At 44.4% G+C, this 72,089-nt stretch overlaps 2 protein-coding genes across 2 annotated transcripts in view; both read right to left on the bottom strand.

Annotated features, from left to right (window-relative positions):
- Window positions 1-3,367: 3,367 nt before the first annotated feature.
- On the bottom strand, window positions 3,368-41,590 carry LOC120519331 (hexokinase HKDC1-like; the record flags this gene model as incomplete). Its single annotated transcript, XM_039742446.1, is given in 14 exon segments — window positions 3,368-3,487; window positions 12,223-12,371; window positions 12,453-12,757; window positions 17,591-17,662; window positions 17,664-17,822; window positions 20,595-20,639; window positions 20,641-20,748; window positions 21,617-21,800; window positions 30,074-30,173; window positions 30,264-30,359; window positions 32,929-33,048; window positions 33,135-33,283; window positions 36,797-36,959; window positions 41,528-41,590. Coding segments are annotated over 14 exon segments (1,833 nt in total), but the record flags the coding sequence as incomplete, so codon positions are not given.
- A 27,936-nt stretch (window positions 41,591-69,526) lies between these two features.
- Window positions 69,527-72,089, bottom strand: part of LOC120519330 (ATP-dependent RNA helicase SUPV3L1, mitochondrial-like) — a 4,144-nt gene continuing 1,581 nt past the window's right edge. The window contains exon 2 of the mRNA XM_039742445.1: window positions 69,527-69,545. The gene's annotated coding sequence lies outside the window, so the exon portion shown is untranslated. The remainder of the gene's footprint in view (window positions 69,546-72,089) is intronic.

The raw sequence follows: 72,089 nt of genomic DNA on the forward strand, positions 1-72,089 counted from the left end.
CCGTGATTATAGTTTGAATAGTAACCAAGAAACTCCTATTTAATAACGATAGGCAAACACCAAGATGAAAACCGAGTCAAGACAAAAGAATGAGTCAAAACCAGAATACACAATTCCTCAAACTCTAGTTCACTGGTTGAAACTGTATCTCAGACAAAGCAACTCATGCTGCGGCAACAGAATTTATCATCTTATATCAGGAGGGATGGTCCTAGAAATCAGACAAGGGCCCAGAGCAGCAGCTTTCAACATGAACTTTGTGAAAGCAAAAATGACTAACCATGAAATTAAAGTCAGTCAGTCAGTGTCTAACTCACTTAGTCCTGAACAGGGTTGTGGGGCTCTACGGGTGCCTATCTCAGTTAGTATTGGAAGGCAGGGAAAAAATCCTATGCAGGGTGCCAGTCCACTGTACTGGGCACACACACACACACACACACACTAAGAACACCCTACGGTCAATTTTGGATCACCTATTCACCTAACCTGCATGTCTTTGGACTGTGGGAGGAAACCACACAGACACAGGGAGGACCCGGGACGTACACCCTGCCCGCCATGAAAGTAAATGTACAAAATCTAAAATTCTGGTGAACTAAAAAAGTTATTCAGAGTGCAAAAAAAAAGGTTACAGGTTTCGCAGCTCTTAACGGGAACTCAGCTTCTAGAACTCAACTATTGGATTCAAACTCTTCTTTTAATAGGGTTACTTAGGAGAAAGAAGCATTAGGATTTTCTGGCTTTGAACATTCATTGTTTATAATTTGAATTTTATGTGTTGGGTTTGGAAAACTTTATAATTTTCTACTTCTGGCCTTTCAGCTCCATCCTATTTTTCAGACTTCAGTAATGGCTCTCCCTTCTGTTCTTCATTTCTTGACTGTTCCTGTCCATCTCATTCTTAACACAAACGTAAGAAGCAAATCATTAACACATTCCTGACAGCTGATACTTCAATAAGTAAACTCATGATTATGGTCTTTTTTTTCTTTTTTAAAACTGTGTTTTTTTAAAACTCCTGGTGAGCAGGTAAATGATCACTGGCCAAAATGATTACCTGATTATTTTTTTTTTCAGCCTTATTTTCATTCTTCAGTCTGCACACCTAAAGTGTGATCTGTGAAGGATAAAAGAATTGACTTTTATGGGATGGGATGTCTGACTTGAGGTTCTGAGCACCATATAGGTGAGGACCCCAATTAGGTTCAAAGCCTGAAGAGAAGAGGAATTTCTATTCATATGGCATGAGGTGCAAGAAACCTTTAACGGGTTTCAGATCTCATTTGTGTACTATGTACTACATTCATACATGAGGAGGCTGTAATCACATCGGATCTGACCTAGTCTTTGAACACATCTCACCTGGTAAAGAAGGCCCAACAAACACTCTTCTTCCTCAGGAAGATGAGACGTGCTGGATTCTCCTCTTGGCTGCTCACAAACTTCTACAGATCCACTATTGAAAGCATTCTCTGTCACAGTATGACAGTGTTTTTCGGCAGCTGCACAGCACAGGACAGGAAGGACTTGGCACGGGTGGTGAGAACAGCACAGGGGATTGTGGGAAGTCCTCTCCTACACCTGGACCCTGTATATGCTGGAAGGGTGCAGAAGAGGGCCAAATGTATAGCTGTGGATCTCACCCACCTGGGAAATGGACTTGTTAGTACCACTGCCTTCAGGAAGGGGCACAGAAACATAAAACACGTACCAGCAGACTGAAAGACAGCTTTTCCCCATAGCTGTGAAGTCCATCTCGCCTGCTGATACACACACACATACATCTACCCGTAACCTGCCCCTGTAGACATGCACACTCACTTTCGCTCGTAATCAAACACACACACACTCGTATTCTTCCCTATCAGACCCACGCACACAGAGAACTGGTTTCTGAAAGTGTACTACCTCAGGAAAAGTCTGGACTTAATGATGTTTTATTGCTGCTGTCTTTTATACTTATTATATTTATTTTATTGTTTATTGTGTATTTTATTATTCTGCCTTGAAGCCGAGTCCTACCAAAAAAAAATGTTGTTATGTGTATGCATAATGACAATAAATTCTATTCTATCTATCTATCTATCTATCTATCTATCTATCTATCTATCTATCTATCTATCTATCTATCTATCTATCTATCTATCTAAGAATATGGAGATAACATTTTCTGATAGAGTAGCTCTCTGTAGAGACTAATGTCGGACCACAGCAAACTGTATAAACACATTCATTAAAAAATCTCATCACATACATCCAGTCGTATGCTCACAACAGGCAAAACGCAGGCATTTTGTGCAAAAATATTCTGAAATAAATACTAAGGTGGTCCTGAAGGGCAGATCAAAAAAAACAAATCCGAAGAGATTGAATCAAATGGGGAATATATAATCTGTTATAGTCTTTTACTATCTATCTATCTGTCTATTTATCTGTTATAGTCATTATCTATCTATCTATCTATCTATCTATCTATCTATCTATCTATCTATCTATCTATCTATCTATCTATCTATCTATCTATCTATCTGTTATAGTCTTTCATTATCTATCTATCTATCTATCCCATAGGCATGCCCTGCTGGCTATAATGTAGGATGAAAATTTTTTTTAGGCCTGAGTGATATTTGCAAAAATACTGCTGCTTGACCAGTTTCTGTTGCTCAGAAAGGCCTCTGCTCTCTTCTGCCATCCCTTGAGGGCCTTTTTTCCTAAACTGGGGCTTTCCCACTATATAGACTCGGGTCCGACTCTTGCTAGGATCCGAGTAGTGAAATGTACACTAGAGGACGCTAGAAGCTAATAGCAAGTGAAGAAGAAATGTCAGCACAGTCCAGTCACACCAATACTAGACTGAGCAGCTGTGGATATACAGTGAAACTAGACAGAAAAGCCCAACCTGTTACACATCAACCAGTATAGCCTACGGCTCAGCAGACAAAGCAAATAGATGAACAATGGCCTGACATGTTGGAATGCACTCCAGTTTCACATTAACCAGTATGGCCATCTGACCTGCAGGAAAATCAATAACTGCATTTCATTTAAAACAATGTCATTATTCATCCTAGATTCAAGATTCTTTATTTGTCACATGCATAGTTATACAGGACAACACACAGTGAAATGCATTCTGATCCACTAATCAAAAACTGTGCAAAGTTAGAAGAATATCAGTTAGATGAACAAAAAGTCATAGATTGAAAGATAACAGTATAGTAGAACATAATAAATAAGTAAAATTATGTGAATAATAAAACCATCATTGTCACTTTAGAGTGTCAAAGCATTGAATTTGTTTAATAAACAGACCCCCCCGCCCAATATTGTTTGCCATTTGGTGATGTAACTATTGCCAGTCACATACCTTGTCTATCCCAGTCTGTCGGCAAGGGAAAGAAAATGTAAATCCAAGAGGTAGCCGGGTGTTTTTCATTCCCATATAGTCCAAGAAGTCTGAGATACATTGGACGATGTGATCGAAAAGCTGTGAAAGATACATTGGAAAATGTCACAAGGACCACCTAATGAACTGCATTGTCTGCTTTACCACACACAACACACACAAAGGAAATCTGCAATCAAGCGTTTGAAAAAGACAGATGTGCCATCCATCACTATGTGGACACTCTGAGCCACGACTAGTTGGGCACTGTAGATGTATACAGTATATGGCAGCCATCAACCTGCTTCTTCCACTGTTGTGCCAAGATACGCCATACTGTATGTGTGACAGCAGTTTGGGCCAGTTTACCATTTCAGTGAGACCCGATTCAGCTACACAACTAGCCATCTGTGGTCAACACAGTGATGAGCAGGCTGGGAGCTTCTGGGACAAGAAGACCTCTTGACCAATAAATGAAGGGGAGGGGTGGGCCTTTGATTCAAAAGTGCAATCTCGTGGACCTGTTTGAAGACTACTTTCATTTTTCTGTGGTAATTTTTTGGTGGCCCTGAAGTGCCCAGATCATAAAACACAGAAAACAATCTAGAAAAGCAAGAAGCAAATCAAAAAATGCAAAAACAAACTATAAAATGAAAACAAAAATTGAATATAAAAAACCCAAAAACAAAAATAACAGAAAAATGTAAAACAAAATTAAAAACAAATCAGAAATGAGAAGTGCAAATAAAAAGACAGCTGCCCAAACAAATGAGGAAGAAGGCAAACAAACACGACGGTTCAATCCAGCATTTCATTGAGTGGTGTGGTGGACACGAGAACAATAAAAACATGACGTTGACTTTACTGTCACTTGTTTGTGTGCGGCTCCTTTTGCAATTATTTATTTGGCTGATGCTTTTAGTTAAAGCAACTTGCAACATTAATGATACAATTGGTTCCATTGCTCTTGTTTTTCTAAGTGGAGTACAGACAAGTGAAGCGTCTTGCTGAGGGTCACACAGTGTCAGTGGGGGATTTGAACCCACAACCTCTGGGTCTGAAGTCCAAAGACTTAACCACTGCGCCACACTGCCTGATTTATACTTGCCTTTTCAATTTCTTTTTGTATATTACGACCTCTTATTGCATTTAAAATTTTTTTTGTTTTCTGGCTTTTGCATTTTCCCCATTTGATTCAATCTCTTCGGATTTGTTTTTTTTTGATCTGCCCTTCAGGACCACCTTAGTATTTATTTCAGAATATTTTTGCACAAAATGCCTGCGTTTTGCCTGTTGTGCGCATACGACTGGATGTATGTGATGAGATTTTTTAATGAATGTGTTTATACAGTTTGCTGTGGTCCAACATTAGTCTCTACAGAGAGCTACTCTATCAGAAAATGTTATCTCCATATTCTTAGATAGATAGATAGATAGATAGATAGATAGATAGATAGATAGATAGATAGATAGATAGATAGATAGATAAGGCACTATATAATAGATAGATAGATAGATAGATAGATAGATAGTGTCACACACGTGTGCATGGGAAGCAGCTGAAGGGCTTAGGAAATACTGTTTATACATCTGCCCAGGGGGGGGGGTGCACTGACGCTCTTTCTGAGTTCTCTGCAGGTCTTACCCGGGAAATCCCACCAGGAACCGCCATTTCCAGGAAGGACACATCACTTCCGGTTCCGGCCCCAAGAATGAGGTCACTTCCGGTTCCGGCCCCAAGGATGATGTCACTTCCAGTTCCGGCCCAGAGGGCGACATCATTTCCGCCCTCTGTGCTATAAAGCTCACTGCCTTGCTTAGGCAGGCAGTTCTGTTTTGGACTCTGTTGTGTAAACAACTGTTGCAATGCCTCAAAGACTTTTGCAGCGGAAACCGTAATAAGCGGGTGGCTGCCCCAAACCTTTCGCGTCTCTGGTCTCCACTTATTACAGTGGCGTAGTCGGCAGGATGGTGTCCCGATGAACCGGGACACGAACTATCACGGAACCAGGTGGGTGAGTACGGGGCGAGTTTCAGGGCGGGAGTGCGCCAGAGGGTCAGGAAGGGCGCGGTGCAGGCTCTGCTCCATGAGCATAACTCGGTGGGGACCACCCATCTCGTGGAGAACGAGGGGACCCACAGGCGTGGGCTGGCTTCTGGGGAACACACACGAGTGGCTCAGTATGCTCTCCTTGGCAGGAAAGCCGAGCTGCCCATCGGGACCAAGGTCCCAGTTAGCGATGGGTTGTCCCCAGGCGGCAGGTGAAGGAAATCATAAACTGGGAGTTTAACCCAAGCAAAGGGCTGTCAGAGCAGGCTATGGCTCTCTGGCAACAGGTGGGTGAGTGGCTACGGCCATTGAGTTAACCCCTTACAAATAGTGCAGCAAGTGGCCTGTTTTCTGCTGCTAAAAACTACCCAGGAATTTGCCCAGCCGGCCTGGGGAATTCCATTCTATGGACGAGCTGCTGCAGCTCTTGCAAACCCAGAGGCGGCTGTGAAACCTGGGAGGGCAGAACAGCCGCTCTGTGGACTACCGGGAGCTATGTCCCACTAAAGCAGTCCCTTCCACGCATTCCAGAGCTTGTTCGAAGTCGCCGGGCCGTCTGGCTTGCGACCTGTCGAGGAACAAGGCGGACCGTAGGGGACAATGGCGGGGTTGTTTGTGTGCCCTTAGCAATCCCTGGCGGATAAACATACGGGGAGCTTCTTATTAATGGACATAAGATCAGCGCTGTTCGATTCCGGCAGTAGCGTGTCTGTCGTTGCTCGCCGTTTTATTCTGCCGCAACAGTGGATTAAAAGAAGACCAGTCTAAAATGTATACGGAGATATCCGCCATACAATACCGCCCGGTGTTACATATGTCTCGGAGGAACCCTTCGACAGCTTACCGTGGCGGTGCATCCGGATCCTCCGTTTCCGTAATCCTCGGGCGAGACTGGTCTGATAGTAACGCGGTAGTTTAGAAAGCATTCCCGAAAAACTTATGGCCTCGTTATAGATGACAACGATTCATCTCAAGTTGCTTCCACACCGTGTAATCAGCCGACAGGGAGTGGGGCGGTAGGCCAAGAGAGTGCGAAGACACTCCCGGACCGTCGCGGGCTACTACGTCATCCACTAAGCGCCCGGCAGCGAGGAGGAATCTCCGCCCCTTGAGGTCAGACCGGACCCGCTCTCTGAGTTGCACTTTCAGTTTAGAGCGACGCCGGCTTCTTTCAAGAGAACAGTGGAATGGCGACTCTCTGAAACACATAAAGAATGCAGTGGTTCTCGTTAGCGCCAGCGCGCATTTGCCCATGCCACAGGGACCTCACTTTGTCGTTGATAATGATTGTTGTATCGGGTCGCTGAACATGAGGGAAGGTCCGGAAGTTGTTGCTAATCCAGCGGACCTACGGCGGCAGGTTTGCGAGTTAGCACACTCCCACCTTCTTGGAGGCCATCTCGGCTCCGATAAAACATTAGAGCGAATTAAGCTCCGTTTTTCTGGCGGGGATTAATGAGGAGGTTAGCGCTTTTGCGTTTCCTGTCCGGAATGTCAACTGCGGCAAATTCCTAGGAGGACCGTGCTCCTCTGGTTCCCCTTCCCCTTATTGGCGTTCCCTTTGATAGGATTGGGGTTGACATAGTAGGACCCTAGAACCCTCAGCCGAGGATATAAATATATACTCGTCCTCGTGGATTATGCTACCCGATTCCCTGAAGCCGTTCCGTTGCTCGGCTACCACAAAAATATTGCACGGGAACTAGTAGGAGTCTTTTCAGTAGGCATTCCTAGAAGTCCTGACGGACCAAGGAGCGCCTTTTACCTCGGAAGCGTTCAAGGAGACTGCCAAGTTACTGAAAATAAAGCATTTAAAGACCTCGGTGTATCATCCTCAAACCGATGGCCTAGTGGAGAGATTTAATCAAACTCTCAAGCAAATGCTACGTAAGGTAGTCAGCAAGGATGGGAGGATTGGGACCAACTCCTCCCCCTTGTCCTCTTTGCATATCGGGAAGTTCCTCAAGCCTCTACGGGGTTCTCTCCATTTGAATTACTGTACGGAAGACAACCCGGGGTTTATTGGATATTTTAAAGAGGGCTGGGAAGGGGAGGCACAGCCCTCCACTAATATTTTGGAATATATCGCCCAATTGCGGTAGATTTGATGCAATAAGACCGATTCTAAAAGTCATATAGAGGCGCAATCAGCACAGGCCGCCTTTATGACCGTGTACGACTCTCCGGGAGTTCCAACGGGGATCGCGTCATGGTATTGGTACCAACTTCTCACTCTAAACTGCTCGCCCATTGGCTAGGCCCCTCTGAAATTAAGGAAAGGAAGGGATTGGTTGACTATTTGGTGAAACAGCCCAATCGCCGACCAGCTGGCGAATATATCATGTAAACCTGCTGAAACCGTGGAAGGAGAGGGTCGATCCCTCCTCCGGACAGCCCTGCTCTCTCTTGCTGAAGTAAGTTCCCTTAATTTCGTGAGCAGCTATCCCCAGGCAGAAACAAGAGCTCGAAGCAGCTATCCGCTCTGTCCCAGAGGTGGTAAGTGAAAACCGGTCGGACCTCTCTGATTGCGCATGACATATTGACTGACCGGGGTGATCGTCCGTGAGCGACCCTACAGACTCCCGGAGGCAAAGAAAGTAGAAGTGGAACTGGAAATCAAGCGAATGCTGGCACTAGGAGTAATCGAGGAAAGTAGTAGTCCCTGGTCCAGTCCCATCGTCTTGATTGCTAAGCCTGGCGGCAGTTGGAGGTTTTGCAATGACTTCCGTCGGCAACCAAGTTTCCAATTGATGCTTATCCCATGCCTCGCGTGGATGACCTCCTCGAGAGACTGGGACCAGCCAAATTCTTGACTACACTTGACATGACAAAGGGGTACTGGCAGGTTCCTTTAGCGAGTCCGAAGGAAAAACGCGTTTAGCACTCCTAGCGGACACTGGCAGTATCGTGTCCTTCCATTGGGTTACGGGCGCCTGCGACTTTTCAGCGTCTGGTGGACAAAGTGCTCCGGCCCCATAACTTCGTTCTGTGCTGCCTATCTGGATGGCGTGTCATCTATTCCAGCACCTGGAAGGAACACATACAGCAGGTCACAGCAGTATTACGGACACTGGGAGAGGCGGGCTCGAATCAACCCCAAGAAATGTTTCTTTGGATTGAGGAAGCCAAATATTTGGGCTACCTAGTGGGCGGGGTACTGTGAGGCCACAGTGTTCCAAGTTGCAAGCCATAATGGCCTGGCCCGTCCAAACCAAGCGGCAAGTCCAATCCTTTCGGTTTGGCGGGTACTACCGCCGGTTTGTGCCTCGCTTCTCGAGAGAGCGGCGCCTTGACCGACTTGACAAAGAAAAGAGCTCCTAATACGGTGGTATGGTCTGATAAAGCGGGGCTGCATTCAGTGACTTAAAAGGGCTCTGACTTCAGCACCTATCTTGATCTCCCCTAACTTCTCTCTCCCTTTTATCCTCCAGGCGGACGCCGGACACAGGCTTGGGTGCCGTGTTGAGCCAAAGCGTCGGCGGTGTTGAACACCCGTTATGTACCTGAGCGGAAACTGTTGGACAGGGAGACCAGGTACGCGGCGGTGGAGAAAGAGGCTCTGGCGATCAAATGGGCAGTAACTCAGCTGCGGTACTACCTCTTGGGTCGCGTGTTCACTCTGGTGACGGATCATGCACCTCTGAAGTGGATGGCCCTTCACAGGGAGTGAATCCACGGGTCACGAGGTGGTTTCTTGACCTGCAGCAGTACAAGTATACGCTGCGTTCATCGACAGGGGTCTCTTCATGCCAGCGCCGATGCCCTCTCCGGGCCCACGACCTCTCGGTGCAGGTCGCCCGACCCGGCGGGTCTGGGCTGAGGGGAGTCTTGTCACCTGCGTGTGCATGGGAAGCAGCTGAAGGGCTTAGGAAATACTGTTTATACATCTGCCCAGGGGGGGTGCACTGGCGCTCTTTCTGAGTTCTCTGCAGGTCTTACCGGAAATCCCACCAGGAACCGCCATTTCCAGGAAGGACACATCACTTCCGGTTCCGGCCCCAAGAATGAGGTCACTTCCGGTTCCGGCCCCAAGGATGATGTCACTTCCAGTTCGGCCCAGAGGGCGACATCATTTCCGCCCTCTGTGCTATAAAGCTCACTGCCTTTGCTTAGGCAGGCAGTTCTGTTTTGGACTCTGTTGTGTAACAACTGTTTAAAATGCCTCAAAGACTTTTGCAGCCGGGAAACCGTAATAAACGGGTGGCTGCCCCAAACCTTTCCGCGTCTCTGGTCTCCACTTATTACAATAGATAGATAGATAGATAGATAGATAAGGCACTATACTGTATAATAGATAGATAGATAGATAGATCACATGAAATATATAAATAGATAGATAAGGCACTATACTGTATAATAGATAGATAGATAGATAGATCACATGAAATATATAAATAGATAGATAGATAGATAGATAGATAGATAGATAGATAGATAGATAGATAGATAGATACTTTATTAATCCCAAGGGGAAATTCACATAATCCAGCAGCAGCATACTGATAAAGAACAATATTAAATTAAAGAGTAATAAAAATGCAGGTAAAACAGACAATAACTTTGTATAATGTTAATGTTTAAAGCCCCCCACCACCACGGGTGGAACTGAAGAGTCGCATAGTGTGGGGTCTCCTCAGTATGTCAGTGGAGCAGGACGGTCAGGGCAGTCTGTCTCTGAAGCTGCTCCTCTGTCTGGAGATGATCCTGTTCAGTGGATGCAGTGGATTCTCCATGATTGACAGGAGCCTGCTCAGCGCCTCTCGCTCCACCAAAGATGTCAAACTGTCCAGCTCCGTGTCTACAAAGAACCTGCCTTCCTCACCAGTTTGTCCAGGCGTAGGCGTCCCTCTTCTTTATGCTGCCTCCCCAGCACACCACCACGTAGAAGAGGGCGCTCACCACAACTGTCTGATAGAACATCTGCAGCATCTTATTGCAGATCTTGAAGGAAGCCAGCCTTCTAAGGAAGTAAAGTCGGAAGTTACTTTATCTTCTCCCGTTATACTTTATGGTGTTGGGGTCTTTTTAATTTTTCTTTTCTTTTCCAGGATCTTCACTTGTTCCATGGTCTCTTTCTGACCACTTCTTTGGTGTTTTCTTCCATTACCCCTCTAGGTCTTGCACTTGTTCCTTTTCCTTCATCCTTCCTTTCAAACACCTTTCTGGACCGCCTTGTTTCACTCGTCCTTATTATATGTCTGTACCACTGCAGTCGTTTTATTTCTGGCTGCATTTCCTGCTCTTTATGAATTCTTTTATTTTTTATGCTGTCGCTCTTTGTTTTACCAATCACTCATCTTAGATACTGCTGTTATTTTAGATCTTTGCTCATCCAGTATTGTCCATAAAAACACAACATTACAAATTCTCCTCTACCATCACTAAAAACCACAGGGAATAAGTAACACATAAAAATAATTTTTGGATGGAGTATTCCTTTAAAAAAATAACACTAACAATTTAAAATTTATTACATTTTTCCAATGAACAAAGTCATCAAACATCCCCTGGCATCGTGTGGTAAAATACAAGCAGACACCCTTCAGGGATTCACTACTCAGTCGTTCAGCTGCTTTCAGTATTTCAGTTGTTCTTCATTTTCTCGAGTGCTCACCCTAGCTTCTGTTCTCTTGACTTCTTATTTGCCTGGTAATTCCTCTAAATCAGGGGTCTCCAACTCCAGTACTGGAGCTCTACTGTGGCTGCTGCGACCCTTTTCTTAATTAGTCACCATTTGTGGCTGCCAATTAACTTCTTTTTCCCTTCATGTTACTTGACTTGTCTTTTTAATATTCAGTCCTCTGAATTGCTTCGTATTTTTCCTTAAATGGCACCCAAGCTAAAGTGAGATGTGAAGTGAGCCAACAGATGACCAGCTAAGTCAGGGCCTCAAACTCCAATCACTTTCTTAATCTGATTCTTTCTGTTAATTAAACTCGTTATTTAATTCCATGGCTTGTTGCTGCTCTCATTCTGCTACAGCAGACATTTACAAAACTGTTGGTTTTCTTTTCTCTTAGAGCGCCCTTAAAAATGTGTTGTGGAGCTGAGCAGATCAACATGACTGAGACCTTCACCTTTCTTCATTTCCATATATTATATGGTGGACACAGGATACCCGCCCATGTGTTGGCTTGCTTTGTATCTCATTATTGTTTGGCTGCTAATTAAGAAAAAAAAGAAACAATTAAGGGATCTGAGTCTTAAATAGCAGGCCAAATAAAATTAAAACAAAAGAGTTAATTAGCAGCAAAATCTGGTCTCTAATTAAGAGAAGGGTTAGAATGAAAACCTTCAGGCACAGTAGAGCTCCAGGACCGGAGTTGGAGACCCCTGCTGTCAATACTTTTTGCAAGTATTAGATTTTTGTTTCTTTTTTGGTGACATCTGCTGCTGCTCTCTTGTCTCCCGCTTAGGTGAACAAACAAGAAATGGTCCTTGTTGGCAGCTTCTGAGATGATCCCTTATCTCACTGTGTTGATTTCAGCCATTCAAAGAGGCCCAGGTAAGTTCATGGTGTAAAATCCTATAAATTTGTACAGACAAGTTGGTGGCAGGCGTACTTCAAAGGAGATTTTCTTAAAAAGGGGTGGCAGGTAGACAGCACGTTAGTTTGGCCTACACCTGATGGTCCCATACAGCAAATACAATTGAAACTGAAATGCTGAGGCACTGTAGCTGAGTCATGTCTGACAGAAATATTCAAAATATCGCTTGATGTGAAGGTGGAGTTCATAGAATAGCAAAGATCCAGGCTTTGCTCATCTCCCCGTTGTGTTTGACTCACCTCTTCACCTGTGCCCTGCATGATCTCCAAAGGAATTGCATAGATCTTGTTGTACATCCGTGCTGATTTCCTTAAGCCACTGCGAATTTTGACTACCAGAACACGAAAGTTGGTTCCGCCAAGGTCCAGAGCCAGAAAATTACCCCTTTCTGCAAGAATCAGTGAGACAAAATATACATTAAAATAACCAAAGCTAAGCTGACAAAACGGAAGTCCAGGGGCAGCATTACCTGTTCCATCAGGCGTACCCCGCACGTACGATGGGAGCATCTTCACTGAAGCAGTGTGATGTGTATCCTTTTTGAGTCCACACTCGAGTTCCACATTCATCTTCTGCTTCACCATTTGCAGTTGCTGTTGGTTCAGCTTAAAGGGAGCGAGAGTCTCGTCTATCGCCAGCCGCTTAGACACCAGCCTGTAGGCCACAGCAGTCACCATGGCGGCACCCTTTGCACTGCCGCTTTCGGAGAGCAGAAAGCGGACGTCACAGTCGGGCGCCAGTCGTCTTACTACCTTGTGCAGGCGCTTGGCAAACCTGTGGGACAAAAAAATCTGGTCCTAAATATCAGAAAGAAACGGAAATAAAACAAAGTTGTGTGGGACACAGCAGGATAGAAAGGACATAGGCCAGAAATGGATGAAGTGAGTAACTTTAATGCCCTCATAAAATCTGCTTATTAATGAGAGCTTTGGATCTGGAGAAAATCTTACAAGCTATGACCTGTGTATCAGCATTTGGAGATGAAGCATCTAGGGTACCTCTAGTTTCAAAGTAAACCCTGGAGAAGGAAAACTTGGATGTAGTTAACATAAGGATCATTCAATATAATGAGATATTCCAGTGCCCGGAGCTAGAAAATTCAGTGATTCACTTTATGCTAATATATGTCCAGAGAATACATTAATCATCAATGAAATTTAGCATTTAAATTATTGACAAGCCAATTTTCACACCCACACCCTAATGGTCAGTGGAGGCCAACCTGGAAAAAAAGGCTGAGAGCCACAGCTTGAGCAGGTTTTACTTCAGATCATTTGACACATTGGTAGATATGAGAAAACATCAGGATGTGTTAGTAATCAGGGAGTGTGGCATCTAGTGGATAACATGGTAACTGTAAATACTAGGCCATCACTCCAGTGCCCGTACATTGGGTGACCCAGCAGGGATAAAGGTGCTTCACCTGCCACTGGCCACACTGAAAGATAGCAGGAACAGCCATACTGGAAATGTAAAGCAGCTTAAGTTGGCGTCCACTGTGAAAAGGCACTGTATAGAGTCGTCAGCATTTGTTTCATTAAGCTGTCTAAGGTCTGTGGGTCTAGTCCCTCAGAGTAATCTGATTGGTCAGTTTGGTTTTGTGTGATTGTAAGACATACAAGGAGGAGTAGCGACATAGGAGGCACACTGAGAGAGTCGACTGCCTTCAAAGATGGAAAGTGTAAAACCGAACAGGAGCCCAGAAAAGCACCACAAAAATCATGACAGAGTATGAGAAGCAGGCTTTATGGGAATGTGCTTCATGGAGGGAACGGGTGGAGAGATGTGCACACACACAAATACAGAGGAAAGGTGCTGAACATACATGTAAGGCAAGTGGTAGCAAATATTTTATAATTATTTGATTACCTGCCTTTGACAGGTACCATGACATGTGTGTGTGTGTGTGTGCTGAGTGCCATGGGTTCTGCCAGGGCGAGCTGCAGGGAAGGACTATCCCTGACCCAGAAGTGCTTCCTTCAGGGCAGTGTTCTAGCACTGGAAGTGCTACTGGATCCAGGATAAAAGAGGCTGCCTCACCTAACTCATGAGAAGACAAACATACATACATAGAAGTAGACCACACAGTCAGAGGTTCATACTGATTTTTTCTAATAAGCACAATACCTTTGAACATACACAGGTGACCCAATATAAATCTTTCTTTTTCACTTTTCTTCTCTTCCTTCCTCCAGTCCTCTCCAGGTGAATGACACCCTGCTCTTCTCATGAGTTAGGTGAGGCAACCTCTTTTATCCTGGATCCAGTAGTACTTCCAGTGCTAGGACATTGCCCTGAAGGAAGCACTTCTGGGTCAGGGATAGTCCTTCCCTGCAGCTCCCCCTGGCAGAACCCATGGCACTCAGCAGGGCTACCCAGTATGCCCTACAGGCATCTGCATGGGTGTATCGATCCAGGAGTGCTGCCACCTAGTGTATCAGGGGGAGCATACAGTCTTGATAGCCTAACGTTACATCAGTTACCACTACACAAAAGCTAATGGTTTACTGGAGTAGCAATAGAGTAACACTAGCATTATGTGGTATAGTGTTAATATGGAGTGTTTAACAGATATGATCTAGTGTGACACTGCCCAGCTTACACATGGCTGAGGATCATTTATTACCGCCACAGTTCCTCCATACATTGTCAGTCTGCTGACCTTAGTCAACATATGAAGTGCTCTGAGTGTTGTTGCACTGAGGACACATTTTTTAATTTCACCAACACACTCAGGCTGTTTGGCTTACTAGGCAGTTAGTAGATGAAGTGTGGAAAAGCAGGACACAAGCAACTTGGACATCCGAAAACAGCAATCAGCTCAGATGAGCCTACACTATTGGTTAATTTTATTGGTCGCTAACATTATTGATTTAGTTAATGCCTTATTGTTATCTGCAGTCATTGGATTGACAAAGTGAAGTTTAGGTAAATTCATAAGTGTAGGTGATCCAGTCACATGTTCATTTTTTAAAAATCTAAATATTCAACATCATTTTGACCCTTAAGCACATACAGTATTAATATTAGTAGTTTGTATTTTATTTATTTATTTATTTATACATTGATTGATATACTTTGTTAATCCCAGAGGGGAAATTGTCATTTCACTTGAACTTTGGTCAGCCATTGAACAGCACACCTGGGACATTTTCATGTGAATGCCTTGCTCAAGGGCCCAGTCGGTAGTAGTAGTGTTAGTGTTTAGTGTTTTTATTATTAGTAGTAGTATTAAAAGTGTTGTTTTTATTCTCATTCTATCACATGTCACAAGTGATACTGTTGGTTATATCAGGTAATAAAGAGTAACAGCACACTGATGCCCTGGACCATTATTATTATTATTATTATTATTATTATGATTATTATTACTAATTAGGCCTTTACTTATAAATGAAACAAATCAATTAGTAGATCTTTGCCAGTCAATGCCATTAAAGTCCAAACCCATGGATTACCCAGCAGGCAGCAGCAACTCTTCCATTTACAGTTGCATCTGCTCAGCAGAGTCTTTCAAACGTGAAGCTCATCACAACATTCTTGGGCTCCTCTGTGACACAAGAGCCTCATCATAAGCCTCATCAAGTCAGACCCCACACAGATCTGCCGTGTGAAGACTTCGTAGATGACTTTGCCTTCAGAAAATTTAGACGTGTGCTGTTGTGATGCGCAACAAAGAGACTGAGGAAACCCCTAAACATTCAAGTTTTGATTATTTAAAAAATTAGGGGGCTTCCCCCCCTGCTCGCTTTGCTCGCCCACCCCCGTGTTTGGTTTACCGGGTATACAATTTAAAGGGATTGTTATTTTCACGGAATTGTTACATATGCATTATTTTCACTTTTAATTTAAAAACTTTTGTAAAAACAATACTTGTCCTTTATTTCCGACCCCGGGTGTGGTTAAATGTCTTTCTCGCACGACGTATAACACTGCTTGCGTTGTGAAGAGCGGGGCAGCTGAACGCACGCTAAGGAGATGCCATCGGATCATCTGCTGTCTTTCTGCTGCTGGCAAGCTGCCTGTTCTGTTTGTTGCATGTCGTTGTTTTAAGAGCTGGGAGCACATGATGCGTGTCTGCCAAAAGCAATCCAACAACTGCTAGGTTAGATGTCCGTGGACTTGTTTTAAATGATCGCTCACTGCCTGGTCTCGAGTGAAGTTGTAATAACAGTACTTGTCCTTTATTTCCAGCCCCAGGCGTGGTTAAATCTCTTTCTCGCAGGACATATAACGCTGCTCGCGTTGTGAAGGGGTGGGCAGCTGTTGTCACGCTGCCTGTCGATCATTTTAAAGCCTGTACAGCCTCTGTCCTTTTTGCCACTTCGTGTCTCTGCTGCTCGCGTTGTGAAGAGGGGGCTTAGGGTGGCTGAATGCATGCAATATGATCATCTGCTGCGAGCTGCGTGTTTTGCTTGTCGCTTGTCATTGTTTTAAGAGCTCGGAGCAAGTTAAAGTGTCTCAAATTGTCTTCTGAGAAGATCACGTCTCATCTCCCTAGTGTGCCTCCCCAAGATTTTTTTTTTATAATAGAGAGAAAAGCATTTTTATTAGACATTAACTATAACTTTTTAAGTTGGTAATGTGCACTTCTTTATTTATTATTTATTTTTACAAGTATATTTATTGCTTAAATTAAAGCTGCTATAAGTAGTAGCAGAGTGTTGTACCGTGTTAGCCATTATGGATGCAATGAGAAGTTATGCAAAATGACGCCTTTCTTTGGCTAACTAAACAGATTACAACATGTAAGCTTTCGAGGACTTCTTCAGGCAAGATGAGGCCGGAGTTGCCTTGAAAGCTGGCATATTGTAATCTGTTTAGTTAGCCAATAAACTGTGTCACTTTGCTTAACTTCTCAGCTGCTATAAGAAATACTAATGCAGTGGATTCAGGGAGGGCAGGTTGGGGGGTCTGGTGGGGGTGCAGAGAAGCAGGTTCCACTTAGGACCCCAGTTTGGCTCTGGGTGGCACTGTGGACAACTCATGCAATCCCAAAAGGTCAGCTTTCACAGCCAACTCCCAATGTGACAGGGACATAGTTAAGTCACCTGGTGGACTCGCATTGAGAAATAGGGAAAGAGTCGTACTGGACTTGGAAAGTACCATGGGATGGTGAAAATGGCCATACATAATCTCTGAAGTGCAGGTGAAACCTTTGGCACTGGCTCTCTTTTGATTTGGAAGTCTGTTTGGAGAAACAGGTAGACATGCTATGGCAGTCTGTCTGCAGGAATACAGAGCTGTCGTGTAGTAAGAGCTGCAGGCTGAAATCCAACGCTTTATTCAGACCTCAGTGACCTTAAACTGCATGATATAGGATTGGTCACTGATAGATGGATAGATTGATAAGTGAAATAATTAGCCTTTATGTCCTTATTATTGAATACAAATCTCATTGCGGTTTTCTACCTCTTAACCCAGATACTCAGGTGGCATGACCACTGCTGGTGCACTGGCACAATTTCCTCTTTAAAACTTTCTATTTTGCATCCAGATGGAAAAAACAAACCCCCATATCCTGACTATTGTAATTAAACCACTAAATATACAGAGGCCTTGCCACTCGCCTGCCACCCTCGCCCTCTCACGTCATTGTCTCCTTACTGTGGGTGTGTCTTATAGACAGTGCCATCCATGCCAACAGTTGTCCTGAGCCGTTTCACCTTCTTGTTTTCGGATTCGGGTCAGAATGGCTGCCAGTGCTGCGGCACACAAATTGGCAGACCGGAATGAAACAATGGTGCAGACGTGCTGGACAGCAATGCAGTCGTCTTCTGAAGGGTCAAGGTCAAGTTTGGTCAAGATTTGCTTGGTATTGCTCAATCCTTCCTTGTACCTAGAAAACAAAATATGAAGCCATCAGCCGTTCATTCATTTTCTAAACTGCCCTGCACCTGAACCTCAGTCAATCTGAACTCTCTTCGCTGTGATGTGTTTGTAAAGTGACAGCAGGGCACAGAAGGTGGTGTTGCCTTAGGCCTCAAGTTAAATTACGACCAGGATGTGCAAAGAAATGAACAAATGGACGGTATCCGTGCAAGATGTGCTGTAATCCTTATGTTAGAGGACACCACACCATGCGCCATGTAGAAGGGAGGGTTACCCTTATAAATGAATGAAAAAAATGGAGATTTCCCAGTTCTCTTTCTATCAGATTTGCACTGTTGTTAGCTGCTCAGTTTTCAGTCAAGCTAGATTTTAGTCCGTGTCTCCCAGTAAATGATGGGCCGTTACCCCTGGAATCTTGGATTCCAAATGGGGGTTTTGAAAGTATGCATTAGTTCGTGTCTTTGACATTTATTTTATTTTATTTAAACCGTGCACATTTGTTTCTCATGGGTGTCGTCATTTTGGAGCTTTTCTTGTAGCATCACTTGATTAACGCACAAGAGACACACAATGCGTGATGTCAGCTGTTCAGCGAGGTAAAGGTTCAAGCACTGACATTCCATCTATATCCAAGATTGCGGATTATCCCATAACTAACTGGCGGAGGGCGAAAGCGTCAGATTCGTCAAAAATTTCAATCTCCGGTTCTCGACTTTATAGGGTCCCCCGATACTGAAAAAATCAGTATCTCGATGATGGCTGTCTGTCTGTGACAGTTTCTGTCACATTGTTGGATGAGACAGACCCCCACAGTATATAATGTTAAACCTTTAAAAATACATTTAAACACAAAGCGCACATTCAGAAGGAAACTGGAGATGTGTCTGTGTATCTGTGTCTTAAACGTAGTATCTTTTTGTATAAGACTTGTGTGTAACATGTGAATTTGATAATTTTACCCAGAGTGCTGTGCAGTTGATGCCAACAAGGAGGATGGAGAATCCATGTGCTTTAGTGTTGTGCTTTTTTGTTGGTAGCGCCAGTTGGATAGGGACAAACAAAACTGTACATTTCAGCTCGAGAGAGACGAGTGCCAGCTGTTCATTCTGTGGGGGCCAAGCCTCAGTGAACTCCTGCTTCCTGTCTGCAGAAAATTGTACTGTTTTGATATTTCTGTTTATTTTATTTGAGGGAGGCCTGGTGGTACAGTGCTTAGCACCGCTCAGGTCAACTGTTAGGCCACAATAATCAGTTCAGCATAGATGGCAGACATTTCCTTAACCCCCCAGGGACACTTTAAAGACCACTGCACCATTATAGGCCACTCAAAACAAGTTCAGTTTCTCCTTCTTCATCACCTACAATGCATTTCAACAAAGTTCCTGAACATTACACGATCTTTTCATTTTCATTTTTCAAAGTGGTTCCTTGTGTGGTATAGCGAGTCGGGGCTTAACATTTCACTATCTTGTTTTTAAATAAATAAATAACTGAATAGCCTGGGTGGGCGTATCGTGCAGCAGCGGTGCTTGGTGAGGCAGTTGAGACGAGATGCACTTGCATGTGTGAGGTGGTGGTGGTCTGTCTGATTTGCATCATCGGCTTTCTCCGGTGTGCTAATGAGGCGCTGTGACCACGGAGGCATTTAAAGGGGAGCTGGCACAAGAAGATGGGGGGAATAAATGAAAGGGAAGGAGAGAGAAAGGCAGGAGTGAGCAAGAGCTGCTGTAAGATGGGAGGAAGCAGGCGGACAGGACAGTAAGCCCCAGGAAGGTGTTTGTGGCCGGTGCTCTGGAGGGGGCTGAGGGGTCCACTCCTGTTGAAGGACCATTGTGCTCAGGGTGTGCTCTCGCCTGGCGGTGTGAGCAGAGCAGGGCTTGGGGGCTCCCCGTGAAACACCATGGGATTGGCGATGGGGAATAAAAAGGTTGTGCGTGCCTGTTGGATGGACGTCTCTCCGTATTGCGAGACCCGATCGGGGCAAGACGAAGAGATGACACTTTTAAAAGGAAGGTGCCAGGGCTCAGAATGGTAAAGGACAGTTTCCTGCCTGTGTATTTAACCTCATTTTATTCTGACTTGTTTTTAAGATTATTTATTTATTGGACTGGAGCACTGCACTATTTATTTGAGCACTGCTCTAATGAAAGCACTGGCACTGTTTCGCCTACCCTTGCTATGTTTGTGTGCTGTGTGTCCTCATCCGCTGGCTCATCCCTTGGGTAATTTATTGACGCTGGTGAGTTCAAGAGGCTCCTGGGATGCAACCAGTAGCATGGAGCCGACCCTCACTGTCACACCTTAGTATCTACAAACATTGTTTTGGGGTTTAAAAACCAGAGAACCCGCTGTGAAGTTTTTATTTCAACGTGTTTTAACAATGTTAATTATGAAATGTGTTGTTTCGTGGTGCCACCTTGTTTTTCTCAAGGGAATGGCCTGCTGGAGACCTTCCTGCTTATGTTTGCCAAGCTAATGCTAGGCAATGGCAACTTGTAAGTGTGTGACATCACCAGGCCAAAGTTATAAAACTCAGCGTCATACACTTCCTGGTTGACCAAGATTGCGGATACAACCTAAAAGCCTTGTGTGATTTTCTTTGAGATTAATTATGGATTTCTGGTTTTCATCTTGGCTCTGTTTACTAGGCACTTCACTGGTTTTTGAGTCTTTTGTTATGGGGGCTGTCATACTGTGTGACGAGGATTTGTAGTATGGGAGCCACGGTGCCACTTAAGTCAAACAGTAAAAAGAAGTCACTCGCTTTTAAAACACTTACTTCTCCATTTCAGACACGTCTGCTGTCTTCAGTTTGCCTTTGGTGCAGACTGTCTGAGATCCTGCCTTTGAAGAGCAGGCCCTTCTTGGCCATCTTAACCAGGATGATCCTCACCAGCTCGCCCATGTACAAACCTGAGATCATCTTCTCAAACCTGAGGAGAAAGAATAAAACAGTAGGAGACACCAGAGCAGGTCAGGTCACCATTCATATCTTCTGTTTCTTGGAGGTTTGACTCCTTTGAAGTGAACAAGTCAAGCACCCATAAGACCGCAGTTACTTTCATGGGTGCTTAGTCCAGTTCAAGGGGGCAGGGGACCTGAGCCCATCCCAGCCACCTCTGTTACCAAAACCAGTCAGAATGCCTGTCCATTATAGGGATTGCCCAGCTGGGACACCCTCAATATGGAAGGGCAGTGGGGGTCAGTATACATGATCCATCATCTCCTCCTGACTGCTAGATGGCAGCCACCCTGAGTTGCGGCAGCATGGGAACAGGGCACCATGGGAACTGGAGTTCTTTGACTCAGCCCTGTCGGGTTCCGTCGGTGCTGCCAGGGGGTGCTGTAGGGACTAGCGAGCTCTACTTACCCAGAAGTGCAACCGGGCCAAGCCTTTGGGACACCAGAAGTACTTCCGGGGATCACATAAAAGGAGCTGCCCGCCATAGCTTCCGAGAGCCACAGTCCGGAAGAGGAAGACGAAGCTTACTGGGAGGTGTGGAGGAGGCAGAATATATGACAATAACATCTGTGGTATGGAAACTAAGGAGTATTGTTTGAGTTTCTGAAGGCACGCATGCCACCCATAAATACTTGTTTACGTGTTTATTAAATAGAAATGCACATTAATTTGAGTTTATAATACTAAATGCTAAGTGCGCTACAGACAAGAACAGCTGAGTTCATCAAGAGGACCACATGGAGTCCCAGCAGTCAGCACGGGTGATATTTGGAGGACCTACTGGTTTCAAGATAGCAGTTAGCATTTTAACAAACAGAAGACCAGATCTGCCAACGTACAGCTGCTTCCCAGGGTTAATGGAGGCCAAATCAATGTCTCGGTCAAACTCGGTGCAGAAGTCTTCAAGCGACCCATCATCTCCAAACGCTCCCCACTCGGTGTTAATGCACATGCGCCCCTCGTCCCCCTCCACCAGGTCAATGTGCCGCAGCTCCTCCATGTAGCAGGCGTTAGTGCCAGTACCTGTGGAAGATATATTTGCAAAAATTTAGAAACTGAAAAAGTTAAATACTGCAAACAAAGACTTTCTTTGGCTTTTTCCTAGTTTGTACAGTAGCCAGATAGAAATACGAGCACACCAGGGCTTCAGCAGATAAACACTCCGAGCCGAAGCTCAGCTGCCCAGATGTGGCTTTAATACGGTCAAGTGACCCTGATCTGGCTCCATATCTGTGACCCCCTCATGAATTTCCTAAACTAGGGGTTCTCACATTTGGTCCTGGGTGCCCACTGTGGCTGTAGGTTTTAGTTCCAGCCATCATAATCAATGACTACACCTGATAACACGGAGCTCATGTAAGGAGCTGGTGTTTTCTTTTTCTTCTTCTTCTTCTCTTATTCTACATTCAGAAAAGCACAGCAGCATGACTTTGACGTGTATAAGACATTTAGAAATAGTTCTATTTTTGCTACAAATTTTAATGCTTAACTCTCTTTTGTTGATTTCATTGTAATTTGTCCTTTCTCTGTGCAATTTGCTCCCTTCGTTATCTTTATATACAATATGCTACCATGGCTGTCCATTTGTCTGTCCAGGATTTTAAACCATCTGTAGCTCACAAACCGTTTGAACTATTGACCTGAAATTTAGTACACATATACTACATGACTTCTACTATCCGCTTTTGGGGTGATGATTGACCTCCAAGGTTATTCCTCTTTTTATTTTTATTTTATTTTATTGTAGAATCAACTCTTGGCAGCAGGCAGCAGTCCCTACCACCTTCGCCATCACTTCCCCTACCTCTTCATATCTTCAATCATTTTTGAGGCAGATTGAAGACTTAAGTGCCAGCTTAAGTAAAAAATTAAGAAAAAATGAGTTAAGTTATTGCAACACAAACACTAACTTAATCAGTTTTAACTCAAAGAGATGCCGACGAAAGAAGTGAAGAAGCGGGCCGCTAGAGTGGAGTAAAGAAGAGCTGCTCAGGAAGCAGCAAGCACATCAACAACCTCTGAGCAAACGAATGTTAAACGTACAGAGAAAGAGTAGGAAAAACTAAAAGTCAAGTGTATTCACTGCACGTCATCGCGTGGTGCGCTATTACTGGTATCTTAATAATGACAATTAAAAGAGCAGACAGCACTGAATCCAGCTGCAGTCAGGACAGTTTTAGGCCTCCAACAGATCCAAGCACTTCAGACACTATGAGGCCTAGAACCTCTTTCTATTTATGTCAGATGAACGACTATTTATTTTTACCACTTGTATAACTGTACAATTAAATCATTTACTAACTGGATTCAATAGACACTTTTAATGCAATGTGTTTCTTTACCTAGAAAGTTCCATCCATCCATCCATTATCCAACCTGCTATATCCTAACTACTGGGTCTGCTGGAGCCAATCCCAGCCAACACAGGGCGCAAGGCAGGAAACAAACCCCGGGCAGGACACCAGCCCACCGCAGGGAGTGCACACACACACACACACACACCAAGCACACACTAGGTGCAATTTAGGATCGCCAATACCCCTAATCTGCATGTCTTTGGACTGTGGGAGGAAACCCACACAGACATGGGGAGAATATGCAAACTCCTCCACGCAGGTACCTAGAAAGTTGATTCATTTAATTTTTCACACAAAAAAGTTATGTTGACTTATGGAAAATATATATATGATACCGTACCTGCCAAATAATACAAAGAGTACATACAGTACACGTGTTTCACCCAAAATGGGGATCATCAGGTATACCCCACCTTTGCTTACCCTTATGGGGATCAAACCTCAGATGTCAGTGCCTGAGGTGAAGCCTCTAATGTTGCGCCACAGCGGCTGTTTCACTTATTTGACACGGTGAAGATTGGAGTGTTACATTCCTAGTTCTGACTCGCAATCTGATTATTTAGGTGGTAACCTACCAGGTAACGCTCGTGGTTGGTCGGCAAACATCCACCACATGCTCTCAGTTGCGAGAAGCAGATCATAGATATGTGATACAGGATCTGCTTCCCCTTACAGGGATCGAACCTCAGCTGTCAGTGCTTGAGGAGAAGCCTCTGACATTGCGACACGGTAGCTGGTTCACTTACTTGACAGCCAGAAGATTGGAGTATTGCACTCTTAGGACTGAATCATAATCTGATTATTTTAGATGGTTACCTACCAGGTAAAGCTTGTGGTTGGTCTGTTGTCACGCTTTAAATCAGACTTATTTTAAAACCTACATATATATGTTTGGCATCATTGTTTTCAGAGTTTATCGAACTTTAATGTGATGTTAGATTTTCAGATTCTTATTCCATTTTTCAATTATAAACTAAAAAATATCAAGAACTCACATCCCACGAGACAAGACTTTGTGCCAAGAGATTTAACCAGGCCCAGGGCGGGAAATAAAACACAAAGAGTAGGACAGCTGCTGTACAGGCTTTTAACCCCTTGTTGCCTAAATTTATTCATAATTCTATAAAAAGAAACTATTTGTGTTTTTGCTGTTAAGCAAATGCTAAAGTAAGTGGAGATTGTTAATTTGAATATAGCACACAAGCAAACAATAAGTTGGTACGTATTATATCTTAGCACAACTTACCTCATATTTGGACAATTTCTCAAAATTAGTTGCCAAAATTCACGTGCACGGTGACGCCAACACTATGCTTTAGGCGGATGTAGTTTCGAGTTTGACTGCTAGTTAGCATTAGTGCTTCCAATACGATCCTTGGTAGTTCTGAATACACATCAACCAGCATTAGTGGGATACATACGCCACCTCGGCTGCATTCAGGCCGGAAGCAGTTTGAAGTGATTTCGCAACTATCTTATACAAGGGGTTAAATGTTTGAAGTGCCACGTGAGATGTAGATCACACAGCACAGCAGCTGATCGAGCAAAGAGGAGGTAAAAAAATAAAAAAACTTTCCCGTTGTATCACCATTTAACAGGGGGTTTCGGAGGAGCAACTGTGTCTCCTTGGGGTGTGTTCAGCACCTCTCTTCACAACGCGAGTGGCAGAGACATAAAGTGGCTAGCACATAGTGCCGGCCGGGGGGTTGGCAAGTGAAGCGAGCAGGGGCCGAATCCCCTAGTATACATTATATATATATATATATATATATATACTGCTCAAAAGAATTAAAGGAACACTTGTTAATCAGAGTATAGCATAAAGTCAATGAAACTTATGGGATATTAATCTGGTCAGTTAAGTAGCAGAGGGGGTTGTTAATCAGTTTCAGCTGCTGTGGTGTTAATGAAATTAACAACAGATGCACTAGAGGGGCAACAATGAGATGACCCCCAAAACAGGAATGAATGGTTTAACAGGTGGAGGCCACTGACATTTTCCCTCCTCATCTTTTCTGACTGTTTCTTCACTAGTTTTGCATTTGGCTACAGTCAGTGTCACTACTGGTAGCATGAGGCGATACCTGGACCCTACAGAGGTTGCACAGGTAGTCCAACTTCTCCAGGATGGCACATCAATACGTGTCATTGCCAGAAGGTTTGCTGTGTCTCCCTGCACAGTCTCAAGGGCATGGAGGAGATTCTAGGAGACAAGCAGTTACTCTAGGAGAGCTGGAGAGGGCCATAGAAGGTCCATAACCCATCAGCAGGACCAGTATCTGCTCCTTTGGGCAAGGAGGAACAGCCCTACAAAATGACCTCCAGCAGGCCACTGGTGTGAATGTCTCTGACCAAACAACCAGAAAGACTTCATGAGGGTGACCCAAGGGCCCCATGTCCTCTAGTGGGCCCTGAGCTCACTGCCCAGCAGCATGCAGCTCGATTGGCATTCGCCATAGAATACCAGAATTGGCATATGCACCACTGGTGCCCTGTGCTTTTTACAGATGAGAGCAGGTTCAGCCTGAGCACGTGACAGAAGTGAAAGGGTCTGGAGAAGCCATGGAGAACATTATGCTGCCTGTAACATCATTCAGCATGAGCAGTTTGGTGGTGGGTTAATGATTGTCTGGGGAGGCATATCCATGGAGGGTCACACAGACCGCTGCAGGCTTGACAAAGGCACCTTGGCTGCCATTAGGTATCAGGATGAAATCCTTGGACCCATTGTCAGACCCTATGCTGGTACAGTGGCTCCTGGTGCACGACAATTCCTGGCCTCATGTGGTGAGAGTATGCAGGCAGTTCCTGGAGGATGAAGGAATTGATACCATTGACTGGCCACCACACTTTCCTGACCTAAATCCAATAGAACACCTCTGGGACATTATGTTTTGGTCCATCCAATGCCACCAGGTTGCACCTCAGACTGTCCAGGAGCTCAGTGATGCCCTGGTCCAGATCTGGGAGGAGATCCCCCACAACACCATCTGTCATCTCATTAGAAGCATGCACCGATGTTGTCAGGCATGTATACAAGAACACAGGGGCCATACAAAGTGCTGCGTACAATTTTGAGTTGCTGCCATTAAATTTTGGCAAAATGGACTAGCCTGCCACATAATTTTTTCACTCTGAATTTTGGGGCGTCTTTGAATTCAGGGCTCTGTAGGTTGATCATTTTCATTTCCATCAAACGATGTGGCATCCTTTCGTTCCTAACACATTACCCAGTCTATATCAGTATAGATATCCAGGAGGATTTCTTTTTCCCCATTGAGATCTGATGTGTTTTCAAAGTGTTCCTTTAATTTTTTTGAGCAGTTTATATTATATATTGTCATGCTTGGGTCACAGATTTACACAGAAGCACAGGAGGTTGTAGAGACAGGAACTTTATTCAAACACTGCAAACGAACATTTGTCTCTTTTTCAAAAGTTTAAACGTGCCCCTTAACAAGACGGAGATGACAGTTCCGTCTCACAATTAAAAGAATGCAAACATATCTTCCTCTTCAAAGGAGTGCGCGTCAGGAGCAGAGAATGTCAGAGAGGGAGAATCAATAGGTGTTGTTCGGGCTTTTAAGTATGCAAAGTACCACGGGGAAAGCATATTGCGCGATAGAGCAGCCGCCAGTAAGCCCAGCAAGTAAGGGAGCAATGTGAAGGTAGTCTTTCAGTGTTTTTTAGAGGAGCGTCTGTATCCTTTAGGGTTGCGATCAGCCCCCCTGCTCACCAATAACAAAAGACACTTCCATTTTGTGGTTTTGCTTTGGATGCAGAACTGACAGACCTTAATAGTTTAGAAGTTTAATAAATGCCGAATACTCAGACCTCTAAACTACCAAGTCTACAGGTTTGAGAGCAGGAACTGAAAAGAATTCAAATTGACATTACGGGTGTGTAATATAGGTATCTGTGAAACAGGGTGTGGCTCTTGGAAAGTGGGCGGAGTCAATGGGACACCAGTGACAGGGGCGTCATCTTATAAGCCTCAGAATGTCTCAGGTCGCCCAATCGGTATGAGGCTTCAGACTGTCTCGCCTGTAGCTGGACTCTTTTTGGGGGGCAGCCCCCAATTGCCACAGCTGTACCACGTCCCTGCTTTTATAAAGGAAGTGCAAGTGCTAGACTGAGGAGGACAATGGAAACAACGTCAGTCGGATTGAGAGAGAGATGGAGAGAGAGAAAGAAGGAGCAACAGAGAGTCGGTGCGAGTGGACAAGACAGAGAGAAGGCAGACAGCTGGGAGGAAGTCCCTAAGAGGAGTGTGTGAATGGCGCTCAGGAGCTGATGGCCACTCTAGCTGAGTGACCTGGGAGATGAAGTGGCTGAAGAGCTGTTCAGTTGTAGCAACTCACCAGAGAGAGGCAGCGTGGCTGCAGAGGAGCAAGAGGCAGAGATAGGCATTCCGCGGGTGGTGCCATGGACCACAGGGGCACAAGCTTGGCAGCGGGAGTTGGAGGCTTTTGTGTAATGCCCTGCTGGAGTCACAGACGGCAGCAGGGGTCCAAGACTAAGAGCATCGATGAAGGGGGTCTGAATTGTTGGATAGGTCATCCATGGCTGTAAGAGCCCCTGTTGGGTTAAGCCAAGGAGACGTCAGTTTTTCAGGACAGCACCCAGGCTCGTGGTTTTAAGGACAGTCTCCTGCCATCTTTTAACCTCATTTTAATGGATTATTTATTTGATTGCTTTAACCTCCGCATAGACACTTTCTTTTATTAGGATTATTTATGAATTTTGCATTGCACTTTTCAGGGACACTGTTTGATTCACTACTTTTTATAAAAGCACCAAGCACTTTTACACCTTCCTCTTGCTCTGTGTGTGTTTGTCCTCATCTGCCAAGCTCATCCTGGTCGTGACTATCGACAGTGTCGGGCTCAAGAGGCTCTCGAGAGGCTCAACTGCGAGAGGATGGAGTCGACCTGCACCATAACACTATGTCCACCAGTCTATTTAATATTTAGACAAAGCCCTCTATGGTTTCTGTGTAGCAATTCCACAAATTTCACGTGCACGTGGTAACTGGCATTTTTTCAGAATTGAGATTTTTAGTTGTTGGAGTTACTAGGTCATTGCTGATGGCTATAAAGTAGTGGTGATGGCCAAATATGTCTTCATTCTGGTCATAGCACTATGGAAGAAGCTAGTATGGACACAGTATCTATACTAATAAAAGGCATAGCCCTCACTGACTGACTGACTGACTGACTCATCACTAATTCTCCAACTTTCCATGTAGGTGGAAGGCTGAAATTTGGCAGGTTCATTCCTTACACGTTACTTACAAAAGTTAAGCAGAAAATTTCATTTCGAAATTCTACACGTAACAATCATAACTGAATCCTACTTACATACATATATACGTCCATAGCCTGCAGCTCGGTCGCCGTGTGAGGCGGAGTTGCGTCCCCCATCACCACGCCTCCCACGTAATTGAGTGCCTGCCCATATAAGGCCGTCCGTCAGCAGCAGACACACTGCTGCTACGAGGCATTTGTCATGCCTAAGACGAATACGATATTCGCGAGATACAAGTTTAATGAGAAGGCCAGGGTATAAATGAGACTTTTGATCACTTTGTGACAGAGTTAAAATTGCTGGTGAAGGACTGTGCTTATGCAAACGAAGATGAGATGGTCAGGGATAGACTAGTTTGGCACAAACTCAGCAAAAGTGCGAAAAGAAACTTTTAAGTGCCGGGTCTGAGCTAACATTAAATAAAGCCGTGGACATCGCAAGATCGCACAAGCACAGCTGAGAACCTTCAATGCATGTACTCCGAGCGGCTCACGTGAACTGACTGTGAACGCAGTGCGCAGACAACAAGCAAGAGCTCCAAAGAGCGCTGAGCGAAAAACAAATTACACAATTGAGACGGCAGCAATTGAATATGAAGCGACTGACGCATACACGCATATTCATAAGTTCACCTACTGCGGAATCAAAGCACACGGTGGAAAAAGTCAATGCCCAGCTAAAGGAAGACAGTGTAAAAAATGTGGTAAATTGAACCACTTCGTTAAAGTTTGCGGGACTGGGAAAGGTAAAACCGTGCATGCAGTGTGTAATGTCTCAGATAAAGAGGAAGACGAGCTGATTATTGATGCAGTAAGAAAGGAACAACCCTCTGAAGCTGAACAAGCCTTTGTAGACATATCAATAGGAAAGCAAGGTGTAAAGCTTAAGATTAAATTAAGTTCATAGACACGCATATTCGCAGGCAAAACCACAACTTAATACCGGGAATTCCTGTTAAACATCTTAGATTCACGAGTACCGATTTGGGTAGTGAACACTTCGATGAATGAAACCTGTTATCTTTACAATGGTTGACAAACACGGAATGTAACTTGAACACAACACATCCTCCAAATACGAACCTGATGTTACGTTATTATAAAATGTTTCCTTTTCTTTTTCGTTACTTCTTTAACACACTACTTCTCTGCCGTGAAGCGCGGGTATTTTGCTAGTTTTATATAAACCTAGTAACTCCACTGACCAATGAAGAAAGACTGCCTACCAATGAAAACGTCAGTTTACGATCATGTGATTTAAATGCTCTGTGGTGGGCTGGGGCCCTGCCCAGGGATTGTTTCCTGCCTTGTGCCCTGTGTTGGCTGGGACTGGCTCCAGCAGACCCCCTTGACCCTGTAGTTCAGATATAGCGGGTTGGATAATGGATGGATGGATTTAAATGGCAGGTGTGTTGTTGGTTTGTGACAAAAACAATATTGTGTACGTGAAGCTCAGGAAAAATGAAATCTAGAGATCATTAATTGCAGGGGCGACACCATTTTCTCAATTTGCTGAAAACTTGAAAGATGTGACATACTGGATTTTTCCATAGTTGGTGAGAAATGGCTCCCACCCAGCATTCTGTAAGTGGCGCAAATGAAGGCTGCCCAAAGAGGAATGACCTGCACTTACCCACAATGACTCCGACCTCACAGTACTGATCGTCATATCCACACGTCATCATCGTCGCCACCGTGTCATTGACCACAGCCAGGACGTCAACATCAATGCCCTAAAGAGCCCAGAGATTACTGATTTGGTGGAAGAAGCTGACCAACAATATGAAAATAGGGGTCTAGATTTCAAACAACTGAAAACTTACCCCAACCTTTTGGACCGCTTTCTGCAGAGCGTCAACCACACTGGTTCCTTGTACTCCCCTCGCTTTATAATTCTTGGTCCAGGATATCAGCTCACCCTGAAAATGCCATTCAGAAAGCAAAGACAATACTGAGTATATCTTCTCAACGTGCCATTTTTAACATTTGTCAACGTGTCAAAGGCGCAAAATCAGTGAGTTGGAGCGCGGCCCACTGGGCTTTAATTAGATGTGACCCTGCAGAAGAAGTTCAGGTCATATTTGCGAATGGAGATGTGAACACAAGAGGAGGACAGAAGTAAGGTCATCTGTCTACTGGGAGCAGTGGTCTGACCGGGGGCACAGGGAAGTGGTGAAGGTGGTCAATGTGTTTTGGAAGCCATCACAGGGGCAGCAGTCTCAACCAAGATGCCCAGGCTTCCCTTTTCTCTGCCACCTCTTCCACCTCCTCTGGTGGATACCAAGGCATTACCAGGCAAGCCGGGAGATGTCTTGTGTCCAGTGTGTGCTGTGTCTGCCCCAAGGACTGCCCTCGGTTGGAAATGCGTGAACCACCTTCACAGGGAGGCATGCCAAGCAGATGCCCCAGAGGAAAATGTTACTGCTCAATGGTTGATCTTTGATGGCTCGTGAGACTTCACAGAGATTCTCCTTTATGTTTCATTTAAGAATAGAATTTGTTGCAGATGTTTCTCCTAAAATCCCTTTGATAAGAAGGAGACGTGAGATGCACCTACATAAAAGGAGTCAGATTTGACAGTTTGGTTTGGTGTTGTGAGGTCTCTTTCTGTTCTTCTTCTAATCTCTTTCAAGACTTCATCTTTCTTGTAAATTATTGGATTGAGGCCCTTTATCTAAGGTGGCTTCCAACATTTGAGCTTTGATTGGTTCCATTGGTTTCTTTTGTTTTTCCAATCGGAGCTCCGGCAGATGAAGCAACTTTCTTATAGTCACTCAATGGTGTCAGCAGTGGGATCTGAACCCACAGACTCAGCACTAAGTCGTCTAGAATGAGTCTGATCAAATTGGAGCACAGCAATACACGACTGAGAAACTGATCATGTTATTCAGGGCCAAGGACTACAGCTCTGTATTCATAGTGAAGGGTTTTATCACCAGAAACGACGGCTCGCACATCTCATCGTATATGACTGAGCACACAATGCAAATACTTTCAAACTGCAAGAAAAATGTCAAGAGACTACTTGGAAAATCTGAGGCCACTGTGTGATTCTGCCGAGATCTCCACTGAAACTCAAGAGGAGACACTTGTGTGAATTTTGACTCCGGAGAAAAAAAATCAGCGAAAGAGAGAGACAAAAGACAATGTCTCCATTTAATTTCATTCTGGTCTCATTGACGTCTTGGAGAAACTAAAAAGATATGAAGGGGGATCCCTTTTCTGATTTTTTCATTCTTATGGGATGGCTCGATCCTCTTGACGTGGAGGAGCAGCAGCTCCACTCTGAGCTCCCCTTGAATGTTTGCACCCCTCACCCTGTCTCTAGGGCCGAGTCCAGACACCCTGAAGTGGAAACTCATTTCTGCCGCTTTGTATACATGACCTCGTTCTTTCGGCCGCTACTCACAGCTCATGACCATTGGTGAGGGTGAGAACGCAGACCGACCGGTAAATTGAGAGCTTTGCCTTCTGGCTCAGCTTTCTCTTTACCATTACTGACCGGTCAAGCGTCCAAATAACTGCCTGACACCACTCGCATCTGTCTGTCGACCTCTCAGTCCATTCTTCCCTCCCATGGCATGTCCCCATTTTCCACCTGATTAGCCTTGTGCCATCTGACTGGTGTGAGCTTTCATTTCCCATATTATGTATTGCAGCGGACCCTTACCAGGCTGGGATGCCTTCATAATGGAAGGACCTGGGAGGGGGGGAGAGAGAGAGCATGCATAGGGCATTATTATTATTATTATTATTATTATTATTATTATTATCTCCCCCTAATCACTAGGTGGCGGCCCTCCTGGGTTACTACAGCACCACAGATTCCCACAGGGCACACTGGGAATTGGAGTTTGTTGGTTCGGCCCTGTTGGGTTCCAGGGGTGCCACCAGGGGATGCTGTAGGGACTGGGAAGTCAGTCCTACTTTTGTCAGGCTCCCACCCCACCCAGAAGTGCTTCCGGACCACTGCAAGTACTCCCGGGTGGGAACCAGAGTTAGAAGGAAGAAGGACAAAGCTAGCTGCCAAGAGGAGTGGAGGAGGCGGTGACCAGGACAGAGAGAGAAGGAGGAGGAGAAGAAGAGACGACAATGACAGAGAGTGCGCGCTGTGCTTTACTTGTGCTTGCCTTGGTGCCGTGGGAAGCGACTGGGAAAGAGTTTCCCACAAATTAAAAAACCTTTGCCTGTGCCGCACTTGTGTCCAGAGCCTGTGTGTGTTGGGTGTTTGGGGAGCAGGAGCTCCCCCTGGTGGCCACAGTATTTTTTGGCTAGAGGTATGGCCCCCAGTGCCTAAGGTTTTGAACTATAAAGCTAAAGGTTGCCAGTTTAGTTTCCACCACAAAGGAACTGTAAGGTGTTGATTTGTAGGACTCCGTTAAGTGTGAGTCATGTACGCCAGACAGTAGGTGGCACTGCAAAGCAGCCATGAACTTGTAAAAACCAAAAGAATCCGCCCAGCCGCAGGCATCCAGCCCATTTACTTACATCTACCAGGTTGTTTTGTCTGCACGGGAACGCGAAGGTGAACCCCAGGGGCTGCTGCTTCTTATGGATCTGCCTCTTCTGCATGAAGTCTTTCAGACATTCGGCCACATGAAGGAAGAGCTGAGGGGATGCAAGCAAATTCAGCGAAATAAAAGGCCGTCCTTCACACAAACCAAAAGATTTCGGTGTGGGAGGAATTGACTCACGTCGCTGCCTTTGCCACTCATGACCTCCTCTGGCATGGGGTACACCTGGCTGTCCATCTGCACGTTTTGCTTCTCATCTTCAGAAACCTTCACCTGCAGCACCTTGAATTTGGAGCCTCCGAGATCCAGAGCCAGAAACTCGCCCTTCTCTGAAAAAAAAAAAAAAATGTAGGGGTCAAGTTAACTGCAAGGTGGTCACCATTCATCTGCTGCCCAGGAGCAGCCCTTTAGAAAAGCCTCCTCCAGCCATGCACTTCTACATGATGACTAGTGGCTGGTAATGCAGCCCACCAGTCAGTGCTGTTTCCTCGCAGCTTTAGGGGTCTGAGCTTTAGCAGCCTGGTCACCGACTGGGTGGATGTTCTCCCCGTGTCTCCCAAATTTCAAAGGCATACAGGTGGCACTGATTGACAGCTCTGACTTGCAGAGTGCCATGCTGACCTGAGTTGATTCCTGCCCGTGCCCTGTGCTGGTGGGATAGGCTTGGCACCCCTAAGGCCCTGAACTGCAATGACTGGTCTCAAAAAATCAGTCTAACTTGCTTTGTTCTGTACAGGGTCATGAGGGGTCTGCTGGAGCCTAAACCAGCTGCCACAGAGCACAAGGCAGGAAGAAACCCTGGACAGGGTGCCAGTCCATCACAGGGTGAACACACAAACACACACGAATGTTTTTTTATAGAGTGTGTTTTAGGTTATTAATATCACTTTATTGATCCTGAACCATTTTTCTATGATTATTGTTGTCGTTGTGTTCTTTCTTGTGCAGCACACGTGGCTGACTCGTTCCCAGGGCTCATGTCACAGTGTCGGGTAGTGAGGCCACCTTCAGACTTGAACAGTATGACCCCACTGGTGGTCTTTGAGGCTCAGTGTGTACATATTGGCTCACATGCGACTTGAGTAGGACTTTGTCTTGTGGTGCAGTGAGAGTCACCTGTATCTCGATATCAGCACGACAGAACAGGTGGTGGTGGACCTCAGACATGCCAAGGAGTTCCCCCAGAGACCAGTCACCATTCAGGGGAAGGACGGGGAAGTGGTGCAGAGCTACAAGTACCTGGGGGTCCATATAAATAGTAAACCTGAGTGGTCTGACCACACAGTGGCGTTGGACAAGAAAGATCAGAGCAGACTGGACTTGCTAAGGAGACTCGGGTCTTGTGATGCTGTTGGGAATGTTCTGCTAGTCCAGTGTGGCCATTGTGGTGCTCTACACTGCGGTCTGATAGGGGAAGCAATGAAAAGCAGCAGAATGTCTGAACAAACTGATCAGGAGAGCCTGCGTCATCACAGGGTGAGCTCTGAACACACTGGAAGCTGCTGTGGAAAAGAGGATGGTGGCAAAATTGGGTGCCATCATGAAACATCCCCACCAGGAGGCGCTGTATTGGAGCACTTGAGCCACAGGCTCTTATTCCACCGTCGTGTACTAAGAAGCGCCTCTGGGGGTCTTTTCTGCCCACTGCTATCAGGCAATTCAATGCTTGCACCTAGAGTACTTGTTAAGTTTATTTTTTATTTACCGATTGATTGATTGATTGATTAATTGATTGGCTGTATTTTTTTGCCCTATGAGTCTTTATTTTTATTTTTGTTGTTTCTGTTGCTGTATGTGTCTGAATTTCCCCCCAGAATTAATAACGTTTATCTCATCTAATCTAAAACTGGAGGTCATGTGAAGGTGGGTGGACCTGGTGGTGACGTGTCGGCTGATCGGTGCCATGCAGCAGCACAGTACTCTGCCACAGAGTGGCATCAAGCAGCAGCCATGTTGTGTGATGCCACTCTGTTGAACACACTGTGCTGTTGGTGTCAGTAAATGACCTGATTTAACTAAAGTGCTCGTCTTATTAATGTTATAAAGGTAAGTGTGCCCGCTGGCTCGCTCATTATTTAAATATCCGTGCTTGCCACTTTCTGTTCTTTATCATTTTTATTGAATTTATTAAAAGCAAGTAACACCCCATCCAAACAAAAGGCACACTTAACAAAACTAAATTCTTGTCACTTTCTTGAATTGTGTCGTGATGCTTGCCACTGTCAGAAGACCACCTACTAGAAACACAAGTGTCTACTGGAAGACGTCTGTGCGTGAATCCCATTGCCCCCCAGTGCCATGAAAACTGGCATCGTCCTTCAGATGAGACATCACACCTGACTCTCTGTGGGCATAAAAGACCCCTGGGCAGAGTGCCTCCCGATGTCCTGGCTAAACTGTGCACCATGGCCTTGTCCATTCTGCCCCCCTAATTCAGCCCCGGTCCTTCATTTGCTGACTGCCTTTGACACCCCTTCACCACTGAGTAGATAAGGTGTGGTGAATGCATTGGCACAATGCTGGCTGCCGTCACTTCATCCTGGGGGAAGCTGCACAAAGGTGGTCTTTGAAGTGGTTCCCCCCTGTCTATTTAAAGCCAACTTAGCCGCTTAGAAAAGTGCTACATAAATGTAATAAACTGTTATTGCTGCTATTATTAATACTTTATTATTATTATTATTGGTCTTGTCAGGCCTGTTTATTGGCATTTTTAGGCCCCTCAGCCACCAGAGGGCTCCATTTCAAGCAAATAAGAAGGGTGGTGATCTTAAAGTAGGTATACCACCTAGACACCCCAAAAAGGCTGGCGATGGATCTGACTCTTCATGTTGAACTCAGCGTCTCTATAAATCATCACAGTTTTGTTAGAACAAATGTAATGCACGCCTCTGCCAAGTGAAGTCACGGGGTGGAGCCCATCCCAGCTAGCAGAGGGCACAAGGCAGGAGCAAACACTGGAGAGGGTGCCAGTCCATCAGAGGGCAAACACACACACCCGGGCCAATTCAGAGTCACCAGTCCTCCCAGCCTGCATGTCTTTGGACTGTGGGAGACGTGGGAAGGACATGAAGACCCCACGTAGGGAGGAGCCGAGATGTAAACCCGAGACCCTCTCTGTGGGGCACCAGTGCTACTATTGCACCACCCTAAGTGAATAAATGTCCAATGTACTATTTAGATTTGTGTAGCCCCTTTATATAAGGCTCACTCTGAAAGGCGCTATACAGAAGAGTGACTGATGACACTCTGATTATTGATCTTCTAGTGGATGTCACTTCAGTCACATTACTGCTGTTCTTACTCCATTTTCTTTGCTTATCATTGAAGGGATGACCTCAGTTACATAAGCCAAATAAATGTGTTATTCTTATTATTATTATTATTATTATTATATAGTCCATATTTATGATTTCAGTAGCCAACAATGTGATTATTAATATTTGGAATTCCCGTCTTTTTCTTCTAATGCTGCTGACAAGATGGCACCTCCTGCTTTTCACTCCCGTGATACGAGACACCAAGAAGATGCCAGGACCGGAAGGCAGGGGTGAAATGTGCCAGCAGCTGCCACACAAGATGGAAAGCAGAAGTGACGCCCCGCTGTCCAGCGCCTTGCTTGTGTTTTTTATTCCCTCTTTGCACTGCAGGTTAGTATGCCCGCCGGTCATCTTTTGGAGTCAGAGTGCACAATTCACGGCACCCCTTCCGTCACAGTAAAAGGACTGTAGGGTGGGTTAGGTTTCAGGTCTCTTCGCTTTATATAGTGCCTTTATAACTCTGCACAGCTTCACACTCCCATTAACTTCACTTGTCTTTTTTTTGTTTGTTTTTCTCTTTCTTACCTGACCTGTCTGGTGTGGACCTGACGTGTGTGGGCAACATCTTAAGGGTGGAGGTGAGGTTGGTTTCACTGTTCAGACCCTTCTCCATCTCTCTTCGGAAACGCACCATGATGTCTTTCAGCTGTTCATCCGAGAGCCGCATGCCATACAAGAAGCGGTCAACCTGCAAAATGCAGCACAGAGGGGGTCAGTTCTGTTGATGATGTGGATCTCTAGGAAAAGGGGGCTATCTACCCGACTGAATCCTGTTGTGATGAAGTGCTTCAGAAGACTGGCCATGACTTGCTGTACAGCCAGAGCATTCTAGACAGTTATTCTAGACCCCTTCAGTTCACCTACAGAGCAGATAGGGCCAAAAAAACTGTTCTTGTTGCACCATCTGTTGGAATGGCAAATGTAATGAATAATCTCTGTTAATAGATTCATAAAAGCAGTGTTAGTATTTGTGAGGCTCCATCTGTTGGAATGATAAATTTAAAGCTCATGTCTCTATTATAGATTCATAAAACCAGTGTTACTGTTGGCATAACAAATGCAGTGCGTTTTATTACTTACTGTAAATGTGTGTGATGTGCCATCTTTTACAATGTCAGAGACATAACAAGTAGACAGACACAAAGACACTTAAGGTAGATTATTAACAACATTCTTGTCAGTGCCATCACGGTCTGAATCGGTCACTGCTCTGCACAGGACTGCAAAGCCCAACAGCAGGAGGTCAGGACTGGCCAGACCACTTCAGGAGCAGCTCCTCCATCTCTAGAGGACGTTTGGAGGGCTCACAGCATTATAAAGGGCAATCCCCCCAAAAAACAAACCCCATTGCACTGTCTATTCACATTCCTGCCATCAGGAAAAATGCTGTAGGAGCGCAAATTCAAGGACTACAAGACCATGGAGCGGACAGTTAGACGTGTGAATGATATTTGACTTTACTGGGCCACCAGTGATTTACTGCTCTGTTCACTTTTTGAATTATGACATTTGTATTACATATTATTCATAATAGTCGTTGTATTTGCACTATATTTGTTTATTTTGCGCTTGTGTATTCGGTAATAATAATAAATAATAATAAAAGCAAGGATAGAAGCTGAAATAAGTTAATAGAAATAAAATAAAATAAATTCATTGGTCGAGAACAAGTGGCTTAAATTTTCGGCACGAGCCCAGACCACCTCCAGTCAGTCACTAGATAAGCTGCCTACAAAAGCCACCGCGAGCCAAGCGTCCCAGCACTGCCAAGAATGGGAAACAAATGATACTGACTGTGTTTCAGCCAAGCACAGTTTAGATAGATAGATAGATAGATAATGAAAGGCACTATTAGATAGATAGATAGATAGATAGATAGATAGATAGATAGATAGATAGATAGATAGATAGATAGATAGATAGATAGATAGATAGATAGATAGATAGATAGATACTTTATTAATCTCAAGGGGAAATTCACATACTCCAGCAGCAGCATACTGATAAAAACAATATGAATTAATTAAAGAGTGATAACAATGCAGTGCAAGTTAAAAAATGCAAGGTGGAGAGTGCGAGGCAGGTTAAACAGACAGCCAGTAACTTTGTATAATGTTAACGTTTACCCCCCTGGGTGGAATTGAAGAGTCACATAGTGTGGGGGAGGAACGATCTCCTCAGTCTGTCACTGAAGCTGCTCCTCTGTCTGGAGATGATCCTGTTCAGTGGATGCAGTGGATTCTCCATGATTGACAGGAGTCAGCTCAGCGCCCGTCGCTCTGCCACAGATGTCAAACTGTCCAGCTCCGTGCCTACAATAGAGCCTGCCTTCCTCACCAGTTTGTCCAGGTGTGAGGCGTCCTTCTTATTTATGCTGCCTCCCCAGCACACCACCACGTAGAAGAGGGCACCAACTGTCTGATAGAACATCAGCAGCATCTTATTGCAGATGTTGAAGGACGCCAGCCTTCTAAAGAAGTATAGTCGGCTCTGGCCTCTCTTACACAGAGCATCAGTATTGGCAGTCCAGTCCAATTTGTCATCCAGCTGCACTCCCAGATATTTATAGGACTGCACTCTCTGCACACAGTCTCCTCTGATGATCATGGGGTCCATGAGGGGCCTGGTCCTCCTAAAATCCACCACCAGCTCCTTGGTTTTGCTGGTGTTAAGGTGTAAGTGGTTTGAGTCGCACCATTTAACAAAGTCCTTGATTAGGTTCCTATACACCTCCTCCTGCCCACTCCTGATGCAGCCCACGATAGCAGTGTCATCATCAAACTTTTGCACGTGGCAGGACTCCGAGTCTTATTGGAAGTCTGATGTATGTTGGCTGAACAGGACTGCAGAAAGCACAGTGTCCTGCGGTGCTCCTGTGCTGCTGACCACAATGTCAGACTTGCAGTTCCCGAGCCGCACATACTGAGGTCTGTCTGTAAGATAGTCCACGATCCATGCCACCAGGTATGAATCTACTCCCATCTCTGTCAGCTTGTCCCTAAGGAGCAGAGGTTGGATGGTGTTGAAGGTGCTAGAGAAGTCCAGAAACATAATTCTTACAGCACCACTGCCTCTGTCCAAGTGGAAGAGGGATCGGTGTAGCATGTAGATGATGGCATCCTCCGCTCCCACTACTACTCCCCAAGCAGTTTTCTCTCTTCGAGTTCAGCATATGGAAGGATGCCGGGCTCCGTCCTGAGGCTGTTGATCGAGACTCTACTCACGTTCAGGCCAAGACGACGTGAGTGTAAACCCCATCGCTCGTTAAAGTCAAACGTGTTGCCCCAGCTATGATGTGGAACGTACGGTGGACTGTCGGCAAACAAATGACATTTCATCACGAGCGACAGTCACACACACGCGTGCGCGGCCGTGTCGCCTTACGTCATTGGCATACATCAGTCGGTGCAACAACTGCACATGTCCGTCAGCAGCACGACTTGCAGGATAATAATAATAATGATAATAATAATAATTTAAGTTTTATTTATATAGCACCTTCCCTATGCTCAGTTTAGTGTGTTTTCGTATCTGTTGTCTATTAGTGCATAATAATAATAATAATAATTTAAGTTTTATTTATATAGTGCCTTCCCCAAGCTCAGTTTAGTGTGTTTTCTTATCTATCTATCTATCTATCTATCTATCTATCTATCTATCTATCTATCTATCTATCTGTTTCCCCAAGCTCAGTTTATTGTGTTTTCTAATCTATTGTCTATTATCGCGTTGCTTCTCTTGCCTTGTGTTTTATTCATGCATACTGATGGCCAGCAGCGCACGCAGAGTAAGATTACTGTGCCCGTCAATCCTCATCTCTAAACTCAATCCACTTCACCACTTAAGGCACAGTAGTTAAGGCTTTTGACCACGAGGTCATGGACTCAGATGCCACCACTGACACTGTGTGCCCCCAAGTAAGCCTCTTCACCTGCCTCTGCACCAATTGAAATAACAAAAAACGGAACCAAGTGGGTCTCAAATGATGTAAGTCGTCTTGGATTAAGGCGTCAGCCAAACACTGTAAGTAAACGTACTTTTGCTGGCCACAGCTTTCAAACCCAGTTGCAATTTCTTGGGAGTCTTTATTTGAGTGTGAGGGTCCAGGTGTGTCTCACGACTGTCTTTGACCCCGGAGTATCACCAGAGGCAGCAGGTTTGAGGGTCTCTTTGAACACAAGCTGGGCTGTTCAAAGACGTCTGACCGAGGCCTTGACAATCCCCAATGAGCCACAGTGTGGCAGCAGAGAGCTGCTTGACAAAGGCTGCAGTAGCAGCACAGGCCAGCAGAGGGCTCTGTTGGCATCTTAGTGGGTACTAAATGGACAAGCCAAAGAGATCTGTTCAATGAGGAAGGCAAATGCCCACAAATGAGTAAAGACCCATAGTAATGGGCACAGATGCCAACAATTAAGATGTGCGACTAAATCTAGTATCAGCAAGCTGAGGCATGAGAAGAAACACAGGCTAAATTTGAGGGGAGCAGCAGCAGGGTGGAAACTGGAGGGGACTCTCTGTCCAGCTATTAGAAGGTTCGAGGGGGGTTCTTCAAACTCTTCATTTTACTTTGCTTACTACCAAAGGGCAACCCAGTGGCATGATGGTTAGTGCCGTTGCCTTAATTCCAGGGTGCAAATCCCTATGTGGAGTTTGAACCTTCTCCGTATTTTGATTCGAGTTTGACCCCAATAACTGCCAAGTTAGTCTCATTATTGAGACTGGGTGTGTGGCATCCTATCCAGGGTTGGTTCAAGAGGCTCATGCCAACTACTACTAAGTTAGCCTCAGCAGACTGGAGAAGAGCAGATGGTTAAGTTGTAACCGCGCATGAAGTGGAGGGGTCTCATCTGTGCTTCTCTTTCTTGTCTTTTTTTTTTTTCTTTCTCAGCAGCAACCTTTAACACCACGGCAGTCATAAAGCGGCGCCTGGCACACCCCACCCATAAGGAGGCACAACCTACACAACGCTGCCTCTGTCACTTCTGGAATCAAGAAAGCCCTTCAAGTAGGTGACCGCCACTCTGGTCTCCCACCACATTTCCTCCATCTTGACCTGAGCTCCCCAACCTTCACACTGGGAGGGGGGGCCCACCTGTCCACAAGAACTTGTTGCATTTCTGTAGTCACAGCCCCTCCCCTGGGGGTCTCCTCTACCCTTCCATCTCCCGTGTGTCCCCTTCTGTAAAATCTTAAAAAGCTTCATGTGTGCCCCTCCCGTTAGGACTGCGGTGTGGTTCTGTGGCGGCCGTAGCTTACCTTCTTAATCTGGTCCTCCTTGAGCTTGGCAAAGTAAAAAGACACCAAGTGCACAGCAAGCATCTTGACTTCTGAAGGTGGAAAGAAAAAAAATAAATCAAAAAAGAGAGAAGAATCTCAAAGAAAGCGCACAGACAGTGGTGGTCTCGCAGGGCAGGCCTCAGGTGTCCATCTCTCGAGCCCACGGCCTCCGTGGCCAGCACACTTGCTTCCCAGACGTCTGGAGAGACCCTGCGAGTGTCTGCAGGAGTGGCCTGTGCTCCTTGGACAGCTCAATCATTAATTCCCGCCCCCTCGTTGCACTTTGTTTTCTTCCAGCAAATCCATTGGCGGGTGTCCAGCTTATCATGAGGTGGGGGGGGGCGGCTGGTGTGTGGGGGCAGCTGGTGTGTGGGGGTGGGGGGCCTGGCTTAAGCAGCTCTCTCTGCACTTGTGTAACCCTGCAGAGGCCCCAGGGACAGAAAGTGGACGAGGAAGAGGAGGCCCTGTGGTCACCCTGTTTAGAGCCCTCAAAACTGAAAGGCTATATGGCCGAGGCGATTAAAAAAGAAGTCAGCGGGAAGAAGTCACAAGTGTGTGGGACGCTATAAACATCAGGTGGAGGACACAGAGGAGGCGCCACCTGGTGGGGGTCACTGGTTTTGCTTTTCTGGCCTGTCAGGTTGAACAAACCTCAGACAGCAACCAGGTGAGTATGGGGAACTTTGGGGCTGCCCCTCGGTCGGCCGGGGGCTCAGCCACGTGTGGGTTTAGGCTGTAGGCTGGTGCATTGTGGGGGACGCTTCTGTAAAAGAGTCCTACAGTAACGGCCGCTTTGACCCTCCGCCCGCCCCTTAGCCAGTCTCCAGCTAAAGGAAATGAAGGAAGTGAACTTCAAAGGCCTCCGACGAACACCCCAAATAGTCGGAAAACAACTCCTGCGATGAAGAGGAAGCCCACCGCTGTCTGTCCAAGGCCTGAGAACAAGAGAAAACAGCGGGCAACAGGAGCCCGGAGGGGCGCCAAAGACCAAAGGGGGTGTGGGGTGGCTGACAGAAGAAAGAGATAAAAGATTGCAAGAAGACGAAGGGGGGCCGAGATGACCTGGGCTGCGGTGGGAGTGAGTAATACGGCCTGAAATCATTCAATTATATAGCGCCTTTCATAGTTAATGTTATCCACCAAATTGGCCTGCGTGTTTGTTTGTGTGTGTGTGTTTGTGTGTTTGTGTGTGTGTGTCCTTGTGTGGTTCTGTGTGTGTGTGTTTGTCTGTGTGTGGTTCTGTGTGTGTGTGTTTGTGTGTGTGTGTGTGTTTGTGTGTGTGTGTTTGTATGTGTGTTTGCTTGTCTGTGTGTGTGTTTGTGTTTGTATGTGTGCGTGCATGTGTGTCTGTGTGGTTCTGTGTGTGTGTGTTTGTGTGTGTGTGTGTGTGCATGCGTGTGTGTTTGTGTGTTTGTCTGTGTGTGTGTGTTTGTGTGTGTTTGCCCCGCGGTGACCGGGCGCCCTGCCCTGTCCAGGGATTGTTCCTGCCTGGCGCCCCATTATTGCTGGCACAGCCTCCAGCTGCTCAGGATAAAGCAGGTTTGCCAAATGGATGGATGGCGTCTTTATTTGATATGGCGCCCCTAGTGGTGAAAGTTACCCCACAAGTGCTTTACAGCCTCTTTATTTGATTGAGCGGCCTCTAGGGGTTTGTTGCAGGTTTATTTATGAAATATGTGCCCTTTGATGGACTTCAGGGATTTTACTCCACAAGTTTCTTACAGCATAATGATCTGATCGACTGCCTGCCATGGGGAATGCCACCCAGAAGTGAATCCCAGCCTGTTTATTTACTGTACAGCTGATTTAGAGCATCTTTGCTCGAAATGGAGCCTCTAGTGGTGGATCTTATGACACACGTGTGATTTTAAACTGTTTTCCATTTGAGACGAGTGTGCCCTGTGATGGATTGGCACCCCTTACAGAGTTACTTCCTTGCTTGTTCCCGGCACTCCTGACGCACAGTAACACCACAGTGCAATGCGATGAAGACAGAAGACGGCATGACAAGACCAGAACTGGATTAGGCCAGTTGAGACAATTCATGGCTGGACTGTGTAGTACCACTCATGTCCTGTATTCGCTCCCAAGTCAATCCTTGCTTCATGTAGTGCCTTTCATGTCTAATAATGACTTACAGCAGGTCTACGTGAGCTGCCACCTCCCAGACAGAATATTCTCAACAAGTACTGAGAGTGTTAATGGTGTCCTGTCTGAATCGGCGGCACAGTCACTTTAGGTGGCACCTTTGATGTGTCACGTCATTCTGCAAATGACTTACGTTCTTCACATAGTTTGACATACACTTCATATTATTATTACTTTATATAGCCTTTTTCATTCTAATTTTACCCCATATTTTATCATCCATTTCTACTAATATGCAAGTGCCTCCGCCTTCAGTTTTCTTTCATATAGCGCCTTTCATGCCTAAAATTCCACAAGCCATTTACACCATCTTTAACTCATATAGCGCCTTTCATGCTTAACATTTCACAAGTGGTTAACCTTTATGTTTACTTCACAGTGTTTTTCATATCAGATATTTGCAGAATGCTTTACATTATATGTATCATATAGCGCCTTTCATGCCTAATACACCACCAGTGACTTGCACCTTGTTTCTTCATATAGCGCCTTTCATGTCTAATATTACACTCTTATTTATTCCATAAACTGCCTCTTGTTTTTAATAATGCACCAGCGATTTACACCATTTTTATTTCCTATAGTGCCTTTCATGTCTAATATGCCATAAATAAATCAGCGGTTCTCAAACTTTCGTATTTCGCGACACCACCACCCGACCCCCAACCTGGAATAATTCTGCGCCCCCTGCATAATAGAAGATAGATGAGAATAACCCATAATACAACTAACAAAGGTATGATACTCGTGCGCTGCCGCGGTATCCTAGCATTTTTACTTCCATAAGATTTGCATGTGTTCGACTAAATATTTCCAATTTTTTTTAGAGTGCTTTAATAAATGTTAAAATGCCTTGTGTGGTGTTTGTTAAAAAAACAAATAATAAATTATTTATTCTTATTTAATTATTTTTTTATGTAAAGAAACGAATAAATATGTTTTATTTTTTAAAAATCTCGTAAATGAGGACACCGATGAAGTCAATCTGCGCGAGACGAACGTATCTTCGTCCAATAAATATTATACCGCTGTTACTTGTATCATGAAAATAACCGAATACGCAGTCAATTATTGAACTCAATTGGCAATACTGGCTACGCTGCCAAAGGGGTGCAGCCGCGCCGCATTATCACCTGATCTACTGTTACCCGAATGTTCGCGAACTTCCTGTATTGAAAATACGCGACTATAAAAGCAGTGGCAGCGGCGCCGCCCGTCAGTTAGTCATTAGATCTATGCCTTAGAAATGTTTTATTTTAATTTTAGTTATAATGCATTCGTTGTGATTATATGCTTGCAAATTTAAATTTGAAATAAAAATGTAAAAAAATAATTTTGATGTCTTGTTCATTTATTCGATCGTCCCCTTGTACAGCTTTAGCGCGCCCACAGTTTGAGAACCGCTGCCATAAATAATGAGCACCATGTTGAAGTCATATACTGTAGTGCCTTTCATTTTCAGAAGCGGCTCACCGTTATGTTTATTTCACACAGTGTTTTCCATCTCTAATATTTCCACGATGCTTTACATCATATATATTTCATAGAGTGCCTTTTGTGACCAATATTTAATAAGAGAATTACGCCATTTTTCTTTCATGTAGCGCCTTTCATGTCCACAAGTGGTTCACGACATGTTCCTTTCAAATTGTGCCTCTCGTGTCTAATATTCTACCGCTGATATACCAGATTTACGTCATACACTGCCTCTCATGTTGCACACGTGATTGACGTCATTTTGAAGTCATATAGTGCCTTTCATGCTTAATATTTCACAAGTGGTTTAACATTTCCAGAATACTTTACGTAATATTTATTGCACTTAGCGCCTGCTGTGTAAAACATTCCACGAGTGATTTACTTTTAGATGCCTTTCGTGTCTAATATTCCACAGATCTGCACCATGTTGAAGTCATATAGTGCCTTTCATGTCCATTATTCCACAAGTGCTTTAGTTTCATGTTTATTTCAAATAGACGCTCTCACTTTACGGAGGGTACACAGCCTGGACGGGATGCCCCCACCCACCCACGCCCTGCCCTGCCCAGCTCAGCTCCGCAGATTTCGTCTCATCTCAGTGACTTTGTGACTCTCTTCAGTCTTTTTCTTTCTCTCCAGACGCTGGTCTCACACGTTTCGTTAACCGGCAGATGTCTCTTTGCGTACCAGTGAGTGACTGAATCAGCCGCCCTGCGCATTCCCCGGTGCCGTGCCGCCCTGCAGCCCCCACTTGACACCTTATCGTGTCTGATGGCTGCGTTTCAGCAAATCCAACAAGATGACAGCGCTGTGATTGAGGAGAGTGGGGAGGATGTTGGGAGGCTTGTTGATGGTAACTTCGTCTCAAGACCACGAGCCCACAACCAAACATCTTCACACCTGCAGCCTTAACTCACCTCGTCAAGTCCTTCGAGACACTCATCAGCCGCAGGGAGTGTCGATCGGGACGGAAATGGCGCTGCGCTTTAACCGCATCTCGGCGGGCTGACTGATCATTTGTGTTTGGTAGAGTAGACCCTTCATTTGATCAGGATGAGTCCGGGTGTGGCGGCACGTTAGTGCAGTGCAGTGGTTAACACGACCGGCTCAGCCTCTGCACACCCTCTTCAGGTCCGCGCGAGTCCTCGCCTCACATCCGGAATAGACAATAGTATAATAAAGTTCAGTTTCACTGACTCGATGATCCTTTTGTTTTGAAAGTTCGATTTGGTTTATTTAATTATTCCTTGTGAGTGAGTGACCACTTGGTAAAGGCACTATATATAAATTACTTATTACCCAATCGGTAATGCTCAGTTTAGAAATTCATGGGAAAGACAACCATTTTGCTTTGAAAATCTACTGGTATTATTTATAATGTACTTTGTGACGATGCATTCATTGAAAAGCACTATATTGAGCTCAAAGTCATTAGATGGAGGACCCTTTGTCTTTGAAATGCCTGCATGTGTTATTTATAAAGGACCCTCGTGATGTGCGCTCTATGAGTTCAATTAAATGGATGGACGATTCATCGGTTTTTGAAATATCTAAAACGTGCCTTCTGACTGCTCACTGTGAAAGGCACTATATATGTTTTATGTGACTTCCTACTTTCTGATGGGCGTTATATAAACGGATGGACAGTCCCTTTGTTCTGAAATGTCTTCTTGTCTTGTTTATGATATGCCTTGTGACTGCCCTGCACTGTATAAATGATTTGTGACTGCCCAATCAGTAAAAGACATAAAAATATTACAAATTCATTGGATAAACAATCAGTTTGCTTTGAAAAGCTATGATTGTTATCTGTAGTGCAACATGGGATGCCGACTCTGCGAAAGGCGCTATATAAATGAAATGGCGCAGAGGTAGCGCAGCTGCTGCCGCGCGTTAAGGAGGTCGGGGGTTCTCGACTGGGATCTTCCATGCGTGGAGAGCACTTTGAGTGGTGAGAAAAGCGCTATGTAAAAGAAAACCGTTATTATTATTATTATTATTAAATTGACTGATATTTCGCTTTGAAAAGTCTATTCGTCTTATTTATAATGTGCCTTGGGACTGCTAACTGTGAAAGGCACTATAAAAGTTACATTTAAATGTAAATTACATATGGACTGTTTTATTTGCTTTTGTATCTTTTCATTAGATTGGATAATATCAAAATATTTGTATTTAATGTGATGCCGAAATTAATTGCAGATATATACTTTTTATTTATTTATTTATTTATACATGTAAATTAGACCTGACTGTTCTCTGGCCATCTTTATTTATAAGGCTTTTAATTAGAAAACAGTATGAACCTGTTTCTGATTAGAGGGAACGTTTGTTTTGCAGTTTAGTGTTGAAATTTTGTTTAACAATACACGGGTTGCTTTTCTATTTATTTAGTACACTTACATATTAGAAATTGTAATATTAATAATGATAATATTCAAATAACTATGGTATATCTTTATTGTTTTTGTTGATTAATCTGCGGAAAGCACCTTGAGTTGCATGTAAACGTAAGATAAGTTGTTCTATAAAGAAAGTGATTATTATTATTATTATTATTATTATTATGATTATTATTATTATTATTATTATTATTTATAATCAGCCTTGTCACTGCCCAGTTGGTGAAGGCGCTATATCGACTGGACGGACAAGCACTTGCTTTCGTAATCTGCTGGTGTTATTTATAATGCCCCTTGCGATGCTGCACTCTGTGTAAGGCGCTATATACAGTCGAGTTTCACTGAAAGGGTGAGATGGCTGCTTGTGTTATTTATGAGGCACCATGTGACCCTGAATCTGTGAAAGGCACTATATAAATTAAACGGATGGATGACGCTTTTGATTTGAAATGGGCTTTAAATGTGTTCACTGTGAAAGAAAAGACAAATGATTCATTCACTGGGTGGATGATCCCTTTGTGTCACTGTGATGCCCGCTCTATGAAAGGCACTATATAAAGTACAAATCAACTGAATTGGACGATCATTTGCTTTGAAATGTCTGCTTGTCTGATTTAAAATGTGCTTTGTTATGGCTCGTGGTGAAAGGCACTAGAGTATACACGTTATATGTGACGTCAGTCTATGAAAGGCACTATATAAATTACATTTAAATATAAACTATGAAAGGCACTATATACAGTACAAACTAACTGAATTGGACGAGGTCTGATTTAAAAGCCAGGCACTACATAAATGATCGACTCGTTTATTGTCATTACTTATTATATGTCTGACGTCTTTATCCAAGGTGATTTACAACACTTGAGACACAACTGTTTCCTTTTCTTTTGCTTTTCCTAATTTGAGCCCAGCAGGCGAAGTGACTCGCTCGTGGTTCACATGGGGTCAGCAGTGGGATTTGAGCCCCCCCAGCCTGAGGGTTCGAAGCCCGAGGTCTCCAAAGCCTTAATAAAGTTGGCAGTTTCCGACATGCCTTGTGACTGTGAAAGGCGCTATAAACAATTTAAACTGATGGGCCCCACTGAGTCCTGGTGCAGCTCCGTCTCCGTCAGTGCTCAGCTGGCATGGTGGGCTTTTCTCACGTCCAAGTGCTGCGCTTTCCAAACTTGTCTCGGATGAGGAACTGCGTGTGTGCCGCCTGGCGCTGGCACCCCACCCGGGTTTGGTGACCCCGAGTTCGCTTCGTTAACGGATGGATGGTTCAAGTTAAGGGAGAGCGGGCGGGCGGCTGCAGCTTCGTCTCCTGGCCTGTGCTTTCTGTTCGCGGATGGACCACCCGATGTCAACTGTGGCTTTAGGACAAACGCAGAAGACATCCGACCCTTCAGAGGCCAGCGACTCGGGAACAGCGGCGTTTCACGCTGATGCCTCACCTCCCTGTTTTAAAATGAGAATCAGGACCACCTGATGTGGCATGTGGTGGTCTTGTGTGCCCATCGAATGCATTTACTTTTCTTTTTCTTTACTTTGTTTTTATTTTTACAAAGAAAAAAAATGCTTGGATTGCTCATCCAGTCCTCTAAAGCGAGACGTGTCTCCATTACTGGCATCTTCACATTAATGTGAACGGGCGAAGTGCAAAGGGGGACAGACAGAGTGGGCCGCCTGTAGTGAGGGTCCCTTCCCACAGCCGAGGCTCTCAATATGGCTGCGGACTTTGAAACAATAAAAGGCCCAAAGGTGGAGCGCGACAAACGTCAAAGCAGTGGGGTTGTCTGAAAGCAGACATGGCTGCCACGTCCATTGTTGTCCAGCCCACCACATTGTTTTATTGAACCCACTCTTCCTTTTGCTTTGTGAATCCCAGTTGGAGGAAGTCACGCCACGTAGCCACAACGGACCACCATCATCTGCCAAAATACCTCTGGATGACTTTGTGGAGACGACAAGAGACTCCAAAGTTCAAGGAGGCATCACACAGGTGGTCCCAGGTCAGTCACATGCGGGGGTCTGGTCAGTTCCGAAGAACGGCACAGTGCTCAGGGAGGGGCCTTGGGTTCAATTCCCATTCTGGAAACTTCTCTGTCTCTCTGGTGGAGTTTTACAAAGTGCCCTTCGCCCAAGGTGGGCATCTGTTTGCATATCGCATCTCTTCCTTATAAAATGAGCGAGTTTGTTCTGCACTGGACTGAAGACCACAACGTCAAACTGTAAAAGCGGGGCCTTGGACAATGGAAGCACAACTGGGATGAAGGGCGAGAAGACGCTGAGATGTCGCGAGTCCTGCTGCGTTACGGTGTGTTACTTGTCCTTCCTTGGGCTCCTCGCCCAGCTCTTTAGAGCAGAGAAGGTAAACCTCGTTACAAAGACCACCCTCACAGTAAAAAATAAAAAACTAATTAGCGATGGCGGTGAACCGAGGGCGCCTTCAGAAAGCTACCGAGCTGACACACATGGCGACTTAATGGCTCGCTGCAGACTTTGGACGGCACATCTCTGTATACGGCGTGCGCAGGCAAAGAGCGAAGTATTTGTGGTGCATTCGTCACAAGCGAAACACGGCAGGCCTGCCCTCGGGCGCCGCGCCACATCAGCCGATCGTCTCTGCAATAAAACGGAGGAGCAACAGATACTCGACGAGGTCCTAGTGCGCCGTGGGGCCGCCGAGGCGCTGAACCGCAAATCACCGACTCGCTCAGAGCCTGTCAACGTCTTCTGTCACCGCAGGCCGTCCAGCGCCACTTCATAAATGACCTTGTCTGACGGTACTGTAAGCCCCGTAGTGAGCAACGCGTGACCCTGAGCGACCCACCCACTCGTCTGATGTCTTTAGTGGTTACATGATTGAACGGTATGTCACAAGACCACTGCCTCGGTACTCGGCAACCTGGCATGTGAGCCTGAAAGACTAAAGTCACCCAGCTGACCCCATGTGCTCAGTCTCTCCAAAGGCAGTGTGACCCCGACTGGCCAATGTTGGTGCTACACGAGTCTGATGTGGCAAAATTCACCAGCTGCCTGTGTGGCCCTGAATGACTCAAACAACCCACCTCGTTATATTCACGTTCAGTTTATCTAATGGCTTTTCTGAAGCCAGTGAGCCACCTAGTGGCCATTGTTGGGCAACACACAAGAGTTCTATTACACGTTTTACCAGCCTTCTTATGTGACCTTGAATGACTCCAATAATCTGACTATCAATCAATCAATCAACATTTATTTATATAGCACATATTCATACAAAAAAATGTAGCTCAAAGTGCTTTACAAAATGAATAGAAAAATAGAAGACACAATAAAAAATAAACATAAGTCAACATTAATTAACATAGAATAAGTAAGGTCTGATGGCCAGGGTGGACAGAAAAAACAAAAAAAAAACTCCAAAGGCTGGAGAAAAAAATAAAATCTGTAGGGGTTCCAGACCACGAGACCCTCTGGGCAATCTACCTAACATAAGTCAAACAGTCCTCTTTGTATTTAAGGTTCTCATGGAAGGACCTGATGATGATGGTCACGTAGACTTCTGGCTTTCAGTCCATCAATGTTGGTGCATCATGATAACTAGCAAGTTATATTACAGTTTTTCTCGATTGGTTTGGCTCATTTCTTGAAACCGAGATGACATTCTCAAAATAACATGGACAGATCTCCAAACCACCTTGCAAATGTTCACAACAGAATGGCATTTCTCATTGATTTCATCAAATTGCAAATGCCTTAGTACATGTCTCAAGTGTCTCAGTGCATCTTTGCAAATGGTTAAGTACAAGTAGCCTGCAGTTAGCACAATAAGCCCACATTTAGCACATTTTCCAAATAAATAGATCTTGCTGATCTAAACTGATTAGTTGATTCTCAGTCTAATGGTTGTTCTCTCCAAAACATGTCAGCATGATTTCATCGTGTAAGTCATCATATGCACAATAGTCTGTTCAATTGTCAAAATTAGTCAAGAACATAATACCATGAACACCATATATGAATTTCTTGGAACATTTGATAAATTCATGACAGTAATTGACAATCAGGTGAAATTAGAACTTGACCAACGAAGGAGGAGTTTCCCACATCTCAGATGACCAACCAAACAGTTTGTTTAGTTACCTGACAGGTGCTGTCTATTGTTGTGAATGCTGCCAAACGTGTATATATAGAGCTTGGCTAGGGCCAGTACCATTTGAACATGGAGGTACCTCACCAAGTAAATCAAGAAGGGCAACCTCCTGCTCGAGGAGGAGGAGGAGGAGGAGGAGGAGGAGGAGGAGGAGGAGGAGGAGGAGGAAGAAGAAGAAGAAGAAGAAGAAGAGAGGATGCGTGGTGGGGGAAGAGGCCGAGGAGCACGAAGACACCATGCTGTCCCGGATGAGATTCGGGCCACAATTGTAGACCATGTGGTTAACCATCGCCTGACAATGGCAGAGGCTGGGCGCCGAGTGCAGCCTAATGTGCCTCGCTCTACTGTCTCCTCCATCATCCAAACCTTTCGAGGGAAAACAGGTATGTACTCAGTCAATGATGGAGTCATTACAGTATACAGTACTGTGCATACTGTAAAGCAAGACATGTATAAACTCTTCATTCCGTGTGTGTGTGTGTAGGCCTACAGTACTGTAATATATTACCTCAATGTGATGTTGCAATATGATGTTACAGTACAGTAACTCATTCTGTAACAAATACGGCATACATTACGAATTGTCATACAGTGTTGTCCTTTGACTTCTACGTCTAGGATTGGACGACAACCTCACATGGGTGGCAGAAGAAAACTTCTCAATGAACAACAAGAACAAGAGATCTGTAACATGGTGATTGCAAATAATGCTCTCACTTTGAGACAGATCCGTGATGCAATCCTTCAAGACAATGCCATATTCCAAAATGTCAACTCTATCAGCATCTCCACAATAGACCGGGTATTGAAGAAGCATCAGATGACCATGAAGCAGATTTACAGGGTACCATTTGAGAGGAATTCTGACAGAGTGAAAGAGCTGCGGTACCAGTATGTGCATGTAAGTCAGTTATTGGTTGTCTATTATAGTAACATTACAGTAAGCAGTGGTTCCCAATTTGTTTGGTTTTCAGTATCCTCTTTACCTTTAGAATCCAGCTTTATCTGACTACAGCATTTTGCCTAAAACTGCAACAGTGTTTCTCCCTCTTTGTGTCAAATACTCCCTGCAGTGCCTCTGCATAGGCCTGTACCCCAGGTTTGGAACCACTGGAGTAGTGGCCAGTAGCAGGCTATATTGAACTTGTGGAGGAGAACATAGAACAATCCCATGTAATTTTCTATTTCTGTTGTGTATGACTCCTCTATATGACTGATTTGATTTTTTACTCTATTGTAGAGAATAATGGCATTGGAAGGGAATGAAACATCTCACATCCTTGTATTTGTCGATGAGGCTGGTTTCAACCTGGCCAAGGGCGCAGACGTGGCCGTAACATCATTGGTCAGCGGGCCACGGTGGATGTCCCAGGCCAGCGAGGGGGCAATTTAACAATGTGTGCTGCCATATCTGAGAATGGTGTGGCCACACACATCCCCAGTTTAGGCCCATATAACACTCAAAAGCTCCTCATTTTCTTGGACCGTCTTTATACACATCTGGTCCCAGAAAATGAGAGAGGTCTCGAAGGGCCTCACCTACCACACTATGTGATCGTGTGGGACAATGTAAATTTCCACCGTGGGCCCTCATCAGGGCCTGGTTCACCACCCATCCAAGGATGCTCATGGAGCTACTACCACCATACTCTCCTTTCCTTAATCCCATTGAGGAATTTTTTTCCGCTTGGAGGTGGAAAGTCTATGAACATCAGGCTCAAGACCAGAGATCCCTGCTCCATGCAATGGATGCTGCATGTGAGGACATTACAGGGGATCAGTGTAGGGGATGGTTGAGACATTCTTGCCGTTTCTTCCCTCGCTGCATCGCAAGGGAAAATATCCGCTGCGATGTGGATGAGAATCTATGGCCAAACAGAGAGCAGCGTGGATGGCCAGGAGGATGAGGATGGTGGCCAGGAGAGGGACGATGACAACAACCAGTGAAAGTTACCTTAGTTGTGAAACTTTATTTACTGTAAGCCCTACTGTAGGCTAGATATAATTTTTCTTGTTTTTTGTTTGTGTTTATATTTCGTACATGTACAGAATACTGTATACATTTTATGTACTCTAATGTATGGAAGTTACTTTATGTGTGTCAATAAAATGATTACAATTTCCTTGGAAGTAGGAGTGCAGTGTGTCTGATGTCAAACTTTGGAGGCTGCTCTTACTGTAAAATCCTTTTTTTTTCAGTTTTATACATAATTGTATTCTGTTGGCTAGACCTCTGCCATAGTGACAAAACATCTAGGCATTTTGACTTGCAGTGCTTACACGATGCCAAAGGGACGATGCATTTTGGGGCACTAACTATTTAAATGGGAAAGGAATTTAGTTTTGACACATGGGTAAACTATTTTGGGAGAGATACGAGCTTTTGCAGGTGATCCATGGTGTTGTGCTAAACCATCCAGGTTATTTTGGAAAAACGCACTAAGTGAATGCAAATGAGCCAACGCAATTGAGAAAGATCTTTGACATTTTGATGGTACTGACTCTTTATATGGGAAAGGAATCTATTTTGAAGCATGTATGAACAGTTTTGGGAAAGATATGACCTTTTGCTAGTGAGCTGTAATGTTGCAGAACTGTAAGACTGTTTGGCCAAATGATCTTATAGTTTTAAGAATGTAATTTCTGTTTCAAGAAATGAGCCAAACCAATCGAGAAAAACTGGTTTCTCGAACATGATGAACACTCAGTTCATCTAAGGACTTTTGTAAAGGTGGTGTGCCCCCTAGTGGCCATTTATGGGCCATACACAATTCTGGTGTTGCAGAATTGTTCAGTTTCATGTGTGACCCTAGAGAAGAGCCAAGCAAAATGTGACACCTTTTATTGGCTAATCTTGCCTGAAGAAGGGGCCTGAGTTGCCTCGAAAGCTTGCATATTGTAATCTTTTAGTTAGCCAATAAAAGGGGTCATTTTGCGGCTCTTCTCTACATTCATAATGGCTAACACGGTACAACACCCTAGTACTACAGACATGTGTGACCCTGAAAGAATCCAATACCCCATCTAGTCAACTAACCCATTACATTACAGTTTTTCTCGATTGGTTTGGCTCATTTCCTGAAATCGAGATGACATTCTCAAAATAACATGGACAAATCTCCAAACCACCTTGCAATTGTTCACAACAGAATGTCATTTTCATTGGTTTAATCGAATTGCAAATGCTTTAGTACATGTCTCAAGTGACTCTGTGCTGCTTTTCAAATGATTATGTACAAGTAGCTACAGTTAGCACAATGAGCCCACATTTAGCACATTTTCCAAATAAATAGATCTTGCCGATCTAAACTGATTAGTTGATTTTTCAGTGAAATGGTCACTCACTCCAAAACATATCAGCATGGTTTCATTGTGTAAGTCATCATATGCACAATTGTCTGTTCAACTGTCAAAATTAGTCAAAGATATAATACCATGAAAGAATATCTTGGAACATTTGATAAAGTTATGACAGTACTTGACAATCAATCAGGTGAAATTAGAACTAACGAAGGAGCAGTTTCTCACATCTCAGATGACCAATCAAACAGGTTGTTCAGATACCTGACAGGTGTTGTCTATGATTATGACTGCTGCCAAAAGTATATAGACAGAGCTTGGCGCGGGGCCAGTTTCATTTGCAGTGTGAACATGGAAGCACCTCGCCAAGTAGTCAACTACTGGTTGTCTATCATTGTAACACTATTACAGTAAGACATGGTTACCACTGTTTTTGTTTTTGCGTTATCCTTTTCACCTTCAGAATCCAGCTTTGTGTGACTAGAGCATTTTTCCTAGAAATTGTCTTCAGTTTCCCACTCCCTGTTTGTACAGTACTTTAGATCCTCCCTGCAGTAACTGTCTCTACTTGACTGATTAGATTTATTTCTATTCTATTGTAGAGAATTATGGCATTAGAAGGCAACGAAACCCCTCACATCCTAGTGTTCGTTGATGAAGCTGGCTTCAACCTGGCCAAAGGTCGAAGGCGTGGCGTAACATCATTGGCCACCGAGCCACTGTGGATGTCCCAGGCCAGCGAGGAGCAAATATAACAATGTGTGCGCTATATCAGAAAGAGGTGTGGCCACGCACATTCCCAGTTTAGGGCCCTACAATACACAAAAGCTCCTCAATTTTTTGGACCACCTTTATACTGATCTGATCCCAGAAAATGAGAGAGGTGTAGAAGGACCTCAGCTACCACATTATGTCATTGTGTGGGATAATGTGAACTTCCACCGCGGCCCACGCATCAGAACCTGGTTCACCACCCATCCCCGGATGCTAATGGAGTTTCTTCCACCTTACTCTCCTTTCCTGAATCCAATTGAGGAGTTTTTTCAGCTTGGAGGTGGAGGGTGTATGAGCATCAGGCTCAAGACCAGAGGGCCCTGCTGCATGCAATGGATGCTGCATGTGAGGACATCACAGGGGATCAATGTAGGGGATGGTTGAGACATTCACGCCGTCTCCCTCGCTGCATCGCACGAGAAAATATCCGCTGCGATGTGGATGAGAATTTATGGCCTGACAGAGAGCAGCGCGTCGATGGCCAGGAGGATGAGGATGGTGGCCAGGAAAGAGAGGGTGACAATGGCGACCACTGAAAATATTACTGTACTATAGTTCTGAGACTTTATTTACAGTATGGTGGGCTAGAGTTTTTTTGTTTTTTTTTGTTTGTGTTTATAACTGTTCACATTTTCAGAATCCTGTATATGTTTTCTTTTCGCAGTATGTTCTCTAATGTTAACATTTCTTTGTACGAATAAAAATGTTTACAGTTTCCTTGAGTATGAGTGGTTTATTGGAGGCTGATTTTACTGTAAAATCTTTTGGTTTTATTCATAGTGGTATTCTGTTGCTAGACCTGTGCCTCAGTGACAAAACGTCTAAGCATTTTGACTTGCAGTGCTTAAACAATGCCAAAGGTATAATGCATTTTGGGGGCATGGACTATTTATATGGGAAGGATATTTAGTTTTGACACATGGATAAACTCTTTTGGGTTAGATATGAGCTTTTGCAGGGGATCCATGGTGTTGTGCTAAACCATCCGGGGTATTCTGACAAAAGCACTAAATGAATGCACATGTGCCAAGGCAATTGAGAAGGATCTGTGCTATTCTGACTGTACTGACCTTTTATATGGGAAAGGAATCTGCTTTTGAAGCATGGACGAAGAGTTTGGGGTAAGATATTTGTTTTGCTAGTGAGCTATAATGTTGGGCAGCACTGTAAGACTGTTTGGCCAAATGACCTTATGGTTTTGAGAATGTCATCTCGGTTTCAAGAAATGAGCCAAACCAATCGAGAAAAACTGTAACATTCAGTTCATCGAAGGTCTTTTCTGAAGATAGTGTGCCCCCTAAAGGCCAAGTTAGGCAATACATAATTCGGCTATTGCAATATTCCCCAGCTTCCTTTGTAATCTATTTTAGTTTGCTAATAAAATGTGTCATTTTGCTTGACCTCTCATTGCATTGACTAACAAGGTACAACGCCCTTCTACTTTGTGACCCTGAAAGACTCCAATAACCCATCTAGCCCAATGTTATATTCACATTCAGTTCATCTTATGACTTTTCTGAAAGTTGTGTGCCCCCTAGTGGCTAATGTTAGGTGATTCACAAGTCTGCTGTTGCAAAATTCAACAGCTTCCTACGTGACCCTAAAAAGACTCCAAAAGCCCATCTAGCCCCCATGTTATATTCACATTCAGACCACCTAATGACTTTGCCCCCTAGTGGTGTGCAAAACACAAGACTGCAGACTTACTATGTGACCGTCAATGGTTCAAGTCTGAGACCACTTTATATTTATGTTCATCTACGTCTTTGAACGACCCAAATAACGCCACAAGATATTCATAATTAGCTTATGTATTTTTTTTTCTGCCCCCTAGTGGCTAAGGGGTCGTAGCATAAAACACAAAACTGCTACTTCAGTGCTCACCAGCCTCCTATGTGACCTTCATAACTCAAGGCTGAGTCCACTTCATTTTTAGATTGTTACGGGATCCCAGATGATTCAAATTACCAATCTGATCTCACGGTATATTCATAAAGGGGTGCTAATAGATTTTATAAAGGAAGTGATGCCCCCTAGTGGCTAAAGGGGTGAATTATGACATACAAGCCTTTTATATTATTTATCTTATCGCCAGGCCCTCATAAGACCACAATAACTCAAGTCTGAGTCCACTTTATTTTTAGATTCATATGTGACCCCCAAATGACTCAAATCACCGGTCTGACCCCCACTTTAAACTCAGTGTACGCATCACTGTATCTGAAGGCAATGGAGCCCCCTAGTGGTCGAAGTGCACACAATGGCTGGTCCAGTGTTCACCGCCTCACTATCTGACCCTGAGTGACTCAGATCACCTGTCATTCACATTCAAGACAAGGCTGCCACCTAGTGGCTAAAGGGTGGGCTTCCAAATCTCTAGACTACTGCTTCAGTGCTCACCAGCCCTCACGTGTCCTTAAAAACTCAGGTCTGCATCCACTTTATTTTCATATTGATACCCGGCCCCCAAATGACCCCCAGAATATTCATATTTAGTCCAGCTAATGCATTTTATGAAGGCGGTGGGAGCGCTGCTGCCTTGCACTAATGAGGCCAGGGTTCACATCCGGGGTCCTCCCTGCGTGGAGTTTGCATGTTCTCCCCGTGTCTATGTAGGTTTCCTCCGGGTGATTCGGTTTCCTGTTACATTCCAAACACATGCAGGTTAGGTGGATTGGCGTCCCACATCCTCCCTGCACGGAGAGCGCTTTGTTTAGTGAGAAAAGCACTGCAGTATATAAATGTAAAGAATGGTGATGATTATTATAGCTAAATTGGCCCTAGTGTGTGTTTGGTGTGTGTGTGTGTGTTCATAATGGCATCCTGTCCAGGGTTTGTTCCTGCTGTGCACCCTATGCCGGCTGAGATAGGCTTCAGCCAAGGCGACCCTGGTCTGGATTAAAGGGCTAGAAAATCACAGTGATGCCCTCTGGTGGTCAGCGTGTTGCCCTATAAAACACACGCCTGATGTTTCCACGTTCACCAGCCTCCTCCCGTAAGACCCTGAGTAACCTGAATCACCCATCTGCACCTAATCCACGTAATGCACTTACTGAAGGAAGTCGCCTTTTATGTCTTGGAAAGAGAGACGCTGACAGCTGGTAAGTCCAACAACTCCAAAACCTTTTTTATTGTTTGCTCTCCTTCCTTTTTACCCAGACCAAAGTAATCAAGCTCATCTCACCAAACAACAGACCTACCACACATGGCTGCATAATCGAACCCTGCAATTAATATCACAGTGCAGATATATAACATTTCTCCCCCCTTCCACCAACAGCAAAGAAATCCAAGTATATAACAGAACAGTTAAACATGAAATGTAGTAACAAAATCCTGCAAGTGTCCAGGGCGAGAACGCAACCGAGTGGGACGTGGAGATGGCTCCTGGGGCTGAATAACAGGCTCGGTTTCATTTTGTGCTACATCAGACTGGATAACAGAGTCACCCAGCCATGCGTTTGGAATGGCCGAAGAATTTTCATTGTGTTTGTCAGCAGGATGAAATTCTACAACAGATGATGGTGGTGACACCTTTCGAAGACATGTGGCATGCCACCGAGAACCATCAGCAAGACCAAATGTGGCTGGGCCAAGCTGTCGGGTGATCCAACAACTCCAAAACCTTTTTTATTGTTTGCTCTCCTTCTTTTTTACCCAGACCAAAGTAATCAAGCTCATCTCACCAAACAACAGACCTACCGCACATGGCTGCATAATCGAACCCTGCAATTAATATCACAGTGCAGATATATAACAGCGCCCCCTTCTGGTAAACCCTGACTTATAAACACAAGCTGCCTGTTAGAGTATTCATTAGCTTTCTGTGTGACCCCAAATGACTCAAGTCTGACCCCATCTTACATTTCTATTCATGTATGACCCTGAAACACTCAAATCACTCAAAGTGTTTTACACAGTCAGTGGGGCCACTTCACCCACCACTAACAAACTACTGGTTTATCTGATGTTTATTTGCAAAGACAGCGGACCGATTAGTGGCTAAGGGTTTATACTGTAAAGCACAGGGCTGCTGTTTCAGTGCTCATTAGCCCCCTGTGTGACCCTGATTAACTCAAGTCGGAATCCACATTGTGTTCATATTCGTGTGTGTCCCCAATTGGCTCAAGTCACCTGTCCAGGCCCAAACCCCCCTTATATATTCACATTCATTCGCTCTGATTCCTTTTCTGAAGGTAAGGTGCCCCCTAGTGGCCATAATTGGACTATAAAACACAAGACTACAGCTTCATTGTTGACCTGGGGGGTATTTTCCGTACGTCGCTTAAATCATCCGAGATCAGATGCCTCATCTTGGATGATTTAATGCCGGTGAAGCTCATCCGGGATAAGTCAGTTTTTCAAACGCAGCCGTGCAGTAGATTAGTCGAGCTGGAGATGAATGCGCGCGCAGGCGCTGATTGAAAAGCCCATACATATGGAGTCTGGAAAACATGATCAGCAAGTCTTTGATAGGCTGCAACAAAATGACGAAAGATCGGCACATTTTTTTTTTTTCACATAAGCGGAGCAGGACCTTTTATTCGAAGGATATGAAGAATTTCAAGATGTATTATGCACAAGGGGCAACACTGCAAAAGCAGCCCAAACCAGAAAAAGACGGCTGGCAAAAAGTGGCCGACAAATAGTAGTGTGCTTTGTACTTACTGAATGCAGCGTTTCATTTCCTATGTGTCAGATTAATTATTATTTAATATGTCATAATTCCAGATCAGACGTGAGCACAAGGAGAACATGGGAAAAGTTTAAAGTGAAGTACAGGAATATACTTCAAACTAGTAAATATTGGTATATAACTATTTAAAGAATTGTTGACATAAAGAATCATATATAATATAAAAAACATTCATTTTAAAGCTAATAAGAAGGCAGACAACAGGTGGAGGTGCACACGGTCCAGACCTAACCCCTTCAGAAGAGTTGGCTCTCCGGCAAAATGCCCATCGCCCTATTTCTGAGGACATTTTTTTGTTGGGTCACTTGCAGGGAATGTCATATCCCTAGAACTTGAGTCTGACCATCGAGATATTGACGGAGGTCAAATATTTGATGAAGACACTGTGTCTGATTATTCATCAGGAGGAGAGGTACATTTTCCAAATGTTTGATCAAACTCCACTCTGATCAGTCCCATGTGCCCCAATCACATTTGGAAATCCTGAGTAATGAGAATGTTAGGCTGATTGTGAGATTCTTTACAGAGCTGTGGCTGTTTTTGCCCGAGTACCTGCAATGGCATGAAACGCTTCTTTTATTGTCTGCACATGCAGGTGTCCAAAAAACACTATGAAACCTGAAGGAAATATTTCAGAGCCAAACAGACTTTACAAATTGCCTGGCAAACTGCACTTTTAGACAGATTTTCCGCATCGCCTACAGTATATAAAAAAAGTGCCATTTGCAAAAAAAACTCAAAGCAATGCATACTGTCTGTGAGGTTGTGAGAGCCCGACTTCGCCTAGTTTGACTTCAAATATAAGGTGCTAATAAATCTTTGAGGTACAATATTCCCCCTCAGCTAAAGCGGCATCTTTCGAAAAGAATTTCCTCCGGGAGCAATAAAAGATCTTACATATCGTGAAAAACCCTCTCTATATTTGAAATTCTCTTCTTATAATTTGCTCACCAATATTGGTCGCTCATTCATGAACGGCAAAGCCACGGCTGAATGAATTCCATGCACAGAAACCGAGTAAGTGTGTGAGCTAATCCTTCTTTACACCGAACAAACCTGCTCCGAGCAGATCTGCAGCTATGACGACACATCCAGCAAGAATTTTGAAAAACAGACAAAGATCCAGGATCGGGCCAAATCGTCAACAATTACATGCGGCTGAATAAGTAATCCACGTACGAAAAATACCCCCCAGCTCTCTGTGTGTCCCAGCATGACACAAGTCACCTGCCTTGCCACCCATCCTTGTATTCATATTTTGTCTATTTAATGCCCTGTTATTAGAGTTTAGCCCCCCTTGTTGCCACAGTGTTGGACTATAAAACCCAAGATGGCAGCTCTATTGAACCCCAAATAACTCAAGTCACCCATTTGACCTCCACTTTATATTCATATTTAGTTTATTAAATGTCATTTTTGAAAGGTAATGATACTATCTAGTGAGTTGGATTATAACACACAAGCTTGCTGTTTCAGTACTTCCAAGACACCCCCGTGTAACTCAGAATGACTTAAATCACCTGCCTAACCCCCTTATATTAATATTTAGTCTATCTAATGTCTTTTAAAGATAATGTAGCCTCCTAGTGAGATCACACCTGACCCCTGAAAGACTCAAGTCACCCATCTGACCTCCACTTTATATTTATGTTGGGTTTATCAAACGTTATATTTTGAGGTTAGTGACACCCCCTAGTGGCTAAAGGAGTGAATTATAAAACATATACCTGCTGTTTCAGTGTGTAACCCAGAATGACTCAGATCCCCAGTCTAATCCACCACCCCCAACCCCCCAATACATACTGTCCAATGCTTTTCATAAATGCAGTGTGCCCCCTTGTGGTCACTGTTGGACTATAAAACTCAAGACTGCAGTTTCCTTGTTTACCAACTCCCCATGTGACTCAAATCAACTGCCCAACAACCCATTCCTCCAAACCCCCCATATATTCATATTTAGATAAACTGTCTGTTGCCTCCTAGTGGTTAAAACCGGACTAGAAAACTCAAGACTTCATTGACCCCTGAGTGACTCAAGTCACCTGCCTGGCCCTCCTATATACATATTTAGTTTATCTAATGCCTTTTTAAGAGAGTGTAGCCCCCTAGTGGCTAAAGAAGTGAATTATAAAATATATACCTGCTGTTTCAGTGTGTAACCCAGAATGACTCGGATCCCCAGTCTAATCTCTTTGTATCAGTATACTGCTGCTGGATTATGTGAATTCCCCCTTGGGATTAATAAAGTATCTATCTATCTATCTATCTATCTATCTAATCCAAGCCAATACATACTGTCTAATACTTTCATAAATGCAGTGTGCCCCCTTGTGGTCACTGTTGGACTATACAACTCAAGACTTCAGCTTCATTGACCCCTGAGTGACTCAAGTCACATGCCTGGCGCTCCTATATTCATATTTAGTTTACCTAATGCCTTTTTAAGAGAGTGTAGCCCCCTAGTGGTCACAGTGTTGGACTATAAAACCCTAGGCTGCTGTTTCAGCTTTGCTCACTGCCCTGAATGACCCAGAAGTTGGGCCTCATGTCCACCCCGTCTCCACAAACATGACCTCATACTGGGTTAAACTCAAAGCCCATCAATCCCCCAGACACCGGTTCAATACACGCCAATGCCTTTAGGTGATGCTAAAGGAGACCCTTCCCTGCCCATGATTTGTTTTCTATCTACTGTGTTCACTGAAGCCAGCTAGTGTGACTCCTTAGTGGCTAAGATTTGAGACTGTGAAGCACCAGGTGCAGCCCCACCACTGTGAGACCCTGAGTGAATTACGTCACCCACCCACCCCGAGGCCATTAGATCATGTACACCAAAGCACCGGGAGACAATGCCACTGAAAGGCAGATGGTGCACTGCGGTGGCCCAGTAGTTGGTGCTCAAATTTTAGAAATGAGGATCCATTTTCTACTGTGAAGCCCCCCCACAATGCACCTTGGGTTATGCGGTCTTTACTAAAAATCTAATTAAGAAAGCTTTGACTGATGTGGTTAGTGGTTATGAAGGCAGCCTCACAGTTCCAGCAACCTGAGTTCAAATCCTGGCGTAATGTTAAATAGACTGGTGACATCAAATTTGCCACTCACAGTACTGGCACCCCGGGCTCAATACAGGGTGGATGCTCGGGGTGATGGCCTTTACCAGTCTTTTACAATCTTTGCTGCTTGTCATATTAATATATGAATGCCAACACACACACACACACTCTGTAGCTCAGTTCCCCTTCAATGACGTCCTAACACTGTAAATACACAGAAACGATTGTGCATTACCTGTAGGCTGAAACAAATTCACTATGGAAATCATTCTATAAAACATTTCATTAAATGAGAGCAGCCAAAATGGCCTACCAGTGACAAAGACATCCAATCCCTACCAGCAACTCCGTGTGCGACACACAGCCAGTCACATCACCTTCTGGTGGCAAAACCATGAGGTCATCGTATGTTATACGGCTCAAGCATTGTGGGATAGCGTATGCCATAAAAGGCCCAGCATGCAAGGTGGCAAAGCAGATAAAGCATTATGGGATAGAATGGAATGGAATGCAGGGCGAGCAGCATGGTGGCACAGTGGTTAGCAATCCTGCCTCACGGTCCTTATCTGTGTGGAGTCTGCACGGTCCTGCAGTGTCTGTGTGGTTCTTCTCCAAGCGGACTCTGAAAGATGTCTGCCTGCTAACTTGATTGTACAGCACAAAATGGCTCCACATGAGAGTGTGTGTGTGTTGGCTTGTATGGCAGAGATGCCTCCGACCTCGTATGCAGTCACACACAGGAGGACATGGGAGTGGTGCTCGAGTGGACAATGCAAAGCTTCTCAGCTTGCCATCAAATGTGTTGCAAGTTCCCCCCTTCTACCCACAAGACAGAGGTGTGGCCCCCTAGTGGAGAAGGACTGCATAACACAAGGCTGCCACCGTGAATTTCCTAGGCTCCTCAAAACGTCACAATAGCTAGTCAGGACTCCAAGTGGCCATTGTTAAGGGGTGCAAATGAAAACGGCACGGTGACAGGCATCTCCACCCACCTCATAACTACCTTCCTCGTTGCTCCCCTGGTTGGAGCCTTCAGCGATATTTCAGGCAATCTGCTAACCAGACTTGAGTGACTTTGGATTGAGAAGCAGGGTGACGGGGGGCACTTGGAACTCGTGTAGTAACGTCACATCAACTCTAATAAGTCCTGTGGAGACGGGACTCGAATTAAAGGGACTCCCGCTGGTCTCAGCATTCTGACTTGCGCACTTGAATTCTGGTTACGTTGACCGGGCAAGCCCAGCACCTCTGAACACATTCAACCCTTTGGACAGGATATTAAAAAAATGACTTTTTTAAATTTTATTTATTTTTTTTTAATCTCCTTAGTACATAAGACTCTACAATTTATGCCAAGGCCTACCAGGCTCCAGTAAAGAAGGTCAGTAATGACGGTGGGCTTGTGGAGTCTGGAGACCATGAAGATCAGACACTGCACAGGCCCTGCTTCAAAACACACTCCCTGGGGGGCACACCTGACGGTGCTTTGAACTGGCCGCCCAGCTGAATAACGTTCTTCATAAATTTAATCTTGGGACAAATAGAGTACATTCTATTAACACAGCACCTTTCCCACCTCCCTCTTTCCTAAAGAGCAGGGTGTATCCCCATGTCCAGGCTAAATTGCCCACCACAGTCTAGTCATTCAGGCCCCCTAATAATCACCTGACTCTGATTGTCTCTCTCTCTCTTACTCCTTCACCATCTAACAGCTCATGTGCGGTGAGTGTACTGGCGCAAAAATGGCTGCCGCTGCACATTAATGGTGGTTGAAGTGGCTGCCCACTAACTATGTAAAGCATTTTGAGTAGTACAAAAAGCTCTCTCTCTCTCTCTCTCTCTCTCTCTCTCTCTCTCTCTCTCTCTCTCTCTCTCTCTCTCTCTCTATATATATATATATATATATATATATATAAAGAATTACATGACCTTGAATAAGCTGTCTGATCTCACAGTATATTCATATGGAGTCTAATTGATTTTATGAAAGAAGTGATGCCCCCTAGTGGCTAAAGCGGTGAAATATGAAATACAAGCCTTTTATCTCATCTATCTGCCAATCTAACAAGGCATCTTTCCAATCTATCTATGGAATACGTGATGTTTTCAATCTGTGTTTATCTATCAATCATGTGGCACCTTTGCAATCTGACTATTTATTACATGGCCTTTTTGATGGTGCCTTTCATATCATTTAGCAACTTTTCACTATTTTTCATTCTTTTATGGGTGTTTCCCGTCTATCTATCTATCATATACAGTAGTGCTTTTGAAATCTATGTATCTCTTTAGTACAGGGCCTTTACAATCTATATATACTCTCACTGGCCATTTTATTAGGTACACCTTGCAAGTACCCCCTTTTGCCTTCAGAACTGCTGTAATGCTTAGTGGTTTAGATTCAGGAAGGCACTGGAATCATCCCTCAAGGATTTTGGTCCATATTGACATGATAGCATCATGCAGTTGTTGTAGATTTGTCAGCTGCACATCCATATTGCAAATCTTCCATTCCACCACATCCCAAAGGTGCTCTATTTGGATTGAGATCTGGTGACTGTGGAGGCCATTTGAGACCAGTGAACTCATTATCATGTTCAAGAAACCAGTTTGAGATGATCTAAGCTTTGTGACAAGGCGTGTTATCCTGCTGGAAGCGGCTATAAAGGGATGGACATGGTCAGCAGCAATACTCAGGTAGGCTTGGCATGTGTGCCAAAAAAATATCCCCCACAACATTATACCACCAGCAGCCTGAACCCGTTGATACAAGGCAGGATGGATCCCTACTTTCATGTTGTTGATGCCAAATTCTGACCCCACCATCTGAATGTTGCAGCAGAAATTGAGACTCATCAGATCAGGCAACATTTGTCCAATTCTGGTGAGCCCATGTGAATTGTAGCCTCAGTTGCCTGTTCTTAGCTGAGAGAAGTGGCACCTGGTGTGGCCTCCCTGCTGCTGTAGTCCATCTGTGTCAAGGTTCAACGTGTTGTGTGTCCAGAGATGCTCGTTCTGTATATCTCAATTGTACTGAGTGATTATTTGAGTTACTGTTGCCTTTCTATCAGCTCAGACCAGTCTGGCCATTCTCCTCTGACCTCAACAAGACATTTTTGCCCAGAGAACTGCTGCTCACTGGATATTTTCCCTTTTTGGACCATCCTCTGCAAACCCTACAGATGGTTGTAGATCAGCAGTTTCTGAAATCCTCAGACCAGCCCGTCTAGTACCAACAACCATGTCATGTTCAAAGGCACTTCAGTCACATTTCTTCCCCATTCTGAACTTCAGCAGGTCATCCTGACAATGTCTACAGGCTGGAATGCATTGAGCTGCTGCCATGCGATTGGCTGATTAGATATTTGCAATAACAAGCATGGTGTATCTAATAAAGTGGCCGGTAAGTGTATCTATTATATAGTGCTTTTCATTATTTGTCTGTCACCTATCCAGTATTGGGTTTTCTAAGAACCATTTTTTTTAAACAGACTTTCTCTCCCACTGCCACCTTCATCCAATGACCAGTCCCTTTCTCACACCATCCCTACTATATAATCAACTCCCACCACATCAACTGGAATGGCCAGTAATATGTTTACCTTTGCTGTCCTAAGCGGACAACTGAGGAAGCTACACACAGGAAAAGCTTTTGGACCACATGGAGTCAGTCCTCAAATTCTTAGTGTCTGTGGTATCCACTGCCACCTGTTCAGTTGGTCCCTACGGTTCCAGAAAGTGTCGCTGCAGTGAAAAACATCCTGCATTGTTCCTGTCACAAAGAAGACAGGCGCCTCTTCATTTAATGACCTCAGACCAGCAGCAACAATTTAGGAGTCGGTGCCACGCTGTGCAAATGGATTTTTGACTTCCTAACCAACAGACCTGAGCACTTGTGGACTGGCAGCCTCACATCCTCCATGAAGACCCTCAGTACAGGCACACCACCAAGTAGTGTACTGAGCCCCCTTCTGTAGAGTGTGTGGCCAACTCCCTCATTAAATATACTGTTACCACTACCAAGGGCCCAATTACCAGTAATAAAAGGACAGCTTAAAAAGAAGAGGTCTCAGAGAAGAGCGGACTCGGTGGTGCCAGGACAACAATTTCACCTTGAATGTCAGCAACACCAACGAGTTCATGATAAACATCAGAAAGCAGACAGAAGGCCGCACTGACATCTGCATCACAGGGGATCCTCTTGAAAAGGTGAGCAGCTTTAAATTTCATTGAGTGACCACCATTAATGAACTGAAGTGGGCACAACACATTTCGTCATACAAGATTGATTGTGTAATCATGAAGTAGCCCTGGATATCTACTCTCAGTTTAAGCTTTGGCTTTCACCTGTGAAGAAATGTGCCCTTCTTCACATTTGTAGTGAAGAAGGGCAGACCAACATGAAGACCACGGAGCTGTCTATGGGAGCTTCAAGGCCTGGGGCCTCATGCATAACGTCGTGTGTAGAATTCTCACTATAATATGACGCAATGACAAAAGCGGGAATGTAGTTATGCACAAAAAAATCCAGATGCATAAATCTTCCACATTCTTCCGTCACATAAATCCCGGTCAGCGTGAAAATGAACGCACGTGTACGCGCCTGCTGTCCGCCCCAACTCCTCCCAGAATTACGCCTCTTTGAATATGCAAATCAATATAAATAGCCCTTAAGCTCAGTGTTCTGTGAAAAGACAATGGCAAAACCACGAGGAAAAATTGAACAATTTCAGCGAATACCAAGTGGAGGCAAAGAAAAACGTACTATTTGTTGGTTTAAACAAGAAAAGGAAGTTGATCGAGTGACATAGAGTGTCGGAGAAACTCAAAAGCTCAAGTTCACAAAGTCAAAGTGCCCGAAATAAAAAAGAAGTTGTCAGATATCAAAGTCGCCGTGAAAAGCCAAGTCATAGCCCGCCGTCTGAGTGTCATATGAAAGCTTATTAGGGTACAAAGAAAAAAAAATAGGCACACAGTGGGGGGAAAAAAGCACGAAATGTCAACTTTAATCTCGAAATTTCCACTTTAATCACGTAGTTTATTTTGTCATTAAAGTAGATCATCATAAACTTCATCTTAAAATCGTTTAATTAACCAGTTTCTCAAATCCCATTGTAACTAAACTAGCACGTTAAATGCTTTGTTTTGTATTTGATCTTCTATGTGTGTGAATCACTACGTGCTTCCGTGCTTTGTCTTCCTCCTCCTTACATTCATAATATTACAGCTCTCTGAATAATTAAAATACTGAGAAGTATACTTGATATCATTTTCATGATCATAGGAGTTAAAGCACATTATTAAACATGGGAACACGGTGGCAGTGATTGTGCACGACCTTCGATGAAATACTTTATTGTAGCAGTCCTGTCTCTTTCAAACGTACTAAACTCCAATTCCTGCCCTTCCTTTTCTTTCTCCAAGTAACCGATCGCCACACAATCCGCTCTGTAATGGACATTAAGCCATCTGTAAGCTTATAATTACTCTATCCTTCACACCAGTCCCAGTGAAGCATACAGTGTGAGCGGAGCGCCAGATCCTTGCTAGCATAGCGACACCGTGTCCTTTAATTATTAACAATATAGATTATTTAAATGAAGTTAAAGTTTTATCTGTATAATATAATAAACATATTTTGCTGCATTTCATCTTAAAAATGATATTGTCATCATATGTAAATACATGCTTTATAAAGTGGCGCATATTGTGCAATATTATAACTGTATCGCAAGTTTACAGTGAGGTGATTGTACTTATAAGTACTAACAGTTCTACAAGGAGCGCTTGATGGAGTGCGTTTAGAGCTCTTGGCATGAAACTCTTTCTGAACCGCGAGGTCCGTACAGGAAGGTTTTTGAAGCTTTTGCCGTATGAGAGCAGTTCAATAGACAGCATGGCTGAGGCAGCGTGTGCTTGATGCTGTATACCGATAATTCTCTTTCCGATCAGCTGCTCCGAGTAGTGCAGTGAGAGTAATATGGAAGAAGATGATCCACTGTGGCAACCCTAACGGGAGCAGCTAAAAGAAGAAAAAGAAAGTGCAGTGAGAGTAACAACGCTAAAGCAGTTATGGTATTTAGAATAGTTTGACCATTCCATGGACCATTATATTGTTACAGGTTAATTACAATCAGATGCTTTAAACTAATAAACAATATGCGGTTAATTTCAGTGTATTTATTAAGCCGCGTCAGGAATGTGGATCTGAAAAAGAAAAATAAACCACACAGGAACAGTAGCACTGCTTTGACGCTGGGTGCCGCCAGTCTGCAAAACCGAGTGGAGAACTTGCGTAAGACAGGGTATGAGCTACCGTAGAAATGTGCGTGGCCTTTATACCAAGTTTAGGTTTTATACATCGCGATTTGAATGTGGAAACGTTCTTACGCAACATTTCTGTGTGTACGCATCGTTTATACATGAGGCCCCTGGAGTCGGAGACCCCTGTGCTACTGACGCTCTACAGATGGGCATCTCACTTCACCAGCCTGTACTCCAACTGGAAAAACAAATGAAATATAACCAACTAGATCTCTGGGGTAGTCAGGTGTCTTGAATCAAGGTGACAGTCAAATATTTAGAAATAATATTATTATGTCACTGGAGCTGCTTACTCTTGAACATGCAATAGCCAGTTGTTTATAAGTAAAACATTCCTGAATTAGATCAATTCCTGCTTTTCCTAGTGACTTGGCTTTTACTGATGGTCATTTTAAAACACAGTTTTACTGGAAAGTTATATTTTTTGAATTGAAATGGGTAATCAGGAATAGAAATACTGTAATGTAACATTTTGAGTATATATACTACTCAAAAAAATTAAAGGAACACTTTTTTAATGAGAGTTTAGCATCAAGTCAATGAAATGTCTGGGCTATTGATCTGGTCAGTTTAGTAGCAGAGCGGGTTGTTAATCAGTTTCAGCTGCTTTGGTGTTAATGAAATTACCAACAGGAGCACTAGAGGGGCAACAATGAGACGACCCCCAAAACAGGAATAGTTTAACAGGTGGAGGCTACTGACATTTTTCCCTCCTCAAACTGTTTTGACACTAGTTTTTCATTTGGTTATGGTTAGTGTCACTGCTGGTAGCAGGAGGCGATACCTGGACCCTACAGAGGTGGCACAGGTAGTCCAACTTCTCTAGGATGGCACATCAATACGTGCCACTGCCAGAAGGTTTGCTGTGTCTCCCAGCACAGTCTCATGGGCATGGAGGAGATTCCAGGAGACAGGCAGTTACGCTAGGAGAGCTGGACAGGGCCCCTCGTAGAAGGTCCTTAACCTATCAGTAGGACTGACCGGTATCTGCTCCTTTGGGCAATGAGAAACAGGATGAGCACTCTCAGAGGCCTACAGAATGACCTCCAGAAGGCCACTGGTGTGAATGTCTGTGACCAAACATCAGAAACAGACTTCATGAAGGTGGCCTGAGGGCCAGACGTCATCTAGTGGGCACTGTGCTAACTGCCAGCCCAGCACCATGGAGCTCGATTGGCATTTGCCATAGAATACCAGAATGGCAGGTCCACCACTGGCACCCTATGCTTTTCACAGATGAGAGCAGGTTCACCCTCAGCACATGCAACAGACGTGAAAGGGTCTGGAGAAGCCGTGCTGCCTGTAACATCATTCTGCATGACCAGTTTGGTGGTGGGTCAGTGATGGTGTGGGGAGGCATATCCATGGAGGGACGCACAGACCTCTACAGGCTCGACAATGGCACCTTGACTGCCATTAGGTATCAGGATGAAATCCTTGGACCCATTGTCAGACTTAATGCTGGTGCAGTGGATCCTGGGTTCCTCCTGGTGCACGACAATGCCCGGACTCATGTGGCGAGAGTATGCAGGCAGTTCCTGCAGGATGAAGGAATTAATACCATTGACTGGCCCCCACACTCACTTGCCTGACCTCAATCCAATAGAACACCTCTGGGTGGGACATTATGTTTCAGTCCATCTGACGCCACCAGGTTGCACCTCAGACTGTCCAGGAGCTCAGTGTTGCCCTGGTCCAGATCTGGGAGGAGATCCCCAGGACACTATCTATCTGTCTGTCGTCTCATTAGGAGCATGCCAACGTTGTCAGGCATGCATACAAACATGTGGGGGCCATACAAATTATTGAGTATGATTGGGCGTTACTGCAATGAAATTTCGGCAGAATGGACTTGCCTGCCGCAGCATTTTTTCACTTTGATTTTCAGGGTGTCTTTGAATTCAGCCCTCTGTATGTTGATCATTTTCATTTCTATCAAACGAAGTGCCATCCTTTCGTTCCTAACACATTACCAGTCCATATCAGAAGAGATAGCCAGCAGGATTTTTTTCCCCCATTGAGATCTGATGTGTTTTCAAAGTGTTCCTTTAAATTTTTGAGCAGTTTATTTTCATCGTTATTATTTTATCATTTGTTTATGCCATTCACTCATGTACAATTTTTCTTTATGTGTTTTTATCAGTTCAATGGAGTTTTCATTTAATGTCTACACATGTAAATATATATCCAAAGCAGGGGTTAAAGTGCATATGCATAATGCTGGTGTGTTCCACTGATGTAT

Source organism: Polypterus senegalus, unplaced genomic scaffold (assembly GCF_016835505.1).
Source record: "Polypterus senegalus isolate Bchr_013 unplaced genomic scaffold, ASM1683550v1 scaffold_4821, whole genome shotgun sequence".
Lineage (NCBI taxonomy): Eukaryota > Metazoa > Chordata > Cladistia > Polypteriformes > Polypteridae > Polypterus > Polypterus senegalus.